At 50.7% G+C, this 68,913-nt stretch overlaps 3 protein-coding genes across 5 annotated transcripts; 2 read left to right on the forward strand and 1 right to left on the reverse strand.

Moving 5' to 3' along the window:
- The first annotated feature begins 14,950 nt into the window (after positions 1–14,950).
- On the forward strand, positions 14,951–28,720 carry DET1 (DET1 partner of COP1 E3 ubiquitin ligase). Of its 3 annotated transcripts, XR_012661726.1 has the most exons (6): positions 14,951–15,075; positions 15,789–16,924; positions 19,957–20,147; positions 20,803–20,881; positions 21,814–22,005; positions 25,789–28,720. XR_012661726.1 is itself a non-coding variant. In XM_075100589.1 (5 exons), exons 2-5 carry the CDS (start codon positions 15,842–15,844, stop codon positions 25,976–25,978), a joined length of 1,656 nt encoding a protein of 551 aa, XP_074956690.1. In that variant the 5' UTR covers positions 14,951–15,075; positions 15,789–15,841; the 3' UTR covers positions 25,979–28,720. The 3 variants fall into 3 exon arrangements, 2 of the variants coding, with proteins under 2 accessions (XP_074956690.1, XP_074956691.1); XM_075100589.1 differs by lacking the exon at positions 20,803–20,881; XM_075100590.1 differs by lacking the exon at positions 20,803–20,881 and having other exon boundaries at positions 15,816–16,924.
- Positions 28,721–38,204: 9,484 nt separating this feature from the next.
- Positions 38,205–42,112, reverse strand: MRPS11 (mitochondrial ribosomal protein S11). The gene is made up of 6 exons (XM_075100593.1): positions 41,994–42,112; positions 41,699–41,812; positions 41,377–41,466; positions 40,497–40,626; positions 39,013–39,078; positions 38,205–38,562 (listed from the first exon to the last, which is right to left on the reverse strand). Exons 1-6 carry the CDS (start codon positions 42,044–42,046, stop codon positions 38,455–38,457), a joined length of 561 nt encoding a protein of 186 aa, XP_074956694.1. The 5' UTR covers positions 42,047–42,112; the 3' UTR covers positions 38,205–38,454.
- On the forward strand, positions 42,084–44,817 carry MRPL46 (mitochondrial ribosomal protein L46). Its single transcript, XM_075100592.1, has 4 exons — positions 42,084–42,318; positions 42,707–42,902; positions 43,477–43,650; positions 44,371–44,817. Exons 1-4 carry the CDS (start codon positions 42,109–42,111, stop codon positions 44,619–44,621), a joined length of 831 nt encoding a protein of 276 aa, XP_074956693.1. The 5' UTR covers positions 42,084–42,108; the 3' UTR covers positions 44,622–44,817.
- The last annotated feature ends 24,096 nt before the right edge of the window (positions 44,818–68,913 follow it).

Raw genomic sequence — 68,913 nt, forward strand, 5'->3', positions numbered from 1 at the left:
TCCCTCTGTCGCCAGCCTGGGCCCTCGTTAATTTGTATTGCAGTGTGTGTCGCGGGCTGACGTGTAATTAGAGCTCCTGAAGCCTGTCTCATGCTGTAATTGCCATGACAGGGGCCACAGCATATCCGCTTGTTAATTAGTAAACCACAATATCCCGGGGGCTCATTGAGAGCTGCCTTAATTGTATTTCAGCTGGAACAGAGGGATAATTACCCTTCGCTAGTGCTGCCACTTTTTAATTCTTAAAAAAAAAAAAAAAAGGAAAACCCAAATTGAGCTCCTTTTTCTCTGGGTGGCCGCTGCCTCTCCCCTTGGCTGCCCGGGGACCTGATTTTGTCCCCAGGTTGAAGGGGAAGGGCTGTGGAGCTCAGCAGCGTGGAGATGATGCCAAGAGCTTTGCATGGGTACATGCTCTTGGTCCATTCTTCAAACTGCGGTGGCTGAGCTGCCCCTTCTCAGAGGGTGGTTATGTGTCCCTTCACGCTCCACTAAGTACCCTGTTTGTGGACACAGGTTGGCTTGCTGGGAGTTGTGTTTGGCAGGAAACCCATCTTGGCCGGCAGGCAGCCCCTGGTCATCACCACCGGTCACCGCCTGGGCTCCCAGCACAGCTGGCTTGGAGGAACAGCCTGTGTCCAGGGAGGAGTGAGCCAAGGTCTCCAGGCTTCCCACCGGACAGAGGGGCTGAAGTCCCCTTGAAATGCAAGTGGAAGATGCCATGGACTGCAGGGAGGAGGCTGTGGATCTAGCAGGGCTTGGTGTGTAACTGTACCTTGCTGCTAAGAGCACTCTTGTATTTCACATCTCTATCACACTTGGAGCACCAGCATCGAGTAGGACCTCAGCGTGCTCAGTGCTGGAGGTCTCTGCTCTAGCAAACTCCATGGCAGCAGGGCCCTGGCCTGCTTGGCTTTGATGGACCCCAGAGGTGGATCATCTTTCTTCTTGATTCCCTTCTTGGCAAACCTCACCTCATCGGGCAACCGGGGCCTGATTAAAAGCTTTTCCCTCCATGGGAAGGATGACCCTGCAGGGTATGAGTATGTCTGCATCTCTCATGGTGGTCATGGGGGGGACCGTGGAGCTTTGGTGTGAGATGAAGGAGGTGCTGAGGCTTAGCATCACCCTTCTGCAGGCACGACAGGGTCCAGAGCCCCCCTGCACAGCGCTGCAGAGGAGCTGTTAGGTAGTCCTGGATCTTGGGGGAAAGTTAACCTGGGAAGAGATGCTAACCCACGACGTCCATCCCTTTTCCTATCCTTTTCCCTGAACCGACACAAAAAGCTTGGCCGCCATCAGCCCTGCTGTCCTGCTGTTCAAAAAATTGTATAATGGACAACTGGCCTTCAGGAGCCAGTTTGTGAATGGGTTTAAATAACAGGCCTGGCTCTCTCCTGGGAAGCTACATGGAGGTCAGCCTTGAAGAAAAGATCAGTACAGTAGCTCCAAGCATTAGCAAGAAGAAATAACTGAAGCAAAGAGCCTTGAACGTAATTACAGCCTAAAAGCTGCAGTGGGAACTTGGCGACCTGAACCCATCTCCTGGACTTTAATGCAATCAACAGATTGACACTGCTGGGTCCTGAAGGCTGGTTTTTGGAAGCCACACACCAGGGTTGAATGCCAGAGCAGGCAGAGAAGCAGCACAGGTGCCTGTTCCAAAGGTTGGAGCTAGAAAAGTGTCTCAAATGGCATGGAAGAACCAGATGGAGGCAACCACTGGAACGTTCCGTGCATAATTGAGGGCACCTTCAAGGGTGAGCATGAGGTGGCTGCCCACCTCCAGGATTCTCTCCGCTGCTTCCATGCAAGCCACTGTCATTAAAGCTGGGGATGGAGTTCATAGCTGAGTAACCACAACAACTTTGCACAAATTAAACAACGTACTCTAGGTTAATTAGATTTCTCACCACTGCCTCCATTAACTTAGCCTTGTCGTCTGCTGTCAGAGGTGGATGGAGACCCTTTGAAATTCACAGGCATTGTAAGTCGGAGATGTGGATGGCTAAACCTCTCCCTGGGCAACCATACCAGTATGGGCATGGGTGGGAAATGCCACTTTCTCTGCTGGAAGGCCCTCGGTGCAGCAGATGAGACCAAGTGGAGACCCAGTTGTCCTCCACCAGCACAGGGGCTGGGCTGGATATCCCCAGCTGGCATTTTAAACCCACCTTCTCATAAGATGATCTTTAAGAAAAATAGGTATTTTTGCAGCAGAGTCACTCTCTCGTTATTCCACAGGGCGCTGTGTGAATACAAATAAACAAAAGAGCCCCCTTTGACAACATCTGAGAATGCAGCTTCATATTTTTAAACCAATTTCCTTCGACTGTGTCAGGGCCTGTTTTGTGTTTGCTAGACAATTATGTGGCTAATGAGGACAGCCACGGTTACATCAGGCGGGATTAGGAAGAATAAGGCTACAAATGTTGTGGTGCTTAAGACAACCACTAACTAATGGGGGCTTGGAGGGCATGCCCCAGGGGTGGATGGCTCCTTACAGGGCTCCTGGTGCTGTTTTGAAGGAGTTAGAGCAGGCAGTGGGCAGCAGGCATCAAGGCAGGCTGGCCAGAAAGCGAGGGAGACTCCTGCTCCCTGCATGGCAGCCATGTCCATGGCTACTACGAAAGATTGATGGTAATTACAAATATTTAGGGAAAGCCATGCCAAGCGCGTGACCCTGAGGTTGTCCCATGGAGGCAGAGACATAAGCCCTCTGACAAAGCAGGAGAGACACTAGCCCCATGGGGCTCAGCAAAATGGGTTCAAAAGCAACGGGGGAACTGAGCCTTGCAAGTGAGATCACTGAGAAACTGGTATTTTTAGCTGAAGCCTTCCTGTCCCAATTCTCTTACGGTTGGCATGGAGGTTTGTGCAGTGTTTCTGCAGGGCTAAGGGTGTCTCCCACCCTCTGAAGAGGGTAAGGAAGGAAAGTAGGGAGGATGCCTGGTGCTGCAGCAAGACCTTGCTCCCTGGGTCAAGTGGGGAGAAGCGAGCAGCCAGCCATGGCCTTCAGATGCCTCCTCCCAGCCGCCTCTCCTGTCAGCTCTCCGGCCACCCGCTCTGCCACGCACCAGCTTTCACATCAATCAGCTGTCCAGACTCTCTCTTGCCTGCCGGACAGCTGCGCCGGTGCTCCCTGCAGGCGCCATAAGTCATGTTCAATGAATTCCTACAACCGCAGCATTCCATGCGACTCCACTGGGAGAGCAGCCTGGGTGGCCATGCGGCTGCCCAGAGATGTTTTGGTTTTTCCCCTTCAGACCTTCCTCCTCCTGAACCCTATCCCATGTTTCAGCTGCATCTTCTACAAAAGCCTCTTGGCTAATGCAAACCAGGACAGGTTAGCCTGAAGACAGATGGATGCACAGCGACAACCACAGCAGAGGTGCCACCACATGTCCATCTTAAGACCTGAGCAGGAGACCATCCAGACCCAGCAACTGAGATGTCAACCACCCTTAAATGACATTTCTGTGCCAGCCCTTCAACATGTCCTCATGTCGGATGCTGTCACAGCAGGGCACAGAGCTGAACACCTTATCCTCAGATCCCTCTTCTTCCCCTGTCAGCACCATGAGGGAGGTACTGCTGTGTCTCCTTGGCATGTGGGCTCAGGACAGCCGGCACAGCCATGCTCCAAGGCTGGAGGAAGCCCTGTCCCCTCTCAGCCTTCCTGCTGGAGAGCAAAGGTGTGTGGTAAGGACCCTGCAGAAGGGGAGCAGACAGCTCCTTGCTCTTCCTCCCACCCTTTTGTCATTTTGCTGCCATTTGCAGACTCTCCAGCATTTAGTCCCAATGCTTAGTCTTGGTGTCCAGCTGTCCACTCTGTTGTGCCAAGGTCCAGTGGCCAAGGAGAAACACACACAGCTCACGGAGACATCCTAAACCCTCTTGCTGACTCTGCTCCATGCCTGGTCCCAGGGCCCCAGCCCAAACCCAAGTTGTTACCACCAGCTGCAGACCTTGGTGCTGTAAGGACCCTCCTTGCCCTTTCCTTGTCCCCTCTGTGGCCACCCCACCTGCGCTTGCCACCCGCCTTCCTGGAAGAAGATGGCACGTGTGCTGAAGAGCCTCCCCTGAGCACAACCACTGAATTGCACTCCAGATGACTAATTTGCACCCTAATTGGTGTGGAAACGAATGCCAGAAAACGCTGGAATACCAAGAAGTGAAGCTCTCCATCTTGGCTTCCTTCAGGGAAATGGTCTTAATTAAGAGCCTGCCTTGCAAAGAGAGATAATTTCCAGCTACATGTTGAAACAGGAGGCAGAGTGGAGGCTGTGGCTGAGACTGGCATCTTCTCCTCACTGGGTCTACTTGGCTGTTGCAAAGCAGATCTGGGGTGCAGGTTTCTCAGACCTCCGCATCTCCAGGGCTTAGCCAGCCCTGCCTAGACTTGCAAGATATCCCCATGGTGCTTGCGCCTCCACTAGTGTTCCTCTGCCCCAAGAGAACCTTCCCATTTTTGTCCACACATTGGGCCCCATCAGCAGCAACTTCCATCAGAAGCAGTTGCGTTAGTTGTAGGAAGCCATTCTACCAGCCTGGGCCATACCAGCCCTGGTGGTGTTGACTCCACACCTATGATCTGCACCAGTGTTTGCATTACAGTTGTTTAAACTTCATGGTACTCATTGATTGCCCTTGGGTTCCTCACTGAGGCTTTTCCCTGGTGTATTTGCTCTGGACAAGCAGTCACATCCCTGCTCCTGTGGTGAGTGGTCCCAGCCGTCCCACACATCTGGCACCCTTTCCTGTCCTGACTGATGTGAGCATGCCAGGAGGGGCTGCCCTTGGAAAGCAAAGTGGAGTGGCTTCATGTTGCTTTGCTGGATGTGCTGGAGCCCATGGCACCCCGATGGTACCATGGGAGACACCCGGTGAGCCCTGACACTCGTGGGAAGGGGACTCTGGGGTACAGACTGCCATGGAGAGCTGCTGGACCCGGCGCTGCTGCCTTCAGAGCACAGCTGGCGTTGAGACGCCCCAGCCCCTTCCCCTTCCCCATGGCCTTGCTGTGCACAGCTGTTCCCTTAGAAATAGCTGTTGCCATGGTTTTTCCAAAGAAAACACATCTCTCCCCCCTTCCCTACCACCACCACTCCCCACCTCCTTAACCTTGTGACAGCAGTGATGACGCGGCTCCCTGAGAAAGGCCACTTCACGTAACTATGGTAACAATTAGCTTTCTCTTGATTTTACCTCGGGGGTGATGGTAGAGAGAGGGACCCAGAGCTGGTCTCCCAGAATGGGTGCTTCCCCCAGCCTCGCACCCGGAGCTGCAGCTGGCATGAGCCAGCTTGCTGCTGCATCATCCTGGGCAGATGCCTCACTCAGACATAGGGATGTCTGCAATCCCCCTTTATCTTAGGTGTCAGGGATATGCCCTCCATGCTCTTTATAAGTGGGATGTGCCCCAGGATCCTACGCAAGCCCTAAACATCTCATCAAGGCTCCGCTGGCCTCGTGCAGTGGTGTGGGGAGGTGTGGGGGGGAGCAACCCCCAGGCATAAGGAAGGGTGGGAGCATCTGCATCCCCCAGACCCATGACAGAAGCATGGGGGAAGGAAGGGGGAAACCAGCTGGGTGTGCCAGAGAGGGTTGGGAGCCTGCTGAAATTTCAGCGCTGGGGCTGGGAGCATGTTGGGTGCGTCCATAACCTGGACGAGCGGTCTTCAACGGTGCCTCTGCTCCCAGCAACGGGCGGGTAAACATGGTGCGAAGCCACTCCTTGGGCATATCAGAGTCACAGCTGCCGACTGCAATGACTAAAATAAGTGTTTGCCTGCTTTTTATTCCTCTGAGCCCAGCAGAGCCCACTCAGCGCCAGGAGCGGAGCTGGAGTCTATTCTTAGCCCTGCAGGGAAGGGAGCGGGAGTCCCTGTGCTGCCACCATGCAGGGCTGGGGGATGCCTGGTCCCATCCCCTCCTGGTTCCCAGGAGCCTGGCCCAACCCCAGAGGGGCACCGAGGTGGGAGGGACTGTGTCCTGACGGGGACAGGGTCCTACTTTTTGGCCAAGGAGGAGTTGGGAAGACAGCTGGAGGGAGAGATGCCCCAGCACCTCTCCCAGCATTGCTGCAGGATTCGGCACCCCTGGGGAGTGGCTGCAATACAGGCGGCTTTGGAAGGGGTTCCCGCTCTTGCAGAGCTGCTTTTCTGCCTGGTTATGGGGGAGAGTGGGGAACCTCGAGTCACAGCTCCTGCTGCGTCCAGGGAGGAGAGGTTTAAACAGGGTTGAGGGGTCGCAGCTGAAAGTCATCCCCTGCCCCATGCTGTGCCAGGATCTGACCTGCTTTGCCCAGCCCCAGCCGTGAGATGCTGCTGCTACCTGCCCCAATGCTTCCCAGGAGTTTTGATGTGCGCTGCACACCATGGTGGCCAGGGAGCCACCAGCAGCTAGCATCACCCTGTCCCCATGCTGCACTGGGGGGACTGCTCAGAAATGCAGGGAGATTTGGGGTGACCCCCAAACCAGTCTGGGGGAGCAGCGGGCACAGTGCACTGAGCAAAACACCCCTAGTAGGGTATACCACAGCCAGCCCAGCGCTCGGCTCTGCTCTCCATCTTAGACCTGCAAGGACGAGGGCAGGATATGGGGCAGGCAGGGACAGAGCCGTGCACAGGGGGCTGGGGGGCTGTGGGGAAGAAGCCCCGGCTCCATAGCAACAGGTACTTGCCACGTAATGGAGTCCTTTCCACTCGGCTTCCGCAGCCGCCAGCCTTATTCGCATGGCCATAAATAATTCAATTTTCTCATTCACACACATGAATGCTGCGGGCCGGGGCTCTGGGTGTGCTCAGCCTCCATCTGTCCAGGGGTGAAGGGGGAGGCAGGGCCTGATAATAGACTCCAGCATTTGTTTAACATGGATGAGTGTGGCCAGATGGCCTGGGGACGGAAGGGAGGTGGGGATGGGGAGGTGCGAGGTGAGGGATGCTCTGAGGAGCTCCTGGCACCCTGAATGTCCCCTGGATGAGGAGGGAAGGAGAGCAGGGAACCAGTGCAGAGATGAGCTCTGGCACCTCCAAATCAACCCTGACACTTCCAAATCAGCATTGGAGATGTGGACTTCTTGCTGGGAGTGGATTAGGTGAGCTCAGGCAGCCCTTCCTTGCACCATGCCTTTGGTGCCTTCCTGATAGGGAAGAAGGGATGGGAGAAGTGCTGTGTGGTGCTGAGGATTCTCCTGATCCTTGGTGAGACCCTGTCTCAGCATGAGCTGGGAGTAGGGGAGTCAATCCAGAATTGAGATAATTTGGCTGGAGATGCCAAAGGCGAAAGGACAAGGGGTGCTGTCACTCATTGCCCCATCCCGCGCTGCTGAGCAAAGGCCAGCAGCCCTCAAAACAACCCCAGAGAATAATACTCGCAGTGATGGAGAGACACACTGAAGCTCGCTAGCACAATTAGCAGGCTCCGGGACACCCCCTGGCAGGGATGCGGGGGGGGCTGGCAAGAGAAAACAAGGGAATTAGCGGGGTTAAGAGGCTTCGCTTGAAAAGCCTGTGCGTTGCTGCCAAAGAGCCAGCGCCTGCTGCGTGCACACGCTGAGCCAGGCTGGGAGGCCAGGGACGCTTGTTATAGCCCAGTGGCATTGGTTCCTCACTTTCTCCCCTGTGGCTTGGGCACAATTGAGCCCAAAGCATGCCAAGGGTGGCATGAAAGCTGGAACCTTCATCCCTTCTTGGTGTTTGACCAGAGGGAGCTATCGCTCCAGGACATGGTGACAGCCTGAGCCTTGGGTGGGCTCGGACCCTGACAAGAAAATACAGACCAGGGAAGAGCCTTGAAGGTGGAATTAGTCACTTCACCTTAATTCTGCCTCTTATAGGCAAAGGCTTGGGCTCCTCGCCACTGGAGCAAGGTCCCAACCTCATTCACCACCCAGAGAAATCCCCGTTGGAGGCCCCATCCCTGCAAGAAGATGCTTAGCCTTGAGCTTAGGTGCTCTCTCGAATTGAAGCCTACAAAACCAGCAAAGGGAACTCGGATGCTGCCAGAAGGAGGCTCAGGAGAGGAGCCCGCGATTTGGCAGTGTTATCCGTCACCAGTGTTGGAAGTTTCCCCTGTGGGAAGGGGGGAGGTGGAAGTGCCTCCTGGGGGGAGCTGGGAGCGTAACCAGCTTGCGTGCTGGCGTTCCCAAACGCCGCGACATATTTGGGTACGACACGTGTGTATGTCTGTATATTTGGGTGCCTTCGTGCACAGGCATGAATTCTCTTCTGGCTACATGCTCTCACAGGATTTGGAAGCAGTAAAAGATCAGCTATATAGCACATACCTTGACCATAGAGCATGGCCAGCCACTACTACACAACTCCTCCCTTGTGTTGTACATCCCCTGCCTGCTCTGGGTGTCTGTCTGCATGGACCAGAGCCAGACCCCACGCCCCAGGTCCGTTCAGCTGGACTTGCACCTTTTAGGAACACTGGAACAACAGGCAGTCCTCGCTTGTGCCCACCTAGTATTAAATTAACTCCTGCTTTCTGTGGCAGCTGCTCAAGCAGCCCCTGCCTCATACACAGTGCAGGGAGGGGATGAGCCTGACTGCATGCCTGGGAGCCAGCCGCCCCAGAAGCTCTCTGCCATGGACCCTGCACACCCCTCCAAGCATCCCCCTGGGAGCCCATGGAGCACAGCCTCAACCTCCCCCAAAGCCCCCCAAAGCAAGGTGGGTCCAGCCAGGGCTGCCTTGCACTGTGCTGGGGCGCAGAGTGCAGCCAGTGCTCCCTAGCAGACAGGCTGTGCCTGTGGGGTGCACTCACGGCAGCGAGTGGGGCAAACACAGCAGGGCATCACAGGGGACTGTAGGCGCTCCCCCAGATCTCCCAGGCCATGAACTGGGAGGTACAGCCTGTGCCCTGGCACATCGACTGCCGCCAAGGCCACCCAGACAGAGATTTCCACCCAGCAGACAATTTGCATTTTGCCTCTTCCACCCAAAAACCAGGCCCAGCACAAGCTCTCTGCATCTTTTGAGGGATGGATGGCAGAAAGGTACCACTACTTATTCCTTCAGCTCCCAGCACTGCAGGAGCAGGATATGGAGAGCCTGATTCCGGCAGGCTCCTCTCTCCTAGGGTGCCAGGGACAGCTGCATTCTCAGGTCCTCAAGGATGGAGCTGCTAGTCCCCTTCCTCGCCTGCCCCGCGTCCCCATGCCACCTGCCCCTGGGAAGGCTGCAGAGGCAGCCCAGGCTACTAGCCATGGGGTTTGCCCCGGTTGCTTAGCTCCCATCACAACCACCCCTGCGTGACCAGTGCCTTGGTAGCTGCTGGGAGTCTACACATGCTCCAGTGGATCTGGATCTGCAGGCAGCTGTGAGCTCGGGAAGAGCTGCAAGGGCTGCCCCGTGGGAGCTGCTGAGGAGTTTGGTGACTTGCATGGTCACCGCTGGGGTATGTCCCATGGGAAGGGACATAGCATTCCTCTCACCAGGAATGCACACGCCAATCACTATGCATACATTTCCACCCATTTCTCCAAGCCTCTCCCAGGTCCCAGACCCTTTTTCTACCCAGCTCCCTACCCACACACCCGCGTGACACCGAACGGAGGCACTTACCTGCCACTTGCCCCATCAGAGCTGGAAGGACTGGGACAAAGCCCTGGGGTCTGGGCAGAGATGGTTCTTGTCCCTCTAAGATGAGGAGGGCAGGTCCTTTTCCCCTGCCCCTGCCTGCTCCTATAATGTGCACCACACCTTCTGGCATCACCTGTGGCCCCTTGGGGCTTGGCCATGGTGGGTTTCATGAGGGTCCCCTTGATGAGGACCACAGCAGGGACAAGGAGATGCCCAAGACATCTGCCCAAAGGAAAGCAGGTGTCCAGCCAAGGGGCTGGAAGGGGTGAGCATCTTCTGAGGTTGTCTGGGAATGCCGGCTGGCAGGCAATGAAGACTGTAGACCCCCAAACCTCAGTGCTACCCTGGGTGGGAACATCCCAGCCCCTTTATGGGAGCAGGGACCTGCCACCCCAGGGGCTTTGTTGTCCCAGGGTTGTCCTGTCTTCTGGAATAATCCCCGTGTCCTGCCTGGAGGTGTGGGGAAGGTGGCAGGGTCCCAGTGGAGGACAAAAGTGACCACTTCCAGCTGGGGGTGCCCCATCTGATGTTTGGATTCCTGAGAGACACCGGCAGGCTGCAGCCCTGAATGCTGCCAGCGGCATTCGGGGCTGCAGCTTTCCGGGGTCGCCGGTGGGACAGGGGGTCACGGAGCACAGCCTTACCTTGGAGGAGCCTCTACGGGGAAGGGATGCTGGACCCGGCTTGGGGCATCCCGGTCCCGGGAGAGATGCAGCGGCGGAGGCAGGGGATGTGGGAATGGGGTGGGATGGGATGGATGGGATGGGATTGGGCGGGATGGGGTGGGTGGGATGGATGGGTGGGTGGTCTGGGGGCTGTAGGTCCCCCCGCTCTCAGGTGCGGAGACAATAGCCAGGGCTCCCGTTGCAGCTGCAGACTGTCTCTTTAAACCCCTCACCAGCCCACAGGTGGCCCTGTCACCACCGTGGTCATCCATGACGTCATCGGGAGGGAGGGAAGGGGAGGAGGAGGAGGAGGGGGGAGAAACGCGATCCCCCTCCACAGCAAAAGTCCCCGAGCGCCCATGGCAACAGATTGCAAATGTCACTGCGCATCAGCCCGGAGGAGGCTGCCGGCCTGCCCCCCCCGGGTGACACGGCGGGGACAGGACTGTCGCGCCACGGGTGGCATGGGGGACACACAGGGCTATCACCCCATGGGTGACACAGGGGTAACAGGGGTGTCATGCCACTGGTGGCAAGCGGCTGAAAGGGCTGTCACCCCCATGGGTGGCACGGGGGGACAGGGCTGTCATCCTGTGGTGGGTGCATGGGAGGGGACAGGGCTGTCACCCCACGCAGGGTGGGCTTTGGGCTGAGCAGACGGGCAGGTCCAGCTCTCACCACGGGATACAGAGCAGCCAGGTGTCCCCCCCAGCCCATGCACCCTGCTGCAGGGGTGGGTGCTGCTGTCCCCCTGCCCAGGGGGTGCTGGTCCCTGCCTGTCCCCAGCACTTAGGGGATGCCTGTTAGCCAACAGTGACACCCAGCCCCAGCTGCCCATGGGCACCCTGGGAGGACCAGGCACCCCAGTGAGCCCCCACCTTCCGTCCCTGGGGTCCTGCCTGGGCTCTGTCCCTGCAGTGGGGTGTTTTGCAGAGGTCAGGAAAGTTTTGGAAGGTGTTTAAAGCAGATCTTGTCTTCAGGCAGAAGCAAGACAACTCCGGGAGCAAGAAAAGAGGGGTCCAGTCCTGCACCCACAGACCCTAGATCTGCAGACCACATCCTGGTGATGGTGATCGCATTAACGGCCTCCAAAACTCACGCATTTCCACCTCAAACAGAGCCTCTGGCACCAGTTAAAACTAGAGCAAGAGATGCTTTGATGACAAAGAAAGGTTTCCTTAGTGCTGCAGAGGTCCATGGGTGTTGCAACCTGCAAACCTGGCTTTGATGGGTCCTGATCCCCATGAGACCTGCTTAGCATTGGGAGAGAGGCCACAGCTCCTGTGGGTTTTTAGTGGGGCTAGGAAGCCACATGTCCTGGCCACAATGGATGGGACCTTTCCATCCCCTTTATAAAATGGTGTGTGAGTGTGTACGTGGATGCCCATGCAAGGGGAGCCCAAAACTCTACAGACATGAATGAAGTCATCCCCCAGGCTTGGGGACAAACTAAATATTGAATTACATCCTCTTTTTTCTTGGAAAAAATAGAGACATCTGAGGTCTCCCTCTGTTCCCTTTGCTCTTTTCTCCTGCCAGCAAGGGTTTCCCTGACTGAAGTTTGCTGCTACCATCACTAGGATGCTTCACCCTAGAAAAAACCCCTCGGAGGCTGCCGGTTCCTACACAGCAGCTGCACTCAGCCCAATGCACACCAGGGTGCGGGGAGGACAGAGGCACTGCTTAGGGCTGGAGCATTCCTCCCCACGTCAGGCTCTTGTGCAGACTTCACCTCCTTTTTTTATGTTAAAGAAAAAAAAAAAGAGAATTGGTTTCTTTTCTTTCCACAACTGGGACATCAACAGCAACTGAGCTGGATGGCCGTGGGAGGTGGACAGCCATGCTCAGGACCTGGGGAGTTTTCTTCCTCTGTGAGCATCCCTGCAAGGAGACAGTCTGGCTCTTCCCTGCAGTGGTTTCATGCTGGGGGTTGTATCTGGCTGGTGAGGCAGGCAGGATGGGAAGCAGCCCACCCTGCAATCTCCCCAGCGCTGTCCTCCTTACACACCCTCTCTAATCCCAGGAAAGCAGCCATGGGATGCAGAGCCAGGAGGCTCCTGGTAAACAGCCAAAGCAAGAATAGCAGAAGGGTCCTTGCTTGAGGAACAGGGGAAATCATCCAAACCAGCCCAAACAGGCTACAATTTTTTTTTTTTTTTTAACCAGGCTGCTGGCTCTTGATAGACAGGCTGGAGATGGATGCAGCACTGGCAGGGTGCTGGTGGGGTGGGTGATGCTGCTGTGGCACAGGGGCTCACTGTGAAGGCACAGAGCATCCTACTCCTCAGCACGCTGCTAAAGCCTAGTTAAGGGACTGTCCCCCCTGGGGAGGAATCCCTCATTCCTGGTGGAATGGACATGCTTGAGGCCGTTTGTGGTGAGACAAGGGGATTTGCATAGAGGAGCAGCTGGAGCTGGGAGCCGAGAGCTGGTCGAGGATGAATTGGGCAAGGGACACCCCTGACCACCCTAGCTGTGGGCTCTGACCTGGGGAGAGCAGGGCTCCTCTTTAAGCATCACTTCATCCAACAAAACCAGCCCAATGAGACCCAAAGCCATGAACCCAGCTCTGCGAGGCTGGAGGAGCCCAGCAACCCCCTGGACCTGCCCCCAGAAACCTGTATCTGTCCCCAGCAATATCCATACCAGCCCCCAGTAATGCCCATACCAGTGCTCTGGGCTCTGGACTGGGGCTTGCCATCTCCCCCTGGCCTGGGGACATACAGACGGGCATCCCACCTACCCGCTCTTCCCCAGCAGACACGGATGGAGTCACCCGAGCATCCTCCAGTATTGGACCCCCAAGGGGTGGCACAAAATGCTGTGGGAGGTGGGAAATCACAGCCAGTGAAACCTCCCAAGAGACCTGAGCCTTCAGCATCCACCCGGGGTGTGGGGGTTTCCAGGCCCACAATCCCCCCACCTTCTGCCTCCCCCAGGGCCAAAATAAGTGGGGGACTAACTTTGCCCCCAGCCTTGTGCCCGTGATGAGATTTATTGCACGTGATCCAAATCCCTGCTGATGAATGTGATGAATGAAACCACTCCACCAAGGGTCCCCCGACCCTCTCCCCAGTACCGGGGGCAGGGGGGCAGGGGCGGCTGCAGCCATGGGGAGGAGCATGGCGATGAAGTTATTAGCTCCAGAAGCACTAATTGCTGCTGTATTAATGGCTCTTTTGTCCGGTGAGCTCTCTTTTGGTGTATGTGTGCCGGGCGGTTGTTTTTCTGCCAGCTGCTGTGTGGTTGGATGCTCTTTGGTATTTAGTTTGATCCTATTAAGGTGGATCTCAATTAATTAGGCAGGAGGCAGAGAGACAAAGAGAGATGCTGGGGCCGTTCATTCTAGTCTTGTCATTGAGCCTTCTGCAACTGGGAGGCAGTGGGGAGAGGGTGAAGGGACATGGGATGTGGCTGCTGGGGGTGAAACTGCTGAGAGATGGGAACAGGGAAGGCAGGTGGGGTGGCAGAGGGGTGCCCCTGAGGGTTCCCCTGGTCTGCCAGGGTCCCCTGCCTGCTGCACAGGAGTGCCAGACAGCTGCCCTCTCAGAGCAGCTGGATCCATCCAGGTCCCATCCCCCTGGGCAGGGGTGTCCCACTCCACACACTGCTGATGGGACTCTACAGCATCCCCCAAAACACACAGAGGATCCCTGGGAATTTCAACCATGAGAACTTTGGTGCAGTAGGAGCATCCCCCCTCCATCCTGGTGCAATGCCGGCTGGGTGCCGCTGCTGCATCCCTGTGGGGCCACCACCCCACAGGGAGGGGGTGCATCCTGGTGGGCTCTCCAGCACCGGGGTTTGAGCATCCTACCCTGCACACCCCACTCATGGCTCCTGTGCCTGTTGAAGGGATGGCTCCAAGTGCCAGTGCGGGGGCTCAGCCTCAGCGAGAGGCTGGAAAATGGGTCTCAAGGGCCCCCTGAAATTCCTCTTTCTTTCCCTCTGAAGGACAAGTGCCCCTCGCAGCTGCCCTAGCTGCCTTGGTCACTAATGCACGGGGTGGGAGAGGGGAGGCTGCTAAAAGCCTGGGCGAGCAAAAAGCTTTCAAGCCCCTTGGAAAGCCCAAAGGAGTGCCCACGGGTGATCCCGATCTCTGCTGCTGGTGCTGGGGTTGAGGTGTCAGGGTGCACGCTGATACGCTGGCTGGCAGTAGGTGTGATGTCCCTTGGGGTGTCCCCATGCAGGGACTTGGGGTGCAGGGGGTGCTTGGGGATGGAGAGGTCTGGGACGCTCAAGGTGCAAGTGGTTCGGGGGTGTTTGGGGGGTGGGGGTGGGGGTGCAGGATGGTGCAGGGGGCTTGGGGGTGGTTGAATGAGGGTGAGGGGATATTGGGACGGGGTGGCCAAAGTGCAGGATGGGTGCAGGGAGTGCTGGAATAGGGTGCAGGATGGGTGAAGGAGCTCAGGGGGTGCCTTGGGTTGCAGAGAGAGGGGGGAAGGGTGGGTGCAGGGTGCTGGGATTAGGATGGTGGGGGTGCCCGGGACGCAGGATGGGGGCTGAAGGTGCAGGATGGGCGCAGACTTCGAGGGTTGCCGGGTAGATGCATAGAGTGCCGGGGTGCAGGGTGGTTGCGTGGGGTGCCCGGGCGCGCCCCGCAGCGCTCCCTCCGCCCGCCAGGGGGCGCAGGACACCAGCTCTGCTGACAGTCTGGCCCGGTACGGCCCACCTCGCTGGCCCCGCGGCCGGAAGCGGAAGTTTGGGGGGGTGATACCCTCTCGCCGCCACTGTCGCGGCGCGTCGTCCTGTGGTGGCGGAAAGATGGCGGCGGCCACGGAGTGAGCGGCGGCGGTGGGACCCAGCGCCGGGCTCGAGCGGTGAGCGCAGCCGCGGCCTCCTCCCGCCCCGCTGGCTCCTTCCCCGGCTCCCCTGTATCCCATCGCCCTCCGGCCCGGCGGGAGAGCAGCTGGGCGCCTCGCTCCCACCGGTGGGACTCCATGCCCTGGAGCCCGGAGTCCCTCCACACCCCTGAGTGCTGCCCGGGGTTCCCTGCGCCCCCCCCCACCTTGGCAGGCAGGCCCGTAGGCAGCCCCTTTCCTGCCGGTGACCCCTCCTGCGCTCCCCCGCCCCCAGCTCCCTCCGCTCTTTCCAAGCTGCGAGCCTGTCAGCGAGCCTGGCTGCGGAGTGTCCTCGGCTTCCCGGGCGCCCTCCCTGGTGTTTGGGGTATGCCTCCATTCCCTTGGTGCCCACCTGTACTTGTCCGTCTCCCCGGTCCCCCTCTGTCCCTTCCCGGTGCCTCCCTGTGTCTCTCTTGTCAGCAGACAGGCTTGCAGATCTGATTACCCACCAGTGCACTGGGGTTCTCTCTGGGCTCCCCCTTTTCCTGGGTACCTCCTACTGAGGTCTCTGTCCCAGTCTCTCTACCACTCCCCAGTACCCTCCTTTGTTGTCTCCCCACTTCTAAAGGGATGTCTGCACACTTCAGCTGACCTACTGGCTCTCTGAGTGCTCTGGGCCATTCCTGGGCCCCATCTCTGCAAGCAGGTCCCTCAGTCCCCTGAAATCTCCCCCTGTCTCTCTGTGGTTCCAGGGCATGTGTGTGCTCTGTCTCTGGCAGGGTGAAGATGAAGTAGAGCTCTGACCATGGACCATGATGCCCCCACAATCAGGCCCCGCCGCATCCAGAACCAGAATGTCATCCACCGCCTGGAGCGCCGCCGGATCAGCTCGGGCAAAGCCGGCACCCACTGGCACCAAGTCCGCGTCTTCCACCAGAACGTCTTCCCCAACTTCACCGTGGTCAATGTGGAGAAGCCACCCTGCTTCTTGCGCAAATTCTCCCCTGATGGCCGCTACTTCATTGCCTTCTCCTCAGACCAGACCTCTTTGGAAATCTACGAGTATCAAGGCTGCCAGGCAGCAGAAGACCTCCTGCAAGGCTATGAGGGAGAGATCCTGGCCAACGGCAACGACCAAAGATCTGTCAACATCCGGGGGCGGCTCTTTGAGCGCTTCTTTGTCCTGCTCCATATCACCAATGTGGCCTCCAACGGGGAGCACTTGAACCGCGAGTGCAGCTTGTTCACCGACGACTGTCGGTATGTGATCGTTGGCTCTGCTGCGTACCTGCCTGAGGAGCCTCACCCTCCCTTCTTTGAGGTTTACCGCAACAGTGAGTCGGTGACCCCTAATCCCCGGTCCCCTTTGGAGGATTATTCCTTGCATATCATAGACCTCCACACGGGCAGACTTTGTGACACACGGACTTTCAAATGTGACAAAGTCATCCTGTCTCACAACCAGGGACTGTACCTCTATAAGAACATCTTGGCCATTCTCTCTGTGCAGCAACAGACTATTCACGTCTTTCAAGTAACACCTGAGGGTACGTTCATCGATGTAAGGACTATCGGCCGTTTCTGCTACGAGGATGATCTCCTGACACTATCTGCGGTGTATCCTGAGGTGCAGCGGGACACTCAGACAGGGATGGCCAACCCTTACAAAGAGCCCTTCATAAACTCTCTGAAGCACAGGCTGCTGGTGTACCTGTGGAGAAGGGCCGAACAGGACGGGAGCGCTATAGCAAAAAGAAGGTTCTTCCAGTACTTTGATCAGTTGAGGCAGCTCCGCATGTGGAAGATGCAACTTTTGGATGAGAACCATCTATTTATCAAATACACTAGTGAAGATGTGGTCACGCTACGGGTGACAGATCCTTCCCAGGTACAGCCTGCCTCCTTGGGCCGCTCATTGCTTTGGGGCACATGCTCAAGCAGGTGCAATGCTGTGAGCTGGGTTTCTTAGCTGAGCCCGTGAATGTTGTTTAGGATCCCTGGTACTTCATTCTTGTGTGAACATTTGACACTTCTGATACTGAATAACTTTTCTATCTTTTGCTCTCGTAATTTCATTGCTTCCTTCTCAACTGAAAATGAGAGAGTAAAGATCTGATGTGGTTATTGAGTCCACTTTCTCCAGGGACCATTACCTGTGCTGAGAGATGCTGTACAACCCTCTTCCCCTCCCAAATCCCTAGCTGATTTGATTTTTTTTTTCTAGCTGATATTTCATATAGTACACTTATGCTGTAAAGGTAGTCTCTCCCTTTTCTCATGTATCTTCAAGCATGCTTTTCAAATATAATAGTCTTCATTTCTCCCCCATTAGAATTACTTTTTCTGTTCTGCCTACATACTTACTCTTTCAAGCTTCAGTGAGAGATAGTATTTATGGTCTCTGCAAATTGTAGTAGCAGCTCTTAGATCTAGCTAATGTGCCAATTGCTTCTCCTTTTCAGTTTAGAACTAAAGAAGTCGAATTAGAGCAAATGTACTTCAGTCAATGCTGGGTCCCTCCAGACGTTTTGCTATCCCCTGGGGTGATCATCTCTTTTCACTCTTAGAGTGGTGGTCAGGTTTTCAGTTCTGTGAAACTGAGAACGGTATTTTTTTAACCTGTTCTATTCCTTTAATCTGCTTGGTTTTTTATTCTGTTGAAGGCATTTAGCAAGAATTTGTAATAAATTTCTAGTGCTGCCTTTAGGTCTGATTGTTCCCTAGATGTTTGTTTTTCTTTCATACCTGTCTATTCTTTCATACCCTATCTGCCAGATTCAGGACTTAGATCCTAGAAGAAATGAACAGTGGTTCTTTGTGTTGCCTTGGTCTAAATCTTCCTGGAAGATGACTCTGGTTTTGTTTTATTTTTCTCTTATGTGGTGGTTGTTTGGGGGAGTTACTTTGGGAGGGAATAGGTAAGGGTTAATCTAATCAATTTTACCCATTCTTGTAAAACTGAGTGCCTATCTCAAAAATATTAAAGCTTTGTGGAGGTGGCCTGCAGTGTTCTCCTCATTGCCAGTATCTGGAACGGTGCTTCTGACCCTAATGTAAATGTTTGTGGTAGGGTTGGCTCTGCTCTCTGCGGTGGTTACCAAGGCTTTTGTGTCTGGTTTGCTGCAGGGTGCTCTTGGCTCGCTTCACCCGAGGGTTACCTTAAGATGCAGGTTGTGGTTTGTTTGTGGTGTTCCTCAGGCAGTGTGTTTTCTGCTGGAGGAAGTGTCACATTTCTTGGTTCTTTCAAGAGATAATTCCAGACGTGGAGCAGTCTCCACAGACCTGCTTGAATATAGGCTTTGTGTTAGGGCTTCCTAAAGAAAGCTTGGCTCACAAAATACCTAAAGCTCTGATTTTTCTTTCATCTATCAGAGAGGAACATGAGGTTTCATCCAGTTTCAGGCTCCTCTCTTTTCTCTGGCTTCTCTGCCAAGAATGTTGAGGAAGTTGCTGTTTGTGCATGTGGGTTGCTTGTATATTGTCAGGGTTTGCACCGAATCCTTCAAGATTTTTTGATCACATGCTGTGTATAGGTAGCTTGGGGTTTGTTGTTCATGCTTGTGTTGATAGACTTGACAGCTTTGCTGTGTGATTTCTATGACACTCGACTTCTGCCACCCCTGCTGTGATGATGTTTTGCCTGTGTTACAGGTCCTGCTAAAAAGCAGTGAGAGTAGTTTCCCTGGTTAGGGGCATCCTGTAGATGTGCCTGTGTGTTAACCTGGCAAAGGAACTTTTATATTTAAGGTTGGAGGATACTCCCTGCAATCTTCAGTGATGTAAACAGGTTTTCCTTCTGCTGTCTCCTCTTATTTTCTCTCTGCTCCAACCCTGTATTTCAGAAGGGCTTCCCTTTCCTTAGGCAGTAGTCTAGTGAGTAACCTCATCTAGCGCACTTCATTTTGACATGTGGGGGCTGGATTGTATTATCACAATTTATTTTGGGGCTGTAAAACAAACAAACCTTGTGATATTTGCAGGTGGGTGGGGTGGGCAGAGTGCCTGCTGTCATCCCTGGGCATTGTTTGGGAGCAGGAGGTGAAGCATTTAGAAATTGCCTTTATTGACAGAAGATTTAACTAGATATGTGCATGTACCATGGGAATTCGTTACCTTTGAAGTAGGGGCAGGTTCTTACTTTGGGGTGCCGGGGTGTTAGTACTTCTGTCTCTAATGAAAGCTACCTTTAATGACCAAGGATTAAACCTGCCCTTTCCCAATGGGATGGGAATGTTGTCTCCCTTTGATGTAGCTGTGCTAATATGATGTTAACCTTTTTCCTGATTTTTTGCTTGTTCATGCCCTGAAACACTGCCATTGCCAGTCCGTTGCGCGGTACCTGGGCCTTCTTGCATGAGAATGTTGGCATTAAAAAGAAGTCATTAATGTCTTTCAGATTTTCATTTCTGTACCAGCAGGGTACTTGGAAGGCACAGCTTTTTGTGGGCCATGGTGTAGTGCAGAGTACACTAAAGAGGCTCATCTCTGTGTGATGGAAGTATTAAGAAGGGGAAGAAAATAATGTCTCTATGCAAAGGAAAAAATAATTTGTGGCCAGCTAGCACTGGCTTTAAAATCATTTTGTCAGCAGGAATGAAAATTAAATTTGGCACTTTAGAAACTGTTTTGGATTTGGTGGAGGGCAGAGAGGAAGAGAAAACAGAGATATTGATGTCCAGTTTGAGTTGAAAAATTGGAAGCCTGTTAAGTTTTCTTCATAAATAATAACATTTAAGAGGTGGATAATTTGGTACCTGTTGAGGTATTTGAATAGCATAATGGATTAATGTGAGGTTGTGGGATTCTCCTGCACTGCAGAGAAATCTGGATAGGGTCTGCAGTGTCATGTGAGGTGGAGGAAGGGACAGCTTCCCCACCTGCGCTCTCCTGGGTAACCGCTGCCTCTGCCTCTCTCCCTAGCCTTCATTCTTTGTCGTGTACAACATGGTGACCACAGAGGTTATTGCTGTATTCGAGAACACGTCTGATGAGCTGCTGGAGCTGTTTGAGAACTTCTGTGACCTCTTCAGGAATGCCACCCTGCACAGTGAGGCGGTCCAGTTCCCCTGCTCAGCTTCCAGCAACAACTTTGCCAGGCAGATCCAGCGCCGGTGAGCCATTCGGAGCATGCTTTATACCGTATAGACACACGCTCGCCCCCATCAGCTGAAGGCTAGTATCAAATAACAACAACCCTGAGAAAACCAGTTCTTTTAGTCGCTGGGTGATGCAAGGGTCTGGCTGGTACATCGTTCATCTTGCAGCCTCACGCATCTGATTTTATATTCCACATCATCTGGCTTGTTACAGGAAGGAACAAAGCAGTGGCAATCCCCTGCTTAGAAGAAGGAAGAGGAATTTTGAGGGAAAGATGCTTCTGGCTCTCCTTCAGCAGTAACTCTTCTAGAGGTTACTAAAGTGTTACTGCCCAGTAGCTTAGGTACCTGAAGAGAAGAGTTGTCAAGATGCTAGCGTCATCTAATTGGACGTATTTTGCCAAGTGGCATTCTCTGAATTTAGAGTGTATCAAACTGCGTTCTGTAGCATTTTTTCCAACATCAGGCACAAGCTTGTGGTTCTTGTCAAACTGTGCTAGGAGAAAGGAAACTCATCTGCCTAGACCTATTGTGAAAGCTGAGCAAAATATCAAAATAACCTGGGTTTCTAGAATGTGCTTTAACAGTCAAATGTGGTTTTAATGAGGCAGAGTGTGTTATTTCTCTTGGAATATATTTTTATGTGACTCAGGGTGTTTTGTTCTTCCAGTGACTTGTTTCACATCATCCAAAGTACTTGGCAATCACTTATGGGCATGAAGCTTCTGTTGATTTTAGGTTGACGTCACGTAAGTAAGAGGAAGTTGACTGTGTCTGTAACTTTCTAGAGCTGCCTGTCAGGAAATGCATAATGCTTAGTGGGAGAGAGAATGAGAGAGCTCACAACAGACACCCAAAGAACAACTCCTGCCTTGTGTTAAGGTAGAGAGGAGAATCTTTTTCATCCCCTTGGCTACAAGGGCCTGTAACAGGAGTGTTTAATTTCCATAGCAAAGTATAATAGAGCGTAATCCACAGTGAGCTGGCTTTTGGCGGAGTGTTTCCAGTCAAATGGATATGTTTTACCCTCCTTGATGTATGACATCCGTGCAGCTGATCCGACTGTTCTTGCACATGGAAAGCTCAAATTTTACTTGGAAAGAGAAATCCTGCCTGTGTTAATCTTTCCACCAGGAAGAACTTTCAGCTCACTGTAGTTTCTGAATAGCTTTAGGCTTCTCGTCAAGGTTCTTCCTCATCTAAAGTTTCTCCCTTTATGCATTTCAAACATAGTGGCTAGAGAGAGGGGAATTCTCAAGTCAACATTAAGGGCTCAACTGTTACTGTGAAACCCTCTGGCTTTTGCTGATGCTGTTTCCAGGCTTCATGGTACAACTTGGATTGACTGATAAGCTACTAATCTGTCTCTACCTGTTTGTGATCCTGTTCATTTCCTGTACTGCAGAGCAGCTGGGGCCAGACCTTGTGGGTAGGCACAGTCTTGTTCTCCTGTCTGTTTGGACTTTCAGAGCAGAAACAGTAATGATGAGGGAGGATTAAAAAAAAAGGTCACCAGAACTGGTTGATGCTTGAATCACCATGATACATCTTTGGAGATTAGCTGTTTTAGGTCTTACACTGCTGCTGTTTTTCTTTCCCTATCAGTTTTCCGCAGTTTATTTAAGCTGTGCTGTTCACCTGTGGCCTTTGTGAGTAAAACCTGTTTCTTGGTTTGCTACAGGTTCAAAGACACTATTGTGAATGCCAAGTATGGAGGGCACACGGAGGCCGTGCGGAGGCTGCTGGGCCAGCTCCCGATCAGCGCCCAGTCATACAGTGGCAGCCCATACCTCGACCTCTCCCTTTTCAGCTATGATGACAAGTGGGTGTCAGTCATGGAGCGGCCCAAGACCTGCGGTGATCACCCTATAAGGTATGGAACAAGCCAAGAAACTGTATGTGAGGAGAGCAGTGCGAGGGTAACTCTAAATCACCTCTGCCATGTGGCATCAAACGTGCAGAAAAGGGCGTAGACTGAGGCCTTTCTCTTAAGACATGCTTTTACCAGCAGGTTTATTTCAGCAGTGCCTCAAAGCTTGGCCTCTCTCCTTGCAATAACTGTTGCATCTTGTGTGTGAGGGAGGGCTCTTCAGGTCTTCTTGCTGAGCTGCCCTGTGGAAGGTTTGGGTAATGAAGCCTGAGCCTTTTCTGTGTGAATGCTTTTGTTCTTTCTCCTCTTGCAGTCCTGCTGTTGTGTTTGGGCTGCAGAGCAATGTGGTTCTGGATGCCTGCTTTCCTGTGCTGGGAGGATCCCTTTTGAGCATGTGAGTTTAGCTGGCAAGGATAATCTGGTTTATCCTGTGAATAAAATAGCAGCTGGGTTAGGTGTTATTCAGAATGCTTGTGGTATTGATTTAGCTATTTTCAGACTTTCCTTGTTTACAGCTCTCACCCTGGGAGCTGTACTCTTCTCCATATCCCCCTTCTTTCAGTGATCTGTAAGAAATTTGTTTCTGTAGTAGGAGTTTTAGCCAGGTGTAAGGACCATTCTGTGCCTCTTCTGTCTGAGTCTTCGATGTTGGCAGAAGGAATAAGTCTGAGCTTGGGAATAAGGAAGTTTGCAATGCTTCTTGCGGAAACACCAGGACTGTTTATTTCTTTTTATTGGCTGCAGCCATGACTGCAAGTTGCAGTGATTAAAAATCCAACATGTTCAGCCTGAAAGGCTCAAAGAGCCTGGGTTCTCCAGGCAGAATAGTCTTTCCACTTACAGTACTGCAAAAGCAAACCTATGCTTTGAAAACAAAGAGAGCCTTCAATGTTTAAGTGCTTTGTTTAGTGACTGCACACATGTTGAGGACTCAGGCAGCCTAGGGAAACCATTCTGGCCAGTTTCCCAACTTTATTTTCATCAATGCATTCTCAAAAAGTGGTTTCATGTCTCCCCGGCCCTGACTCAGGTGGCGGGGAACCTCTGATTATTCCTGTGCTCTCAATTCCCAAGTTATGTATATTTAATTAATTTTTCTGCCTGTATGATTTGGTTTGATCTCCAGCTCCCATGTTATTTGCAGAGAAAAGCCTGCCCTTTCCCCCTTGTCATGCTTGACATTGGGAAAACTTGCAGGATGGCAGTTGTCTGCCAGTGCCAACCTGCGTATGGCTCCTGCAGACAAAAGGGAGCAAAACCGCAGTCATTTGCTGTGGTTACGTCTTTGTAGTAAACAAAGTGAAGTGCCACCTTCCCTCCCTCCCCTGAGCAAACCGACATTTCAGAGCCAGAGCTTTTAAAGCTCAAAGCTGTGCAGAGTCAATTAGGACTTGAATAGGGCGGTGGAGCAGTGGGGCTTCTGGGTTTTGGAAAGTAAGCAGAAGATGAGGCACTAACCTTAACCATTCAGTAGCTGAAATAGTGCTGCTGTTTTTCTCACATGCAAAACAAAGGGATTAATAAAATAATGCCGCTGCCTGTTGTGGTTAGAGGGCTTGGAAGTGAGGGATCGCAGGATTTGTAATGTAAGTCCTATAATTGGCTGGAGTGCAAAACCCTTCAGCAGCTAAGGATGTTATAATCTGTGTGCAGTTTCTTGGCATGATGTGTGAGATAAGATATGGAGGCCTCCCTTTACGCATTGGTTTCAGGCCTCTGTGCGCTGTATCCTTTTAACCCTTAGTGGCTTTCTGCATCCCAGAAGGTTCAACTCTCATCTCTGGCGACGTGAGAGACCAGGGGTTGTTTGCTTTCAGGAGGGAAGGACTTTAGGTTCCCCATCACTGCTTTCTTCCAGTATCTTTTCAGGAGGCTTGAAGAGGTATTCACTGGGTGAAATGATGGCACTTGTGAGGAAGAGGCTCTAACACAGTCTTACCTATAGTGGGGGGTCTCTAAAATCCATCTAGATGGCTAATAAGGAGCCATTTAACCAAAAAATTGGTCTGCAGATAAATATTCCATTTTCATACAGTTTGAAAAGGCTAGTCTTGCTGTTTCTGTTGACATACAATTTTATATTGCAGTGCCTAATTTATCCCCAGAGTGAGAGCCCATGGAAATAGCCTCTGATTGCAGAGCACTTTTAAAAATAGATTTAAAAATACCAAACTGAGCACATCTTTGAGATTACAGGGAGCTTCATCTTGAGTAGTAAATTATTGTGAATTGGGGAGAGAGAGGAGCAGATGGGGGACTGTGCTTTATTTAAAGAATGACCCTCTGCATACCCAGCCTTGTGTAGGAGGGAAAGGGCTTTTTGAAAAGCCAAATACCAAGATTGTGACTCTCTTGGTGGGTTCTTGTGTGCAATTTTCAGGCAGGGCTGGCTGGCACTTTGATTCAGAGGAAGGGAGAGGAGAGTGGCCCTCCAGGAAGAACATGAGGTTCTCAATAGGCTGTGTTGTTAAAATGTGGAGTATGTCCGCTCCTGAAACAGCACCGTCTGTATCTGTCATCACCCATTCTTCCAGGCTGAACGCTGAGTGCATCATATTGCTGGCGGGGGGAGGGGGGAAATGTGTTCTGATATTAAAAGCATTCTCTGAGTTAAAACCAGAGGAAAATGCAAAATACCTACATGTACTAAGTGATGGTGGAGAAGGAAACAGCTGGGAGGCAAAATGGCAATTCTGTAGCTGAAAGTGAAAGAGCAGAGAAAATGGTCTAAGGAACTGAGACCTCTTCAGGGTGAGGACTTGAGTTAGAGCCCAGCTGCTTTGTGGAGATGTCACATCCCAGAAACCTCCACCACCCCACCCCAGAAACCTCCACCAAAGTCTTGGGGAAAGTGGTGTCATCGCAGAGAGTCCCCTGTTCCCACAGCGGCACAGGACACTGGTGTTGCTTGGGTTTATGTCAGTTACACAGAGAGTAGGCAGAGAAGGTTAAAGAAGCAAAGAACTTCCTAGATTCACCAGTCTCTTCATCACTGTTTGCCTCACCCTCTTGGCAACGTTTACTTTGTGCCGAAGCTGTGTTCCAGAGCCCACCTCTTTGGAGACACAAATGTGCTTGACCCACTGGCAGGTTTGTGGGTGACAGCAGAAGGATACGAGGTTTTCCTTGACCTCTGCTCTTGCTGTGATTGTTGGATGCAATCCACCAGGTACTTCCTGCCCAGCCTATCTTGTTAATGCTTTTTTTGATGGAAATCTAAAAGGAACTGCAAAGCCTCGCTTGAACTGTAAAGTACAACTTGGTGCCCTTGAGCAGAATTGGATCCAGCGGTTCACCTTCCTTGAGTGAATGGGGATGTAGCAAGGCACAAGAGCAGTGATGTAAAGCCTACCTGGCAGCAGCAGAAGAGGAAAGGGGTGGCCTTACACCTGGAGTGGAGGCCATTGCTGAGGGAAGTGGGCTCAGTTCTGTACAGTACATCTGTCTTAGGGATCAAGAGAAGCAGCTTGTGTTAAGGGAGGATGGAGGGCCATAACAGGTGGAGCCTGGACCAGACTTATTCCCTCTTGTGAAGTCAGCTATGTCCTCCAAAATGACAGGCAGAGTTCTCTCACCGATGACACTAAAAGGAAGTCAAGCTTTTCTAGAACTAGCTGCCTGGGAGGGACTTTCCTGTGTAGCCAAGAGCCAGACACCGAACTGAGGACCTCCTGCCCCTGAGGGAGTACAAGAGATTGAACAAAGCAGTTGTCTCTATGTGTGAAGAGCCCAGATGGCCAAGTCAATAGTCGGGAACAGCCATAATTGACTTTCTCTTCCTTTCAGATTTTACGCCCGTGATTCTGGCCTCCTGAAGTTTGAGATCCAGGCGGGACTCCTGGGGCGACCCATCAATCACACAGTGCGACGTCTGGTTGCGTTCACCTTCCACCCCTTTGAGCCCTTTGCCATCTCTGTGCAGCGCACTAATGCAGAGTATGTGGTTAACTTCCACATGAGGCACAGCTGCACATAGTACAACATGTAGCTGGCGCGGCTGTTCTCCTTCGGTCTGGACCTCTGCCACAGACGCACCAAAGCCAGACACTTGCACCTTCTAGGAAACCAAACCGTCACTCGTGTCAAGAAACCTGACCTGGGAGCTCCTACCAGCTGGCATCTCAGAGGGCCCTCAGCTGTGGAAAGCTGATGCACTCAAGTTAGACCTGTGAATGTTTCTTCTGACCCTGTTTGTACTGTGGAAGTTGCCGCTGCATTGAACGCTGCTGTTGTTCCCTATTCCTGTTTATGAACAAAGTGTAGCTGAGGTTCCTTTCCAGGTTTCCCAGAGGCATGTCTTTTTTTTTTTTCCTGTTGTAGGTCTTAGGTTGACAAAGATGGAGCTTGGCAACACATCTGTGGAGTGCTCCCTTCTGCATTGGCGCTCTTCTACCTTGTTGACACAAACAGCCTGTCATAGAGGGAGTAGATGGAAGCCATGGGGAGCACTTAGAGATACAGCTACCTGTGTTTGTATCTTCAGTATTACTAGGGAAATGAAATCCTGTTCTCATCCACACAATCTACTCATGTGATTTGAATATGCAAGAGGTCAGAGGGGAAAAAGGGTGTGAGAAATCACTGCAATTGAGAGACATGAGGTGTGTTCTTGACTCTTATGCAAGTCACTTAATCTTTGTGCCTTAATATCTGTAAAAGCTCTTAAGTGAAAGGGGGCGTGTTAGTACCAGAAAGTCAGGGCAGCTGGCTGTGTCTGTAATGCACGAGGAGGTGGGCACAGAAGGAAGATATGTGTCTGGGAAGGGTGTGGGGAGCAACAGCAGCTCCTTACTGACAGTGGAAGGACTTTTCTGCAGCATGGGGGTGAATGCTTACAGACATCTGCAGGTTCTGCTGCTGAGGGGAAGGGAGACCCAGCTGCTGCCACCCTCCTGCATGTTGCAGTATGAGAGTGGAGAATTAGTAACATTTGGGTTTCCAGAGAAAGGAGGGGGGAGACCTGAATTAATGTGCATTGCTGCAGGTTTGCCGTTAGGAGACGAGCTTGTTTACTTAGGTTGCTTACCTATCCCTGTTTGATATGCTGTTCTCTGTGAGAACCTGATTTGCTGTTCCCAGGCTTCAAAGCACAGCTGGCTGGTGCGTCGATGCCGGCTGGATCACTGCGGTGTGTACGCTGCCGAGAAAATAAGCTCCTGGGTGTAATATTACCTGACGCTGTGGGCTGGTGAGGATGCTGGCCTGCCCTTCTCTTTTAAAAATGGAGTTTTTGGTTGTAGGCCAACATTTGGGTTTTTCTGCGCACAGGCTGGTTTACAACTCTGTGTTGCCAGGCAGTGCGACCATCTCAGCATCACAAGGTGCTCCGTCAGAAGCTGGAGCCTGCTATTGCCCCATTCTTATGGGAGGTACAGAGCGGGCATTAGAAAATTGGTGCTTATACATGGGAGACCCTCTACTTTAAAGGATCCTGTGGGTGTCTTGTTTGGACCAAAACGGGCTGTGAGTGATGTGTTGTGGCCATATGCCTGTGAAGAGCAGTATTGAAGTCATGCATTCATTTTGCATGGTAATGCCTAGGAAAATAACTGCGGGGGTTGTTGGTGCCTGCTTATAACATGAATAGCGGACCTTACAATGGAGGGTGCCCTGGGGTCCTTGAATCAGCCTTTACTCTCTGTGTCATGATACTTCTCTCCTGTCCTGGCCGTGCTAAACATACTTCTATGGTAAGACATTGTATTTCACCACTCTTCCTGGTGCTTGCACTGTTGGTTTCTCAGGTCTGTCAGGAGCGACTTCAGGTCAGAAGACTGCTAATAAAGGAGGTGTCAGGCAACGCCTGCTTTAGCTCCAGGTTCCTCTCCATCTAATAACACTATTTGTCAAGGTTTTAGGTTTTTATCCTGTGATCTGTTCCTCAAACATTCAATTAAAGCTCCAAGTGGAGAATCATTTGCACATTGTAGATCATGGATTTACCTCCTTTTGCACCACTCTCACATTTGTTCACACTTCCAGTATGAGACTTTTTTTTTTTCTTTTCCAAAGCTCTAAGCAGCTCCATCCAAGACTCGGTTTACTCCTTGGCATCACAGCCTGGGAGGCTAGTGCTTACTAAAATAGCTGTCAGATCTCCAATTAGATTTTTTTTTTTTCTGGTGGCAAAAATATAAACCGTTTCAGCATTTCTATAGTCCTGGCTTTTGCCAGATTCAGGCTGTCCTGTGTGAAGCAGAGAGCACAGCACGGATTGTTGGACTTGGGGCTGAGAGACCAGAGATCTGTTCTTAGATCTGCTATTAAATTGTTCTGTGGCTGGGGCAAATTTCTTCCTGTTCCAGCTGGTGTTTTCCTCTATGTAAATGAGGCCAAAAACATATTTTCAGCTTTTGTAAAACACTTTGAGATTCATGAATAAAAAGTGCTGGATAAGTGCTAAGTATTTTCTTATTATGTTTGCAGACAAACTGATTGATCATTCTGGGTACTAATTGCCTTGGAGTAGCATAGTAGATCCTCTGGTCTTGGCTGCTGCATTTTATATCTACAACAGAGTTAATTTTATTACAGAAATGTATTGAAAGAAAAGTCTCTCATGCTTGAAATTTTGATTCTTTTACTTAAAAAAGATGTGTGTGGTGGGGGAGGGTGGGAGGAAGGGGGAGATATTTTCTACCTGATATTTTTCCTAGGCTAGGATGAAGATTTGTTAGCAACACAAGAAAAAAGTGGAATAAACAATTTGCTTTAAGAACCTGATTTATTGTCATTTTCTTCCAAAAATATTAATGGTGCAGATGGGAATCCCTTTGCTCAGAAGAGATGGCAGGGGTGTGCCTTGGACTACACAGGAACGTTGCATGAGAGTTTGCTGCCTTTTCGTGGCACCTGGAGTACCAGTGTGCTTAAGGATGTTCCTACCTGAGGCATTTCTGTAGTTACTGCAGATTTCTCAAATTGTTGTCCACATGAGGATGTCACAAAAGGATGGGGACAGGCTGGAAGGTGTCCAGAGAAGGGCCACCAGGATGATCAAAGGACTGGGAAGCTGCCATACAAGGATAGGCTGGGAGAACTGGGTTTGTTCAGCCTTGAGAAAAGGAGGCTTAGAGGGGATCTCGTCACCGTGTACCAGAGAAGGTGGAGACTCCCTTTATACAGGGAGTCACATGGAGGGGGCAAGGGGGAATGGACACAAGTTGCTCTTGGGGAGATTCCAATTGGACATGAGAGGGAAATTTTTCACAGTGAGGCCATTCACCATTGGAATAATCTCCCCAGGGAAGTGGTTGACTCGGCCACGTTGGACACCTTTAAGAGTTGGCTGGACAGGGTGCTGGGCCGTCTTGTCTAGACTGTGCTCTTCCTAGAAAGGTTGGACTAGATGATCCCTGAGGTCCCTTCCAGCCTGGGATTCTGTGTGATTCTATGAGCTAATACTGGGAGGAGGAATTCTTGGCCTTCAGTTACATTTTCACCTTTATATATTATTACTAGCCCAACTTGAATTCATTCAACTTATTCAATTTATAGTATTTCTTTAACCTTGTGGCCGTTTTCTGCTGATGCTCCATGGTCAAGATGGGAAAGTTGAATGATACATCTTGCTTGGCAGAAGAGCCATCACCTACCCACTGCTTTTAGGTTGGGCTAAGGCACTTGGATTTTTGGCTGCCTGCTGCTCCCAGCTGCAGTGCAGCTTTGCAGAACATTATAGCTGTGAACATGCAGACGGGACCTTCCCAAAGTCTGGGATCCCCTTGTAATCCACTGCTGCTGTGTAGCAACCTAGCAGCATCCCTGTTTGTGTTAGTTCCTCTAAGCATCTGCATCTTGAGCATGAAATCCACTTTCCTTTGAACGCTTCCTCCATTTTCATGCGTGCAGTTCTCTGATGCTTTCCTTTGGAGACCTTGAGCATGTCAGAAAGCTCTTGAGCCTGTGGCTTTTCAGATAGGCACTAAGTGACAAAGAGATGCTTGACTTGGAAACCATTTTTGACTGGCAGCAGAATCCCATCTTTTATTACTTCTTGTGCTGCCTTTGCTTTTAAAAAAGAAAAAAAAAAGTAGTAGAAGCAGGATACTTGCAATATTTCTTATATAAACTGCATTAGACAGTGAGCCACAGAAATCCCATTAGAATCAAAGCTATCTATCCGTTAATAGTGTGTCCCTACTGAAGACTCCTTTCAATTAACCTTCCATCACTGAATGGCTGGCCGTGATTGAGCTCCCTGATGTTCTTGGTGTACTTATAGGACCTTCCTTTTGCTCAGGTGCTGGCATCTATTATGCTTCCCTTGGTCCTTTTTGACCCAGCTTGAAGAATCAGATTTCTGATGCTTTAAGAAGTCTCTTTGTCTTTCTTGTGTCCTCTGTTTTGCTGCTTCTCTGCCAGCTTTTGCTGCAGGATCTCTCAGGGCTGTGGGCAGAGAGATGGCAAAGGCTGGATGGCAACGGGACACGTGGCTCTCCGTCAGCTTGTGTGAACCTGTATAGGAGAGGCATACGCTGCAGAGCAAATAAATAATTGAGGGGCAAGCAATGGGACAGGTTTTTGTGGCTTTGCTTTTGCCTTGCTTTCTGAGTTTCAGAGACCAGGTTGCTGATGTGCCTGAATCCTTGTGCTTCCCTGTCTTGTTATACGGTTGTAAAAGCTTTTCTGGCCAAATATTCTTCAGGAGGAGGGAATGGTGAAAGGGATTTTATTTATTTTTTTTTTCCCTTTTGCTTGCTCCAGGGCTGCGGGGGAGGTGGGCTGAGCTGTGCAAAGTCAGTCATTGTAGCAGTAACAGCCTGGCACTCCCTGCCCACCAGGCTGACTGCTCATCAGGCAGTAGCGTCCCCTGCTAGAGCCGTTTGCTGGCTAAGGTCTGATTTGCCTTTGTTTCTCTTGGGGAAGAGCAGTTCTTACTGCATAAGGAAATGAGTTCTCAGAAAAATACCGATGTGGGAAAAACCCTGAATTGCACATTCTTTTCTTGATGTTTTGACATAAAAATACTGCACCAGTTTTAGACTAGCAATCTGGAAACCAGTAATTCGTGGGCGACTACTGTGGTCCCACATGCAAGGAGAACTGAAAAGGAGCACAGTGCCCCTAGTCCCAGCTGCCTAGGGCTGTGCTGCAGCATCTGGGTAACATGTTGGTCCTTGCTTGGTTAACAAGGAGTGGAGGACATCGTATGAGCCCGCACGCTTTGCTGCATTTGTGCAGAGGTAATTTTTTACTGTGTCTCTTTTCTTTCTTTCCAGAAGTCAAATAATTTCCTAGGGCACCTTCTAGCTGTTGCAGTTTGCTAGCAGGGTGTTTGTTCTCTTTTCTTGGTTTTGTAAGGATGTGAAGTACACCTGAGAATTTGAGGATGGTTTTAGAGGAGAGTGGCAGGGAGATGCTTGGTGGGTGCCCAGGGCCCTTGGCAGGCCAGGGGGGAGAGGACTGCAGGGAGAGATGCCTCCCAGGGGAGCTTTGCTAGAGGAGGAACAGCACAGCACTTTGCTACTGTGGAAGAAAACACTATAGAAATGGCAACAAGGCAATGGAACTACAAAACCCCCAGCGTTTTCTGCATTTTGCTTTGTCCAGATATGAACTGGACCCTCTGGAGGAGTTTATTTTCCATCAGTGACATAACTAGTTTAGATTCAGCCTTTTTAAAGCCAGAAACATGCTACTTTCATGCTCCGTGGCTGTTCTCCTTTCTTTCTCCCCTGTAGCTTTGCAATAGGCTGAAAGTGGGTTAGAACAGCCCTGGCTTTGCCTGGAGGACTCCTTGAGCCCCTGCTTTTGGCAGTGCCGCATCCCCCTCTGAAAGCTGCTCTTGCACAGGTTCGTCCTCTCATCTGCCAGTGTCCTTCCTCCATCCAGGTGTGTTGTGACAGCCTTAGGTAGGGATGCAGTGTGGTACAAGAGAGTTGGGTGCCACAGCACCCTGCCTCCATCCCGGTGCCTGATGCACCGGGTGGACGCTTCTGATTGCATGAGACGGGACTGGTAAGGATGCGCTGGCTGTATTGGCATCCAACTCCATGCCAGAGCCCTGCCAGGGGACAGCCAACCTCCAGAGGTGCTGGAGCAAGATGTGTAGGACTGGCTGTGAGAGAGGGCCTGGGCAAGGTGGGAGCCAGACACATGGCAGGGAAGCCCTGCCAGAGCTGGCTGGCTGCTGTTCGATGTGATTTAGGGTGTTAATAAGAGCAGCGGGCAGCACTGCATCCCTCCAAGCGCCTGCTCGCCACCACCGAGCTGGTCATTTGATAGCTCCTCCGTGCTCCTCAAAGGCGTAAAATGGAGCGATGCTGGATTAGATGTACCTGCTGCCCTTGGTGAGCACCAGGGAGATATGGTGCTCACCCTCCCTCCTCTGGCCTGCTGGCGCCCAGCGCTGTCACCATGGCAACGGGGAGAAACAGCCATCTGCATGGAAACGGCCTTGCTGCACCCAGCAACTGATTCGGGGGGGAAAACAGTTCAAATAGTGAGTTTGGAGAGGTGAGGGGCACTGGCACTCCTGCAGCAAACAGTGCGGAGCCCTGGCCCTGTCCTGTGCTGCTGGGCTGAGCCCACATCCTGCAGGACCTTGCAGCTTTGGCACCGTCCCCCCGGTGGGACCCCCCCCCCCGAAACACCAGCATTGCCCCTGTTGCAGACCAGCGTGCACTCTCGCATCTCTGGCCGTGAAGGATGGTTTTCGTTGCTGCTGCCCTATTTTTTGGGGGCTGGTCTCAAGGTCAGGGTCAAGTCCAGATTAGCTGTGCTGATAGCTGTGGCAGCGTAGGTAGGTCACTGGTTCAGCCCTGACCGGTGAGTCCTTAAGGCTAGTAAAATCCTCCTTTTGTAAGGGAAAAGGGGCACCTGGCAGCCAAACAAGGTCTCCTGTAACATAGGGCAGACAAATGTCGTGTCGACAGCGCGATTGTGCAGTGCAGCCCGTCTGGCTTCAGGCAGCAAAGTCCTAGTTAATCTCTTCTCCTCCTGCCTCCTACCCCTTAAACTCCCAGACAGTGGCTCAGCCCACGCAAGCTTCTTCCCCAGAGAGGGCTCAGTTTTGAAGGAGATGTCGGTGCCAACCAGCTGGCTCTGATAAGGGTTGGGAAGAGCAGCTCTGCTGTGTGGGTGCTTGAGACTCAGTAGGGTTTGTCCCAGTTTAACGCTGGCCCTTTGGTGACAGTGCTACTGCTCTTGGCTGCAGGATCACTAGGAAGGGGATCTCCCCAGCCACCTGCACTGCTTCTTTTGCAGGGATTCTGGTAAACAGGGCTAGTTTTACAACCATGTCCAAGGGCAGATTGTTTCAGAGCATCTCCCAGCACTGGAGCAGGCTGCTTCCCAGCTCTTGTCATTCCAGAGAAGTCCAGAGAGCTGGCCTGTCTAAAGTCATTTGCATTCCTTGGTCATTTTGACCCTGGCAGCTCAGGAAATTGATCATTTACTACTGTGGATTCAACAGGAACAAAATGAAAGGCAGCATCCAGGCCTTGGGAACGGGCTGCATGAGAGCCGTGGCTGGCAATTAGGAAAGTTGTTTGTCTCCAGGCTAGTGCATGAAGAGATGAGAGACCTGTTTCACCACCTCATTTTGGGACCTGCCGAAGGGGCTGGAGATGAGTGGCTGGGGAATGAAATGTGTTGTTTTTCTCCGGCCTGGGGCCCCAAGTTTTATTTGTTATCTACAGTCTTGTGTGCAGTGGGAAGCCTGGCCTGCTCCTGCACAGAGGAGCAGGCAGAAGGAGAAGGGGCCAAAAGCTGGAGTATTTAGCGCTGTAGCTGGGAGTTATGGTGGATGTCAATCCCAGCTGCTCAGGCTCAGATTTTGGCTTTGCAGAATGAATTGTTAAGTGGCAAAACATAGAGGAAGGATTTCAGAGCCAGCTTGGAAGGGGAAGGAAGGTTTTGAGGACTGTCATTGCCACTTGGAGAGGCTTTGGAGCAGTTTCTAAATACAGCTTTATGTGCCTTTAAAATGGTGAAGTAAAAGCCCCAAAGAGCTGGTCATGCTGGTGGAGAGGGCTCCTGAGCAAGGCCACCCTGTATGTCTGACATGGAGGTCTGGCTGGGAGAAAAGCAAAGGCAAGTGCATCTAGCCCCATCCTGAAGCACACCTGATGTGGGAGAACCCTTCCTTGCATCCTTCTCCTAATCTGTGCTGGCTCTTGGACCACCAGCTGGGAGATTTTAGCCTTAGAAAAGGGTGTTTTTTTAATGTTGTATCTTCCTGTATTTTTTGCCCCCATGTTCTTTCTCTTTCCCCACCTACCTTTTCATTGCCCTCATCTTCACTGAGCATTCAGCCCCTCTCACCCAACCCTTTCTCCCTTCCACCTCCTTTCTCTAGAAAAACAAGCTGTGAAGGTGCTCCTGGGAGCAGCTATCCCAAGTGACAGCTATTAATACTCTGTGTCTACCAAGAGGTTTGGGTCCAGGTCCTGGATCTGTGCACAGCCTCTGACTCTCAGTGGATGCGAGTGTAGGAAGAGAGCTATGAACTCCAGGGAAAAAAAAGGACCCTGTCAAGTAGCAGTAGTGATGGGGGAGCTTGGGGAGCATGGCAGAGGTGGTGAGTGTAGTTTCAAAAAAAGGGAATAGTATTGAGGCTTGGTTCCCTTATGCACTTCCCCAAGAGGACCCCACAGCCCTGCTTCACCATCAGCACGGGAACTTGGATGCTATTAGGCAGTTCATTAGTAAAACCTCTGAGCAGTTCCCACTGCCACTGAGTACCCATTAATGCCTCTTGAGAGGAGAGGAGAACATTGGAACACAAAAACAATCTGAGGGTCCTTGATCTCTTTTTGGTCTGAGAGGTCATGGGCTGAGCTTGGAGGGGCAGCTGGGAGGGGAAGAGGGGCCAGGCAGGGACGCCAGGCATGAAAGCAGAACCGTGATTATCTGCCGAAGTCTGAGTGCAAAAACATAACCTGGCTTGAACTGTTACTTCTCAAAGGCTCCCGAGGGGTGCTTTAGGGTTATAAACACCTACTCCCTGACCTGCTCTGTGTACATCCCAAGCCAGGTATTCCCTCACCAAAGAAAAATCCAGCAAAACCTGCACAGATATCTCTAACAGCTGCAGCTGGGCTGTGGTAAACCACCCCTGCTGCTACAGTTTATTAGCACTGCAGGGTCCGTCCCCTTCTCATTGCTTGCTTGTGTATACAGCCAGCTGCTAAAGGACACTGACATCACTTAATTAATGGCTTAATTGAATTTTGCAAAGGGATCGAAATTGGCTGCCTGACTCTTGTCACCAAGATGCTCACATAAGAAAGAGTAAATCAGCAATTCAGCAGATAAAGCGGCAGCTCTAGGTAGAAAGTCCTTGTTGCTGAGGGTGGGGAAATAATTCTTCTTTGCAGAATAATATACTATTAGGGAAAAGCCTGGGGCTATTTTTCCAAGCCATCAAGTGCCATCCCTGTCTAAGGGAAGAGTAACTGAGTTAGACTAACTCCCCAAGGTGGTGTGGCACTCATTAAGGGGTGAACAGACCTGAGGTAGCATTTTATCAGTATTCTGCTTTGTATTTCACCCCTATGCAAGGGAGAGGGGTCCAGGTGGTATTTTGAAAGGGATGGCAAAACCCCACAAAGACCAGGGTTTAACCAGGATGAAGCTTTGTGGTCAGTAGCAGTTTCTGAGCTTGTTTCACAGAAAAAAGGCTTCTTCAAGAGTAGGAAATCAAAAGTTAGGAGAGAGTGGAGAGAAAAATGTCCCAAAGCAATGGGGAAGCCCAAAGGGGGTGGATGTGATCCTAACGAGAGTGTTAATGCTGTGGCTATGACAAGTGAGGTGATTGCTGCTCAGGAGGAATGTGAGCCAGTAGAAAACAGTATTCCACCCAGGCACCAAGAAAAGCAATTAGAACTGGTAAACAGCAGTGGCTGACTAAAACCAGGCCCTTAATTAATAGTTTCATCTGAAGAGTAAGGAAATCATTAAGTGCTATTGGTGTTTATTAATTCCCTGCAAGATGAACAACGCTAGAGAGTTTTAAGACTTCTTTCATCGTACAGTGTGAGCAGGAAGGAGCGACTGAACCCTTGCACAAGGTGGGAGAGCTTGCTTTGAGTATCTGCGCTCTCCCACTTCACTGATGACCACCCCAGAGGCCTGGGATATGCTGCAGAATAAGCAGCTCAAACCGAGCAGTTAGTTAGGACGTGGCTTTGGGGGTGCTCCATCAGGGCAGGAGAGAAGGTGGGGGGAAAATGTGACTGCTGCATGACTGAAGCACCATGACAGAGAGCTCAGGGAGGGTATGCGGAGCTAGGGGTTTGGAAGACAAATATTGCATGATAATGTATAGAGCCAGCCACTGAACCATGGAAAATAGTGTCGGCCTCTTCCATCCAGGTTGGAGACTTCTGTATAAATGTCAGTTGGAGGAAGAAATAGGGGTAGGTAGCAGAATTAGGCAGGGCAGACAGCGAGACAAAGCTTCCAACTGTATACGCAGTGGTGGTATTGGTAGACTTCATAAAACGTTCACAAATGCTCAGAAAGCAAGAGTGTTAAGGAGTGGCCTCTATAAAGGGCACAGCCTTGATTCTACATCTGGGTAAGACAAAGATTTATTCTTGTTGCTTTCTGACTCTCGAGTCATCCACCTACTCTTCCCTTAATTTCAGAAGGACTGCAGATCTCGTCCCAATCTTATTTTTCAATTTGTTCTATCATCTTTATCTGATGTGGGCACTTCTGCATTGATGCAACGAGCAGCTTGTGGCAGAGAAGGGTAGTGGTTGGTTTTCTCAGTGTGTTAGTACATTGCTGACGAGCCTGCCAGTGCAGACCGGTGCTCCTCCTTTCTCAGGGCTGGTTGGTGTGGTCGGCACAGAAACCAGTCCAGCCTTGCTGTAAGGCACATCAGTGTCCACATGTGCTTTCCTCAGCTACCTGCCCAGATACTTGAAGAATTATTCTTTGCAGTTTATAGCTGACCTGGTATCCTCTTAAAAAGAGGAGTATGAAGTCACTAGAAGCTCAACCATATTTCTGGAGCGAGGTGGAACCTCTTCTAGCATGTCAAACATCTGTGGAAGAACCTCTCTTCCTCACTGTCAAATCTGTGACAGTTCAAGTAACTTCGCTTTAAGGTAACCCACCCTCTAATCAAATTCAGACAGTTGGAGTAAGGTAGGGGATTCATGTGAATCTTGTTTTCTTCTTTTCTGTCAACTGCAACTCAACAAGCTCTTCTAAGCAGACTAATTTCTTTCAAAACCTGTCGTATGCCATTCAGCCCCATGAAGGAGGTTCACTGCCTTGTTGCCATGGTACCCTTCCTCTAAAGAGGAAGAGAATAGTTAATTATGCAATTTAAGAAACTAAGGGAAAACAACAGAAAGAAATAATAGAAGGAAAGATTCTGGGTTTGTGATAGACCTGCTGGCTGCACCAAAATACACTGTTTACAGTGAAGTATTTGCCCATTGCATGCTGTACACAGCCAGGGCTTCTGTGGCAGTGTGGTTTTTGGGGAGGCACCCTTTGCTGGGCAGTGAGCCTCTGCCAGCCAGGAAACCTATCCTGTAGTCAGTTACTGCCGTTACCTTCCCTGAGCCTCAGACGTATTTTCCTGGCAGAAATTCTCTCTGGATGGAGTTGGGACAGCACTAACACATCACAGACCTGTAACAAGCTCATGCTGCCTGTGGATATACAGAGGTACAGTTCAAGACTTAAGTGTTTTAAATCTCCTTGGCAGCATTTCATTGTTCCTCAGGCCTACTACCCCCCTGCTTCCTTCCCCCAGAAAATCGAGTTCGTGGTGCACTAGGCAGGACCAAAGAGACTGCAAGCGTCAAAACTGGCAAGATCCCAGCCCCTTTAGGACTGGCATTTTCCATTTGCCAAGGCCAGCTACAGCTTGGGTGAAACAAAGCACTGCAACAGATCTTTGCCAGTAACAGATCCAGGCTACAGTGCTTCATGCTGTGCGAACACGGAGAGTTGCCTCTCGCCTGGCACACTGAGCTCTGCAAGCCAGGGGAAGAGGAAGTTACCCCATGCCTTGTTTCCAAATGTGTTTGGTGAGAGAAAGAGGGAGAGAAGGAAGATGATGTGACCCCAAGCAGTTGTTTACTACAGAGGACCAGAAGGAGATCTAGACCTCAAGCTCACCTTCCACCTAACAAGGGCAACAATAGCACAGAGGGACAGACAAGAGCCACGCAGGGTGGTAAGGGGAAGAGAGCAGTTGAGAGCCAAGACACTTCTGGGAACACAGCAGGAACGGCTGTCAGAAGACCAACATTTTAATCAACAAGCTTCATACACAACAGGCTTCACACTAAGGGAGTGCATGCATTCTTGCTTTTACCACCTGGGCTTTTAAGGTCCAGGATAGTCTCTCTTCTTCAAGATTCCTTCAACAAGTATTTCCCAGGAGGGTGCCTTTCCAGAATCTGTCACAGGAGCACCGTTCAGCCCAGTCCCTGTTACATGAACTGATGTTGAAAGCTGTGTGCCTCTTCCACCTGCCTCTCACATTCGCCTGGCTTTCCGCGGGCGACAGCCGTTGTGTGGAACCGGGGTGTTGTCGGTGATGGAGATGACCTCCAAACCTCCCATAGTCAAACCCTTGATGGCAGCCTGGAAGAAGATGACAGCAGATGACATGCTGTTATGAATACATTGAACAGCAGAGAAGGAAAAAAGCTCAGCAGAAAATAGTTTGGTCCTCCATCCAAAAATCAACTTGTTCCAATGGTTCTACTTTGTAATGATCTTAAAAATAGATTTAAACTGGGTTTTCTGATACGAATTACTTACCTGGTCTAGTCCTTTCATCAGCATTTCCATCAATTTCCCTACTTTAGTTGGAAGAAGCACCAAATACAGCTTTTACTCTGCCTCCAAAGTGATATTACTCAAAAACTCTAATGATTCTGAAGTCTCATTATGAGGCACTTGAGTGATTAGTTCTTTACATCATCTTCAGAAAAACCAAGTTAATAGGTATAGTCATGAGACCAGCCTTAATTTAAAAAACCTGGATGATGCCTGAGAAAGAAAAATATGAAAAGAAACTCTGACACCTACTTTGCGTCCTGGTCCCAGTCCTTTCACCATGACTCTTACATGCAATACACCCTTCCCACGTGCTTTCTGCAAAAATAATAACTGGTTAGTGTTCTCTGGTATAACTACTGCTGCTCTGCCTGCCCTACAGTCTTTCATTCCCTATTGAGCCACTATCATAGTCTTCTTTAAGTAAAAATAAAGAGCAGTAGTAACAGATACAGAAGACAACTATGAGGATTATTGCACAAAGACACTGGGAGGAAAGGAGGCCTGGACACAGCCATGGCAGCACCAGGAGAACTTCTGCGCTAGGCTGTCAGCTCTGCATTCAGAGAAAGCTTCAAGATCAAACTACTTGTGACCTAAAGCCAGGGCAGAAAGATGACATATCCATAGATACGTGACTGAACTGGCAAGGGACTAACAAGGACTAACTCAAAGCTGTTTTCCCTTCTCTAATGCAGCAACTTCTCCCCTGTGATCAGTGGATTCCTTTTAGAAGATAAATGAGAAAAGCAGGCAAGCTTTCTATTTGCTGTGCAGGAGTCCACACCTTCAGTGCAAAAATTCTAGGGGCTTGCAAATTGAAAATGAAAACCACCTGCTGTAAAGCATAGCCGTGCTGCCACCACATGGATGGAGCTCCTCTGGGTCTGTGCTTTCCATGTACTGGTGCAATTAACATACTAGCGACTTGAACAGCAACAGAATAAATCTGGCTAAGCACAGCTATGCAGCTATTATGAGGCTCCGATGAGGAGAGATTAATAGCAAAGATGTTCTGATATTCCTCCGAGTCAACCACAATAAGCTGTTGGCCAGCAGTGGCACCAGCTATCTCTGACATGAAAGGCTGGAATGAGTTCCACTGAATTTAGGATGAGGATTTTCATTTTAACCTTGCCTCATTCTGCTGTAATGAGGACTGTGACACAGCCAGCCTCATCTTCTCCTGCCACCTGGACATCCACATGGTTTTTTAGAAACAATTACAGTAAACTGTATGCAGCTGGAAACTACACATGCAAGGACATCACCTTCTCTGACTGGAACTGCTGGCAGCAGCTCAGTTCTCCTGTGGCAGAGAGCAAATATAAAACATTCAGTCAGTAATTACAGCCACTTCTCAGTCCCCTACAGTGCAAAAATTGAACTGCTGCTGATTCTTGGGCTACATTTCCAAAATGGCTGAGAGATGTTCACTTAGAAAAAAGGAGCTATGCAAACCGGAGCTAGATAAGGATAGGCTCCGAGTTACATTTCCCAGTCACAACCTGCACAGCTAAGTTCATCCCCCTGGCGTTTCTAACGGCTGTTTCAAACACACTTTGTGTGTGTGAAGATGCGCAGTGTGTCAGATGAAGCTAGGGAAACTGTCATCAACCAGCAGCATGCTGCTCAAGCACTAAGGAACAGAGCTGAGCGAGGCATGTACCCAGGCAGCAGGGAGAGGCAGCCAGTGCTCCCCTCTGGGAGGGTGAGACTCATCAGTGCAGACTCACCACTGCGGCTGCCATGGCTGCAGTCTGTGCTGCAATGGCTGTTCCCTTCTTGGCATTCTGGAAACCTTCTGTGCCACAGGATGTATGGGCAAGTGGCCTGTTGTCAAAGCTGACCACTTGGATGTGGGTGCTATGGAAAGAGAAGAGCAAAAGGAAAAAGCAAGCTAGCAAAAGCTTTATTTTCCAGTTTCTTCTTGCTCACTTTACTGGCACAGCTTGCCACAGGACTCCTGTCTCCCCTCTCCAAACCACCCTAATTCAGCACTTCCTTTTGAGTTACCCCACTTAAACAAACCTGCTGCAATTCTGGTCACCCTAGAGACTCTAAGCGGAGTGGCAAAACCTTTCTGGATAAAGTATATTTATCCAGGTACACCTCAGATACTGCCTAGCCCTTGCAGACCCACCTCTCACTGTGAACATTTCACCTCTTGTTTGTTAAAAAATGCACAAAACATTTCTAGAACTTAAAAGAGCTTTAAGAAACAGTAAAACATCACACTAGGATCACTAATAAAACACAACCATCCCTCTTGGAGAATATGACCATTTATTCAATGGCTGTACAGCAGTAGTGCTAGAGCAGAGGGCAGGAAGTAACCTGTCATTAAAGCCATCAGCATCTAATTATTCATATCAGAATGTAGTCAAAACATGTAATAACAATCTTATTGCTGTTAAAGACACTATAAGGACAGTTATGCTTCCTGAATGGCACTAAGGTTTGAATTCAGCATTATTATCTTCCCAGTCACGAACGCCACTCCCCTAGTTTTTTTCATTTGAGTCTTTTGATCAAAACGATGACTAGCTAAAGCAGGGGTATGTTATAAGCTTTTATTTTGCACGAGAGCAGGAATGGAGCAGCTTATTTGCTTACTTGTTGTATGTAGCTTTGATGTGAGCTATTGGGATCTCTTCATAGACCTTTCCATCCCATCTCATGGAGTTCCTCTGCAGGATTAAAGGGCTGAGGAGCAAAACAAGGGTTATCAGGCACTCATTCTTTAAATTTTGTTAAGTTTTTTTTTTCCGTATTGGGAAAGAGAGAACGGATCAGGTCTCCAAGAGACGCAAACTGCATTTGTGATTGAGTCAGACCGCTTCCTTTCCCTCCTCGGCTGAAAAACCACCAGAGACGGTAAAACCTTCCCGCATGAGGCAAGCGGCGGGGCCCTCCGGGCGCGGCCTGGCCGCCTCACCTCAGGTCGGTGGCGCTCTGGTTCTCCACCTCCTTCGCGGCCGCCGTCTCCGCGAGGTTCTGCAGCCTCCGGGGGCCGGTGCGTAGGGCCCGGCAGAGGGTGGCGGCGCAGCCCCTGTGGGAGAGAAACGGTGAGGAAACCGGGGGGTCCCCCCGAGCGCTGCTCGCGGGAGGCCGGGCCCGGCGGGGCCTGCTGTGCCGGCCGCCATCACGGGGAGGAAGGTGGTAGCGGTCGACCCGGAGCGAGGGGGTCGGCTCGGTGTCCCCCCTCACCGCCGCCCGCTCCTGCCGCTCACCCCCAGGCGGCACCGAGCAGCCGTTGCCAAGCGACCGCCAGCGCCGCGCTCATGGCGGCTCCTGTAGGGCGACGGGAAAGGTCGCCGCAAAGCACGATGGGAGCGAGGAGGAAATATGGTGGCGCCCACCGCGATGCATTGTGGGCCGCGCCGTAGCGTAATGGCGGCGCCCACGAAGCGAGTGGCGGGTTGGGGTCGGTGGTTTTGTACCGCTGCAGCCCCTCGGCCGTGGCGGCTTTTTGGGGCGATGTGCTTGCTGCGGCTGCCCCGTATCACGCAGCCCCTCGAGAAGTTGGAGGAAGAGATGACGGCTCTTATGGGGCAGGTAGAGGGGGGGAGCTGGGGGCTTGCTGACGAGAAAATGGCTGCCTTAGGCCTGGGGAGGAGGGTACCCCGCAGGACCGGCTGCGGCTGCTAGCCCCGGGTGGGGTGACAGACCGGGGGTTGGGAGGACCTTGGGTGGTGTTGGTCCTGCCATGAAGTGACGCTGGGTGCTTCCTGTGTGATTTGCTGCCTGCACCGGCTATTGTTGGTCTTGGTAGTGCTTTCGTGGTCTTCTTAATGCCGTTGGTGGCCTTGATAGATGCTTAGGGAAGTCCTGCTCAAGCTCAGAGAAATTCTCATCATCTTTCATTCTCTGAGGTGGAAATCATTTAGTTCTGCTTCCCAAGTCCAGCCTGGTGCCTTAATGACTCTCTGTATTGCCCTTCTAGATAGAGCTGGAGAAAAGCCACTATTCAGATCATGAAATCCGCAAGCTGGAGGAGGAGGAGCGGCTGAGGAGGAGGAAGGAAAGCATGTATGATGATGATGATGAGGCACCTGGCAAAACAGTCATCATGGCTCAAGACCTGGAGGACAAGTGGGAACAGAAGTTACTGCGTTTTGAAGCCGCTCCGCGGGTAACAGGTACAGGCTGAAGTTTTTGGTGGGTGAGAACACCCCAGTTGTCTACCAAACACAGCTGAGTATAATTCAGTAGAGGGGAGGCTTTTACTGAGTCTTTTTTGTTTTAAAGAGGGTCTTGACTCCATGGCAGCACCATTAGCATATGAGAAATTAACTGTCTGACAAGGCAATCAGTGTTCCCATGCTGCAAAGTGCATGTTCACACAACCTTATCAGAGCAGAGCAGTGAACATGGATGTTGCTTCCAGACAAGAGAACCTGGGTTCTTTGGTTTCTAAGCTTGCCTAGTGCTCTTGTTGATTTTTGTAAAGCTGCCGACCTAGGCTGCTTGCTATAAATTCCCTTTGGAAATGAAACAGGTAGAATACAGTCTTAACAGTGGGTTTCAGCTGAATCCTGTATTGCTCTCCAGAGCACCTGAGAGCATTTCTGTCTTGATTTTTGTCTTGTTCCGTGAATCCATGTTTGTGTACTGTTGCTGGAAGGGTGTGAGATGGAGAGAGCTGACGAATCAAGGGGATCAGACCAGTTCTGCCAAGAGACTTTTTTTCCAATGTGTGGTGGTTTTTGGCAGACGCTGATAAAAACAACAATCGAACATCATTGAACAGGAAGCTGGACAGTAACCTGATGCTTCTGGTGAAACAGAAAATCGGTAACCAGGAGCTGTGGCTCCTGCCTCAAGTGGAATGGCAGCCTGGAGAGACGCTGCGAAGCACAGCTGAGCGAGCCATGGCTACATTTTTGGGTATGTAGCTTGCCATGTGCCTGTCCCTCCTTCCTCTTTGTCCCAGTGGTTTTCTTCCCATGCCCTGTCTGAGGGATATCTGCTTTCTGCTGTAGGGAAATCACCTCCCATATGCTGGGAAAAGGCATTTCATGGGAGAGGGATGGAACTCAGTGGGGTGGGCTTTCTGGCAAGAGCAATGATCCTGGGTAATTGGCTCTGGAACTGTGTAGTGTCACAGAGCGACTGCAGTGTGTGTGGGGCTGGCTGGATTGGCAGATTGTGAGTTGGGATCTCTGGCTGCCAGCAGCTGTGGCGCTGGTCTGGCACTTGTGGTCTGATGCTGGAGTATCACCAGATTCCCCCTGAATGATCTTTGCTCGCTCCAGGTGTGCGGCTTCTCTTTCCCTCTTGTAGCCCTGGAGCAGGTTTTATGGCAGGTGGGTGATGGCAAACCCACGTGTACTTGCTTTTCACTGTGGGTTGGCAAAGCTTGATACCCTCTCCTTCCCTCTCTCACTCTGAGAGGACTCGCTGGACTCCAGGGCAAGTTGTTTTTTTCATGAGAAAGCATTACAATTGGCAGTATTTCTGCTAAGAAGAGGAAACACTCAGTCTGAGCCAGATACAAGGAGTGGCTTATGCTACCTTTTTGTTACTACAGGAGAGCAGTTCCTGTTGCTCTGTGTTCTTATGTTTTGTTTTCTGTTTTCTTTCTCTTGTGTTGCTGGGGTCTTGCAGGAGATCACATTCAAGCCAAAATCCTGGGGAATGCGCCATATGGAATTTACAAGTATAAATTCCCCAGGGCCATCAGGACTGAGGATAACATGGGAGCCAAAGTATTCTTCTTCAAAGCCTTCCTCCAAAGCAGTGATTTGTCCCAAGCAGAGCTGAAGGAAGACTACCTGTGGGTCACAAAGGATGAGCTGGGAGATTACTTGAAGCCGGAATACCTGAAAAAAGTAAATCGATTCCTTCTGGACTTATAAATGACAGGCTGTGCTCATACAGATGGGAAAGATGTGGTACTTGGCTCCAGGGAGGAGCACAGCTGCTGCTTTGCATGGTCTGTGTGTATGGGATGTTAACTCAGGCTCTGGAGGATAATTTGCCTTTGCCTTATTTCCCAGTTCACTTCACTGGGCCTGTACTAAATAAATATTAAAACTTATACTTGGAAGTGAAGCTTTCCTCAGGGAGTTCTGTGTTCTTGTTGAATCCTCCTCCACCTCTTCTGGAAATGCATGTTGTGATCTTTTCCCCTCCCAAGTGTGCAATTCCCTGGGGCTGTGGTAGCCGGGAGGCCTGCTTTTCTCACCAGACTCCTGAAATAGTCTAGAGCTTGTACAATTTCTTCTGAGCAATGGCTAGTGCTTGTTTCTGGCACCTGTTCCTTAAAAAGAGCAGCACTGGGGGTTATTTGTGTGTCCAGGTAGGAACAGACCCTCCTGGACGCAAGGCTGGGTAAGGTGGGTTTCTGGGGAGCTGAAAACTGGGATTGGGATATTCACAGTTTATTTATGTTTAACCTGTGTGGAGCTGCCTCTGGCCTGGAGTCTGTGATATGCAGTGGCTGTGGAGCACACAGATGCATGACAAATAGGCAGCAGCTCTTTCTTTAGATGAGTGCTGCTTTCCCTCCCACACTGCCCTCCTCTTGAGCCTCAAGCTGTAGCAACAGACACTGAAGGGAGGGTGACATTTGAGCAGCAGCTCTTGGTCTGAGCTGAGAGACTAGTTTTTGCTGGCAGGGGAAGGCTGCTCTAGCATTGCTGCCTCCTGGGAGCAGCCTCAAAGGTGGCTCTGGGGAGGCCTCAGCTCCTGTTCCTGCTGTGTTAGGCTAGCACTGCTAACCCAGCCCAGCCAGGTCTGCCTCGGGTAGCCTGACCCTTTTATCTCAGTTTCTTTATTAGAAGATCTATCCTAGTCTTATATGGTGCTGTCTCACTTCTCTGGGGCTGATTCTGTTTCTTGGAGGTTTTTTTTCTAGTTGTAAATGTTGCTGTTTGGTAGTCAGAGTGTGGGCCCAGTGCTGGCTGGACCTTGCAGAGAATCAGACTTTTTCAGCAGCAGGGAGAGAGGGAGGAAATAGCTGTCGTTAATCATCAGGAGAGAGTTCGGCCTCCAGAGGTGGAACTGGAGATTGCTATATATATTTTATCAATCCTGTGGGAGCTGTTGAGCTGCAGGCCTCAAATTAAAGCTATACTTAATCACTCCACAAGCCATTGGGGTGGGGGGGTAGCACAGCAGCCTTCTGTTTTCTAACACTGGGCAGTTTGTGAGCTGCAGGCTTGCCATAAATTACCAACAAAACAAAACTTGGTTTCTTGAAGTACCCTTGCAGGCCTGGCAAGGAGGCTGTGTCTGCAATGGAAAGCACTTGCAAAGAGGAAATAAATGCAGAGCAGAAAATATGCCTAAAAACTGCAGATTTTTTTGGCTTCTGTCTGAGGTCAGGACTACTAAGGGGGAGGCTATCACCTTCTTCAGGTCTGAAAGCTCCTGCAGAGGGGAGAGGTGAGTCCTTCCCCTCAGGCTGTGCCCCACCAGCCTGGGGGGCCATGGGTGCAGTCAGCTCAGGATTAGGCTTTTTTCTACCACCCTGTTTCAGGCCATGCTGTCTCTGTAGCACACAGCCCCTGAGCAGAGCTTTGGGGGCACAGGCTTAGTCCATGCCCTTTGCCAAGGTCTCTGCCCCATGGCAAAGGCAGGTTTTATGTGCTGGAGTGAAACTTTCAAAGCATATAAAATGCTGTTCAATCAGTGCTTATTTGTTCTCAAAATCAGGAGCACAAAAGTGACATAAGTGACATAAGACTGTACTAAAATCTTGCTGATCCTTACATCCAGGCAGTTCTTATTCCCTGGCTTGCTCAAGCTACAGGTCTTTGGGCATTGTCTGTGCTGAGAGAGGTGTAGCTCCCTCCAGCAGTGTAATCAGAACCAGGTTAAACAGCCTCTTTTTTTTTTTTTTAAACTTTTTTTTCCTTGGGCTCAGGCCTTTGTTCTTACAGGTAGCAGGTGTGTGAGAAGCTTGGCCTTTCCTGGAAGCTAAAATTGTTGTTTTCTCATTACCTAAAACACAAATTCCTGCTCCCAACCTGCATAGGAAGAGTGCCTTTTTTTTTTTTTCCTTCCCTGCAGTTGATTTTGTTTAGAAATGCTCAAACAGTTGCTGCAAAGAATCCCAGATCCTGCACCTCAGCTGTCTGTGTGGCCTGTTCCCCATCCCATCGGCTCTGGCCTTGCTGAAAGGGAAGGCAGAAGAATATCATGCATATCATGCAGGTTTCCTACCAGAGAGGGTGGTTTGTATCTTCTCATCTCCTCTCTACTCCCAGAGGTCCCACGGTAGATCACTGAGGCTGTTATTTTCCTTTGAGAACTTGGTGGCTGCAGGCTGTCTTTGTACTCAGTGCAAACCTATACCTAAACCATACTCCTTGCAGAGTTGCATAAATCTGATCAGGCAGGCCAGTGGCATATATTTTGCTGGTAACTACTGAAAGGGTAGCACAAAGCCTTAAAACCTTTTTGGAGAGAGCTTTTCTCTCCTGAAACAGAAGCCTGTCAAGTTGTGGCTGGGAGAGAGCTGCCGCTGCCACCATGTGCCTCCTGCAGTCCAGCACGAAGAGCAGGAGGAACATTTAGCTTTGTTGAGCACAAACACAGAACTCCCCTTGCAAATGTGATGGAGAACCAGGCAAGTGTTTGCCTGGGTGTTGGGGGTGTCTGGAGTTTGCACCCAAAGCCTGGAGGCTTTACCTTGGCACAGGCCTCTTCACATGAGATTTTACTAGAACCTGAAGCGGCAGCAACTACCTGGGAAGGCACTGAGTTTGCTGTGGTTTTTGTGCAAGGCACAGTCAGATCAATCGAAGTGAAGTGTGCACTGTAGAGAGGTGTTTTGGAAAGGTCTTGTGACTCCTCACTTTGAGAGCAGCAATGTGGGGCTCATCGAAGAAGTCCAACGTAAGATCAGTGCTGTGGCTGCCAAGGCCGGTGTCTGAGCATTCTCATCTCCTGACTGCACAATCGGGGAGGAACCTGGAGAGCAGTCAGGCTGTGAAGATTTTCTGCTCCTCAAAGCCATTTTGAGCACAGGACACTTCTATTAATGGGGGTGATATACAAAAGCCAGATCCTTCCCCCCTTGAAGGGGGAAGGAGACATATCAAGATGACCTTTCCCTGGTGCGATTCAGTCCAGCAGTTGTTGCTAAAAGCCTCCAGGAACAGAAAAAATAGAAGGGTCAGTTACAGTCTAAAGCTCCTGTAACTAAGTCGTTGGTTTAGGCACCATGTTAGAAGAGGGAGATGAAGGTTTTCTTTGTGACAAATTGGATGCTAGTACTTCCCTCCAGCGAAGGAGAGATAACAAGTCCTAATAAAACCACTTTTCAGCTTCACAGATACAGCTTTCCTCTACTTCCCTACAACCTATCTTCCCTAGCTGATATCCCTCTCTGTCTGTGGGAGTTCTGGGGATTGGTGCTCTCCAAGCAGAGCCCCGCTCATGTATTTTGTGGTACAGTAGCACCGTGAACTGTTCAGAACTGCACGCTTTCTCACATAATAGGAAGCTGTTATTTGTTGCTCCACCTGGCTGGCTCCAAGCAACCAAATGCTTCAACATTTGGAAGATAAATACATGCAGAGCCGGGAGAGGCTGCTGGAGCCATGGGCTACACTGCTTCCTGCTCTCTGAAAACCTGTAGGAGGAGAGACCCTACTGCTCCCAAATACAGCCATGAACTTGTTAGAGCAGGGAGAGCTGTTCTGGTGGAGGGAGCACCCTGTGGCATCCCTTCTTGCCGGGGCAAGGCGTGGGCTGGCTCAGGTGGGTAGGAGTTAGGCTATTGCAGCTGGGGCAGCCTGTGGGCTCACTCCCTGTCCCAGAGGATAAGGTGTCCCCAGCAGCATCAGTCACTTTGCTTTTTTTTCTGTTCAAGCTCCTGTGCTTGTGTTGGAAATGATCTGTCTCTTTGGAGGGAGTTTTTCTGGCAGTGCTTGGTGTTTCTGTGAGCAGTGGCCGTTCCTTCTGTGCTCAGCAGCCTGCAAGAGAAGCAGAGTGGGGTGGTCTGCTTGTGGCAGCCAGACACCCAGCATAAAATGGTGTGGAAAATCTGGCTGAGGTCACCAGTGATATGAGTGGGTTAGGTCTCATCCTTCTGTTTTGGGGATACCTTTTCCTCCCTTCTCAAATCATCCCCGTGTTTTGACAAAACCAGCATGCTGGAAGGATGTAGAGTGGGGCAGGCAGAAGGCAGCGCTCGGCTGAATCTCTGCAAAGGTAAGAATGAATATAAAAGAAGAGGGAGCTACTGAGAAACTTGGACTCAGGGTAAAATTGCTCCAGAGGCTGGCTTTGCAGATACTACCCAATCCTTAACAGCAAGTCCTCAAAAAGCAAAGCCAAGAATTTGTGAGGTGAGTCCGCATTTTTGTGGACAGCAGGAAGCCCCTTCAGGTAGTTCTAGATACAGCTTTGCTGTCAAGGCTATTTTCCCTAACAGATCTTGGGGGGGTATAAAATTCTTTGGCAGGACTTCATAGGGAATGATCAGAGACCCAGGGGCATTTCTCAATCGAAATATGAAGGGTTATTCAGCAACATTAAAAATGAAGCTTCTTTAAAACCCAGGCAAGGCAATAAAGCCTTTATGCAGCGTATTACAAGGCTTTAGGACTCGCCATCACAGCCTACTCCAGAAGCAGGACAGCATGCTAGCAGGAGCCAGCCCTTTACCTCGCTACGATGAAGGTCCAAGCTCATAATTAACTGAGGCAAGAGTTTAGGGAAAGGTTGTACAGCTAACAATTTGCAGCTTAAGCTAATATCTGCTGAAGATTAGGGTGAGAGCCAATGCTGGAGGCCAGTTATCTTGTGTCTAAGGGCTGCTATCCCTCTCAAGCATCAGGGCAGAGGCAAGCTGGGGATGTCAGGACATGAGGCACGGGCCAGTGCTGGTGCTGCTGGGAGGATGGCGAGTGATGTCGAGGGCGAGTGTATGTGCTGCTGGCCTGCTCCCACCACGTGCTGCCTGCCTGCTTTCTGCTCTCTCTCATCTATCAAAGTAATTATGCCCATTATATTTCTCCTTTCAGGTTTTACCCTCCCAAATGTTATTTCACAGCATTAAACCTGTGGGGGAAGTGAATTATTGGGGAAAGTAACTAGATATAATCCAGGTTTAATGGGCACATTGAAAAAGCACACTGGGTTGGGAGGGTGGCTCAGCCAGCATCCTGCTTCTGCAGGCAAATAGAAATTTATCTTGATGTGTGTATATATCTAGCTTCGTGATCTGTGAGCTCTTAATAATTGGTTTGGTGACCTGCCGGCAGTGTTCTCTCTCTGTAGAGCTTTCCCCAGTCCCCGGTTAATATAATGGGTCACAAATCCCATTTACTTTTGAATTCTGAGTAATCCTTTTGTTAACGTCGCCTATTGCTTTTCTGGAAGCATTGGAGGAAATTGGAGCCATGTGCTAATCAGTAAATCTGGTTCTGCGTGTTTGTAGGCTGCTGCCCTGCCCTGCCTGCCTTTTCCAAATGACTAGTGCAGCCCATTTGTGTCAGACCCAACGCACCCCTCTGCAAAACAGCAATTGTTTCCCGAGCCATGGTGTTAGCAAATGGCACAGGCTGTAAATGTTGGATGAGCTTGAGGAAGGCAGCGGGGTGTGATGGGGAGCGGGCAGCCAAGTGATTAGGGGCTTGCTGAGGAGGGAGGCTGGGAATTCGAGGTGTCTGCTCCCACCAGTGCCCTGTGTGGAGGGGCAGTGAGTTCCCCATTTCAGGGTGCAGGATGGGTGACTGCCAGAGGTGGTACCTGTGGGGACCCACTTTTCTGCTCCTGCTCCGCCAGTGCTTACAGCTTAACATCCAGTCTTGTTCCCTGTGCAGAAGTAGGGGATGTGGTGCAGCAGAAGGTGCCTTTCCAGCAGTGTGGTAGAGGCTCATGATCTAGCAGGGACTGGAGGCAGCGAGCGGGATGGACATTGCCTATCCCAGACCCTTCTGGATTTCATATCCCTTAATTTTCTCTGCCTGGAAACAGGACAGTAGTGAGTTGCAGCTGTCTTGCCTGCTCTCTCCTGCCTTTGTGGGTGGGTAGGTATGCATCGGAGCCCTTTCAGAGGGACAAGAAGCTGATGGATGACCAGCCCCTAAGATGAGCACAGATATGCCCCTACTGAATGGAGGGGTGGGAGAGCATCAGCCCCCCAGGTTGCGTGGAGACCTGTAAAAGACTCCAAATCACCTGCTGTTAGTGCTGACCCAAAGGCTACAGGTGGCTTGTAGGGACTGTGTTCCTGCTCCAATGGTTGGCCATGGATTGAACTTGGTAGGAAACTCCAGCAGTGTCTCCAAGAGCCAGAATATCCAAGTCACAAAGTCAGTGTTTCTTAATTATTTGTTTGTTTCCTGATTTTCTGTAGGTTTTCAGTCTCCCACACAGCTGAAAAGCTTCACCCTTTGCCCCTTTCCGTTGCACTTCCATTTGTATCCCTATTTTTAGCCTGTCTGTTGCATTCTTCATGCAATGCCTGTATGTTCTGTTTTGCTTGGAGCTCCTGACGACAACACGACCTTGAAGGTAACAGTGTGCGGTGAAGCAAGATATGTTGTATTTAGTTAGCTTGCTGTAGCTGGGCATCGCGTTTGCAACCTGGGCAGGCACACAGTATCACCTCCCCTTGATCCTGGGCTGTTTTCCCTGACAGGTCCCATCAGGATTTGGGCTGTTTGACTCCAAAACCCTCTCTCTGGCCCAGAGCGAGGCGCACAGTGGTGAACTCCCCAGTGCTGGGAGCCTGATGAGCAAATGTCACTGGCTCTAATTTAAGAGCTAAATTCCCCCAAGGATGGAGGCAGATGTTACTTGCTGCTTGTGAAACAGCTTGGTGCTAGGCACTAGATGGCAGGCAGTGACTGGGTAATCCCATCCGTGGAGCTTTCCTTCCCTTTCACCCTCAAAATCACCTCCTGCGCCAGCTCTCACACGTTCCAGCGTAAGAACCCGGAGCATGAAGTAATGATCACTGATTTTTAACTGCTGTGCCCAAGCTTGGTGCCTTGCATGTTGAAGGATCCCAGTGATTGGCAGAGGATTGTCTTTGCTCCATGGAGGCTTGACAAGTAACCAGAGGCTCAAAGGAGTCTCTAGGGCAAAGAAAAGAGGCAGGGAGCAGGCAGGCAGCATCTGAGGGTGGAAGGCGGATGAGAGCTGAGGGCTGCCCAGGGTGCTGTGCAGGGGTTAAGGAGGTTACAGGGGTGCAGAAGGGGTGCATCCATATGGGGTGGGGATAAAGGCAAAAAGTGATTGTAGGTGTTTGACACAGGCAAGGAGAAGTCAAGAAATCCCTAAGGATGAATTTCCAGTGGCCTGGTTGTGCAGCTCTTGCTTTGAAGAGAGCAGCGAAGGTGTTTCCAGCAGTGTCCAGGTTTCAGCCACATGCTGTCCCTCACTTTGTGAGAGGGAGTGCAGTCGCCAGACCCTGGCTGTGGGGCTCAGTCACCCGGGAGAGCCTGATCCTTTCCCCAGGGTGGCACAGCATGCCTTTGATTTATTTGGGTTGGGCTTTGGGGGTTTATCCCCAAAAGCAGCATAAAAGGGGATTTACCTAGAAGAGAGGGTTTTATCTCCCTCCCTACCCCAGTGATGCAGCATGGCCTCCCATGCACTGTTAGGGGGCAGGAGTGGCAAAATCCTTCCTTTATCTTCTCTTATCTGCCAGGGGTCTGAGTTCAAGGGGTCCCTGGGCCTTGCTATGTGCTGCTCTCACCCCTGTGAAGCTCAGGGCAATACAGCCCCTGTGGTGCTGGTGCCTGGTTGTCCTCTTCCCAGGCACTGGCGCAGAGCCGCAGCCCCTGTGCCACACTCTGGATGTTGTAGGTCCCCTGTAAGCACCTTCCAACAAAAAGGGGATTATCTATAGCTTGTTAGAGTCCTTGCAGGGAGGGAGAATAAGGCTCTTTGCTCTGAAACGTTCTCTTCCCTGGGATTACAAGATAATGCATATGAAACGATGTTAGCTCAGCCAGGTTTATGGATTATTTGAAAATCAAATTCTTTTAATCTCATCCACCATCTGGCACCAGCGTAACAGCCAGCAGCCAGCTCGCTGCTGCTTCCACCCTGACTGCGTCGGAGCAACTGGAGTGCCAGAGCCGATGAGGGGACACCAGCATCCCGGCTCACCACTGTGCATCCTGGCACCAGCACCCAGGCCAGCCTTGCCCTGATTTCTTCCCAAAACAGCATGGAGGTAACACATCTCTGAGGGAACTGGGGGCTCTCTGGGTGTGCACTGGGAATGAACAGACAGGCTGGGAACATCTCACTGCTTGTGCCTGTGTGACCGCGAGACTCAAAGGCAGCAGCCAGAGGGGTCCCCAGGCCTCAGAGAAAGATTATGATCTGAGCAGGGGACCTGCCAATCTCACTAATGTGATTTGCAGTGATCTCCTGGCTGGGCAGGGAAGGACAAGGGCACAGGAGCCCCTTGCAGGATGCTGATGCAGAGCTTTTTCCAAGGTGGTTGTGCTTCTCCTTGAATATTAACTGGGAGCTGCGAGGGTGCGTCTGGGATCTGTGATGGGGCTGGAGGCTCCTGTGGGTACCAGGGATCCAGTGACAAATCACGCAGTTTGTGGGCTCAATGCGAGCGGGCAGGGCTCCCCAGGGAGCAGGGCAGGGCGGAAGAGCACGTCAGAGTTGCACCACGGAGCGCTTGTGCAGCATCGCTGTCAGTCAGCAGCACCACAGAGGCCAGCCTGGCTCAGTCTTCCTGGCTTACAGGTTGGGGAACAGACGGGACTGGTGAGCAGTCAGGGACCACCATGGGAAGTTGGAGCCACCAGAACTGGGGACACATGAACATGCAAGGGGTGCGCTCCTGGGCACTAGTGTCCCCACTCTGTGGGTACGGTTAGCACCTTCCTGGGGAGGGAACAAGGTTGGGTGACACCTGTCCTTCTCCCAAGAGTGAGCCAACCCCCCAGGTGATTTTTCAGATGCGAAGCCAGCCGTGCTGCAGAGCTGCTTGCTTCTCATGTTTTTGGTTTCTTTGCTGAGCCTCAATAGGACCATCAGTCTTCTCCTGTCTCCTCCAGAACACTTTTGCACCTACTACCAAGGAGCGCTATAATCTCAGTACCCATTTAACATGAATAAAAAGCCATCTGGGACAATAGGTCATGGTTATACAATTTAGCTCAAGTAGAGAAAAGGCCTTTATAGCTATGAATACATGAATACTTAAAATATATATATAACATTGGTTAACATCAGGACATATAAGCATAATATATATATAGCACTGGGCTAACAGTCTGTTCCTTGACTCCCTCTACAGAGGGCTGGAGCTGTTCTGCCTGTCAGTTCTGTCCCAGAGGATCTTCACGGCTGGAGTCACAATTTGCACCGCTGCCTGCTTTTGCTCAGCTCTCGGTACAGACAGCGGCTTTTACGGGCAGAGGTAACCTGGGGAGGGAGGTCTGTGGTCACTCTTGGTGAGGATGGGGATGCAAGAGGTGAGGATGCAGCACCTCTGCCCGCAGGTAAGGAATCACACACAGAGCCAGGCTGGTAGCTGACGTGCCATGCAGCAATTCGCTCCCATGATTCATGTGCCCCAAAGACAGTCACATGCGAGAAAAAAAGAAAAACAAACAACAAGAAGAAAAATGAAAAATTAATAAGTTTAAAGAAAAAGTGTCCTTTCTGTAGGTAATTAATTACTAATTATACAATCGCAGAATTGTCTATCATTAAAGTTATTCGGTCTTTCAATAGATCGAAGTTTTAATTAAAGAAATCCTTAGATTTTTTTCTCTCCTCCTTTGTAACACAAATTCATTTTTTTTTAATTAGTGCCAAAGAATAAATTAATTGTGCAATTAGTGACTATTACTTTGTCACTCCTGGAAGGGTTATTTCCAGGTTGTATGTATGCAGTGGCTGGGGAATGGTTATAAAATGCTGTTTGATAACAAGACTCCCTGGAAGTAGCTGTCTGTGGCTGGGGATGCTGGTGGAGGTTGGGATTTGGCAGTGCTGGGACACAGCTGGCAAGAAAGGGGTGAAAAAGTCTGCCAGGGATGGCTGGAGGGAGCTGTCAAACACTGACACAGGGTATCACCTTGCTTACATGTATGCCTGTGAGTAAATGTGTTTCATTTTGATGCAGAAATGCCCTCCAGAAGGCATCCTCAGACCCTCTAGAAAGGAAGCGGTGGTGAAGCTGTGGCTGCTTCCATGTGCTCGTCCTGGTCTGCACCTGAGGAAGAAACTCCAGGATGGGATTTTCAAGCGTGCACCACCATAGCTGTCATTACAAGGGGCTGAGGGCTGCCCCGCGATGTGTAGGGTACGCAGCAGATTCCAGGCAGGAAGAGGGGAATTTTGCATGCAGCTAGTGATAGGGTCTTAATAGATAGGGTCTTATTATTTGGAAAAGAAAGAATCAGGATTACAGGCTTATGAGGGATTAGCAAGCATATATGCATATTTCTGCTCCTTTTGTAAAGCCATTGTGCCATAAGGCTGATATAGTTATACCATTACTAACATGACGTTAGTGTATCAGATAGTCTTGATTATAAGATCCAGCAGCTCTACTAAGGAAAGCAGAGCTTTCCCACTGGCCTGCTGGTCCTTTCTTGTTTGTGGCTCGTCGTTTGGCTGTGAAACTACCTTGATTTTCAGACAGCATCAACACCACTAATAGGACAGACACCTTGTGAGCACTGGTTCACATCCTGGGGCCTGTCAAAGTAACCAAACTGAGGCTTCAAATGTTTCAGCTGCCCTCTCCTGGGGGTTTTAAAGCAGCAGAAGGAAAGTGGGTGCATGAGGAAGCATTAAGAAATTGGTGCAGATGTAGGCAGCTTCAGGAGCCTGCCTGTGTTTCACAGGCTGCAAGTCCTGACCCCATGTCGCTGGCTACACAGTCGACATGGGTAACCTAAGGAAATTGAAGCCTTTGGCTGTGGGCTTCCCTGGAGATGGTCTTTGTAAGCAGGGATGTGCTTACAAAGGGATGTGCATCCCAGGAAACTGGGATGGAGGAGTGGGGAATTGAGTGGTTATGAAACATCAGAGCCTTTATGTGTTATGAGTGCAAGTTTTGATTTTCACTAAATATTTTCCCTATTAATTTAAACCATTGTTTTGTTCCAGGGAAATGTAATAATATGAGCCCATGTGTTTCTAACTAAATGGCAGCCTGTGCCTGGTAAACAATACAGGGTCCAGTTTGGATGGGATCCCTGCATCGGTGTTTCTGGGAATCAAATAACAATTGAGCAAGGGCAACTTGTTCTTGGAGTTGCCCAGAGCTCTTTGCTGCCAGAGCCAAAGGAAGTGATTGCCGTGGAGCATCTGAGTCCGCAGGCAGCTCTGTGTGACAGCGGGAGGTCCCTGTGCTGCTCAGACCTTTCCCTGTTCTCTCAGTCAACTGTTGCTGTACAGGACAGTGTCCCAAGAATAATCCGAGCCCTGGGGTCAGCCAGCTCCATCCATGGGCTCCCCTTAGCACTGTTGCTCTTGCACCTCCTGCCTTTTCATTTTCCTTTGGGGGTGATTTCAGGAAGGAAATTTGGCTTCTCCTGCCTCTGCAGTCCACAAAGTCTAGATGCATCCATGTAGCTGCATCCCACCTCCGCACTGGGTTGGAGAGCATCCCTCTATGGCAGGCAGAGTGGGCAACTTGCAGCTGGGTGGCCCCTGTCCCTTGGGCAGCCACTTCCATTTTGCCTCATCCTCTTGCTGCGATTTCCCTCCCCACCCCCTGTTCACTGATATCCTGCAACACCACTTGTGTTGCGGACACTGGGCACTTTGGAATTGAACTGGGATCAGTTATCCTATCTATCCTGTCAGGGTCCTGGTGCTTTTAGTACTTTTGAGTGTGAGATTCCAAAATCACTTGGAATTTTTGAAAAATGGTGTCTATTTTTTTATTCTCCACTGGAGTGTATATCTGTGGGGGTTTTGTTATTTTTTTTTCTTGTCCATGTTTAACATTTCTTTTGGCCATAATTTCGTTTTGTGATGTAAGTGTTCTGACAAACTTGACCCTACGCAGCAAAGCAGTTCTGCACGAATGAACCAGGTAGGTCAAGCAATCTTCCTTTCTGGTTCCTTCCCCTGGAGTAAAAAATGACCCTACAACCACAAATCCAGTGTGAAGAACCTGGTGCATGCGAGAGACCCTACAATAACAAACCAGTGTGCACACAGCCCGCTGCTGATGAGTGCTGACATGGTTTCAAACGTATTGATGCTCCTGCTGATGTGTCCTTTCTGAGGGCATCAGCGTCAGCAGTCCTTTTAGCTGTGAAACAAGGAGGATGACTCATGAACTATACAGATGCAAGTAGTGTCAGTACCTTGATGGTCCATCAGGTTTCTAACCTGCGTCAGCAAAATCAGGGGTGAAGAAGAAAATGAGAATGACAACCCAACCTGAATTTGAGGGGGAGAAGGCAAGTGATATGGAAAATAAAACTCCCTCTGAGACTGTCCCCTGAGTCCTTACCAGAGACGTGCTGCAGGGAGACCCAGCTCTGCAGACCTTCAGGCATAGACTGTTCCTGTCATTTATAGATGTTAGAAACATTGACTCATGTCATGATCTCCAATGGGCTCTTAACTTTTTCCTCTGCTGATAGCCTGAGAACTTCTTCCCTGCCTCTGTCTGCAGAAGCTTTTGGGGGGACTGTTTCTTGTAGGCTGGCAACCCTGTTGTCCTGAGTTTGCCCTGAATATTGTGTCTACTGATGCAAGAAACCCTCCTTAGAGGGACACGAGCAGACCAGAAATGCTTAAAAGTCCTGAAGCCGAGAAAGCAGATGAGAAGCCTGGTGAAAGCAAACTTAAGATGCTGTGAACCCAGTTGCAATGATTAATGGCTCTTTTTATCTGAAGATGCTTAGAAACTGACATTTTCTGAAGAAATGAGAGTGAGGTCTTTGGAATAAACTAGGGAGAGGGTTTTTTTGGGGTTTTTTCCTTTTTTAAAAAAGATGTTTCAGCCAATACAAGCAATTACACATTCATGGTGTCTCTCTGCTTGCAATCTGTAACAGAAGAAAAAACGATTGAGAGACATATGGCTTAATTTGGGTGAAGGGACAACCAGACTGGACCATCACCTGCAGCTCAGGTGTGGCCTTCACAGAGTGCTGAATGGGGCTGATGAACCAGCCCCATTCTCACCGCAGGGTGCTGCCCCATGTGCCATGTGTGTCTTGACAGCGCTCTGAGCTTCCCACAGCTGCAAGGACAGGAGATACTGTCTCTTGGTGTCTCAATCTCACCTGCCATCTCTACCAGCAGCCAGGCACACACCTCTTATCAGCCTGGCAGCAGCTCCAGTCCAGCCCACCCTCCCCAGTTCATGGAGCAGTCAGCATCACCGGCCTCAGCATCCACCTACAGACCTGTATCCTTTGAGCTTCCCTCATCTCTTCCTCCATCACCACCTGAAGGGGTGGGAAGCATCCTGGAAAGCTGGAGGGATATATGTCCCCCAGACTCTCTGAGATCAACAGTGTTACCCCAAGTGGGGTATCATATCATATGATATGATATCATAAGCGTGACCTCTACCAGCAGGAAAGCGAGTAATGAACTAGAGCTGGATTGTAATGATTTTTTTAAAAATATTCTTTAAGGCTGGCTGTTGATGCCCCAACTAGGTCTTAAAAAGGGTTTCATTGTTCCTAGAGCAGAAATACAAGAGAGATCTCTGCATCTGTTTACCATGCAGAAGGGTCAAAAATGGCTCTTCTTACTCCTGGGTCCCTGCAGCTTCTCCAGCAGAATTAAAAGACACATGTGGAGCTTCAGCACTAGGGTGAAGAAGAGGGAACAGAAGAGAAGAGCCCTCTGGCTCATCCTACCTGCTCTGTGATGGTGACTTGCCCCAAAGAGTCTCAGGAAAATCCTGTGTAAATGGAACATAAATGTTTTATGAATTCAGCCCTGGTGGAGTAAATTAAAGGGTCATTAATGGCCTCATTAAAGAGCTTTGCACTTTGTTCTGAATTATGAAAGCTATCATGCAATGTTAAACTAAATGGAGTTTTCGGCAAGATTTTAAAACTCTCTAACTAGCTCCCTCTCCCCCTCTGTCTCTCTCTATTCTTTTCTCCCTTTTTTTTTTTTTTTTTTTGGGTCTCTGAGAAATGTCTTTCGAGGGAGCCGCCTGTAGTGCTACAAACTAGATTTCAATTATAAATCTTCTTATGCTCCACTAATTGCCCAGAATTTTTCTCGAGAGCTGCCTGAGGTTAATGCTGATGAAGAAAGAGCCCTTTTGTCTTTTCTTGAAATGGTGCCTCCCTCCCCCACCTCTGATGAGACATCAAGCAGGGAATTACCTATAATGATAGCCAAACGGGATACAGAGAGCTGCCGTGTGGGAATAAAAACAAGTTTGCTGTGGCTTTGCCTTTTCTTGCCAAGGATAAACTTTTGGCTCCTCTGGCATCTCCCAGCATGGCTCTTGGTGGACCCTGGTAGCCCCCCCAGCTCCACCTCCGTCAGCAGCCCGGCACCAACCCTTCCCCTTGCTGGGAAAGCAGCCGGTGCTCAGTGCAGCCAAGGAGGCATATTGGCGAAGCCCAGCCCGGACACCGTGGGCTTGATAGAGCCATGCATTAAACTGAGCAGTGCTGTGCAATATGGTCCAGAGCCATCACCAGGACTCCATGCCGGTGCCTGATTGGAAGAGGAGTGGAGAAGGGGGTGAGGATCTGCCGGCACAGGCTGCGTGCCCGTATGTGTGTGTGCAGCCTTTTCCATCAGCTCTTTGCGCTTTAACAGGCTGAAACAACTTGTGCCAAAACCTAGATCAGGTCTCTGTCTTTCTCTTCCACCTTGCACATCTCTGTATAAGACCTCACGCGTAGCAAGATCCAGCAGAAATCAGGGTTGTAAGGATGTTTCTGAGAGTTACAACTGCTGGTGACCATCCTGGCGGCCATCACAGGGTCCTTGTCCCCTGCCCTGGTCTTGGGGATGAGGAGTGCTGAAGCCTTTTCTGCAGAGTGGCAGTGACTCTACATAAAGACCCATTTTATACCTCTTTAAATGTTGCTATGGATAAATACTAATTGCCAGGTTGTTTTGGATCGCGCAGGAGCTTGCTGAGGCAGTGCATGCCCTGGCCAGTTGCTCACTCGCCAGGCTGTCCAAAGGGGCTGGGCGTTGAGGGACCAGGTCCTGCAGCTACAGCTGTGTCAGGGGTGCAGGAGGTACGGGCAGTTTCCCCAGGTACACAGACCAGTGCATTTGGAGATAAAGACTTTGAAATCCTTATCCAGGAGTCAGCATCTTCATTCCACTGAGTTTGAGTGTATGGGAATAAAGAGCTGTCCTCTGATCACCCTGCTAAAGGCTGGGGGGATACTGGGAGCCCCACATCTTAGTCAGAGAATGGGAGCCCCCCATGTCTGGGGCCAGCAGCATCTTGCTTGAGATCCAACTACCTGGCTAAAATTGTCAGAAATTGTTTGGCAAAACGAAAATGTTGATTTGCCCCAACTTTTCTGCTGGAACACAATAATTTCACCGCTAAGAGAAGCTCCTCAGGCCTGGCCTGAAAATCCTTGCTGAGGCTGGAGGCAGAGCCAGGTCTTGCTGTGGGACATGGCCGGCCATGGTGGGGACACCCTCCCCTCCCCAGCCTACCTCTAAGGCTCATTGCTTTGAATTATTGACTTAGCTCGCCCTCTGCAAGTTCTTCACACAGCTACATAACAAATTAAACCCCTTATTATCTAATTAAGCTATTTCTCCAACCAGGCAGGAAAGAGAGAAGAGGTTGTTATTATTTCTATTTTTAAATACCTGTGAGAGGCACACGAGCTTGAATGGTGGCTCAGCCCAGCTGAGACACGAGTGGTGGACAAGGCCAGCTGAGAGGCCCTGCTGCAACCTGGCAGCTTTAGGAGTAAAATCCCTTAGGGGGCTGAAAAGTGCTGCTTTAGTGGTTTAGCTTTCCACATCTGGGACCGATTTTGGGTGCGGTGCCCTGAAGAAGCCAGCCTCTGGGCGATGCAGGCTGTGATCGGGGGCAGCGCGGGGGTACCCCTGGGGAGGGGTGCTGAGCTTCCCTCCCGGCATGGCATGCAACTCCAGCAGGGAGGATGCAGCAGCCCAGGGGACCCCACCGCCCCCGACAGTGAGTGCAGACTGAGTGGCAGGTTTTAACCCCCATGCATGCATCTCTTAGGGCTCAGGGCCTGCAGGCCATGAGCTGGTGTTCGACATGTCCCCCTTGGCTGTGTGTGGATCTGCTAGAGCCAGATTGCCCCAGTGCCCGGCTCCCCAGGGCCCCCATGATCCTCATTGCTCAAGGAGCCACCCACACACTTTTTTTTGGGGGGGGCCCTCCTCAGAGGTCAAGAGTCACTCCACAGCGGCCATCAATGGGACCAGTCCAGCCACAGCGGCTCTCCTGGCCATCAGCCTCGCTGACAGGAACCACAGCTAAGGGCTTCGCTGCTGTATGGGCCTTCGGCAGCAGATTCACATTATTGAGGCTTGCTGGATGCTCTTTAGGAGCATCCTGGCCGGTTCCTGGCAGCCTGCACCGCAGCGCTTCATCGCCGAGAGACTCTGCCTCTCAGCTCCTTTCCTCTGAGGCAGGAACGCTGCGGCTGCTTCTGCTGCGCATCGTGCGGGAAAGGATGGAGATTCTGCAAGAGCTCTGCTCAGAAATGCTGCTGCTTTCTGGCAAGATCTGGCCTCCTTCCCTGCACCAAGCATGCAGCACTGGGACACGGAGATGCACAGGAGCTGGGGTCAGGTGGTTTCTGCAGGTGAAACCACTGATGTGAGGACTTTTTTGTTCTGGTGAGGGGGTCAGGAGCCACAGCTGCTTCATATCCAGCTTGATGTGAGCTCGTTAAATGGGGTGTTTGCCCTGAGGGGCTGGGAGCAGGTACTGGGCAAGTCATTTAAAAAAAAAAAAAAAAAATAAAAAATGCTCTGGGGTGTGTAGCAGCTGCATTGGCAAGGGGTTTGTTTGCATGTGCTCTGTTTTTGTGTAGCTCTTCCTTTCTTTTCTCTTAGGACTTCTGTGTTCCTGGATGATCCCTCATAAGATGCCCTCTGGGGGAGTGGAGGGGCTGACCTGCTCTCTGGCTGGGGTGGATGTTTCCTTGCTGCAGGCTGCTTTTGGTGCCTCCAGCCTGCCCTGTCACTGCTAAACGGACCATTGTAAACTTTCTTTTACTGCTGTTTGCTGCTGAGGGGGGCATCCTAGCACCTCTAACCTCAACGGAGGGTTGGAGAGGGGCTGCTGCTCTGGTGAGGGATGGAGACCGCTGCACAGGGTGATTTACAAAAGCTGACACACAGCAGGGGCAGTGCTATAAACTATGTTTATGCTGATACAATTAGCAAAGCCATTGCTGTGCTGTGCTGGAGCCTTGCAGCAGGGATGAACACCAGAAGGGGCAAAGCCCTGTGTCAGCTGCCCTCAGCTGCCAAACCCTGCTGTGGGGGAGCTGCAGGCAGCAAGTGCCCATTGGTTTGCAAAGGGAGGGTGCAGTGGGGGGGTAGGTGGGAGGATGATGCGATGGACTCTACTTGACACCACTGCTTGCCTGCTGGTGTCTGTGGTCTCTGCATGGTCCCAGCTCCCAACGCCTGCTGAGCAGGGCAGGGCTGTGGGCATGGACCCCTCTGCAGCCCGGTGCCACCATCCCTGGGGACACAGGGAGCAGCCAGGGCTTGAGGCCATGCCACTTGTGGGGGTGGACCCGGCAGAGGGTTTGGGGTCGGTGCTGCAGTGTGAGCGCCTGCAGAGTGTGCTGTGGCTTCAGGGATGCTGTGAGGACCCGCAGCCCCCATCAAGTGCTGGGGACAGGAGGATTTTATGGGTTTTCCATGAAAACTCTCCACAGGTGCCATGGAAGAGGGATGCTGGGGAGCCAGAGCTGCGTTCTGCTGCCTGCAGCATCCCCGGAGAGTTGGGGGGCTCTGTTTGACCCCAGGCGGGCTGGGGCCAGACCCTGGATGAAGTGGCAAAGCTGCGATGGGGACTGTAGAAATGCCAGAGCTGGTGGGCAGATACAGGGGTTAATGCCATGTGGGCTGCCTTCCTCCTTGGCTACAGTCCCTCTGGGGTCTGTGGTGGTGCAGCGTGGCCCTGCTGTGAGCAGGGAGGTGGGAAAGATGTGGCTGGGATGCAGAGAGCATCATGTATTGCTCCTGGTCTGCGCAAATGGATGATGGAAGAGCGAAGGGAGCTTCTCAGCTCCTCAGGTGAGGAGGTTGCTGTAGGCACAGCTGAAGAGCCCCAGAAATGCTTTGCAGTGTTTCTAGCAAAGTGGCTGATGGGGGCTGAGGGAGGGGGAAGGATAGGGGTGGGGAGCAGGTTTAGAAAATGATTTCACTCTTGGTTAAATCTCCTCCGCACTAAAACATTGCAGAGTTTGGGGAAAGAAGCATAAGTCTGCCAGAGGGGAAAAAAAAATATCCCATGTCCAGCTGTGGCCAGACAGTGAGGGGAAGAAACTTGCAAAGTCATTGGTGATGCAAAGCCATACCAGGAAAACACAGGACAGGGCATGGAAAATCTCACCTCATGCATGCGCCTGAAAGAGAAATCTCTTTCCCCTGTCTAATCCATTACCACATGCTTATTCCTATAACAAATAACTGAGTCAGCAGGAGAAAACCAAATTCAATTTATATCTCAATCCAAGCAAATATGAAAAGGCTGCCAAATCTGACAATAAAACTGCAGTGATCTCAGATGTTTCCCTCCTATATATTAAGATAAAAGGGAGTAGAGGAGCTTTTGGCCATGCAGTCATAGGTGGGGATGTGTGGAGATTAGTGGGATGCCTTGGAGCTGTGTCCTCAGGTAGCAAGCAAAGCTTTTGCTCTGTGGGGTACCAGCCAGATGTGCTGGTACAGATGTGGCTTTGGAACTACCCAGGGGACAGGGAGGAGGCTGGTGCTCCTGTCACCTTTCTGAAATTATTCGAATAATGGATGGTGGAAAAAAGTGGAGTCTTCCTACACTGGGTTGTTTCTCCTGTGCCTCTGTGAGATTCTCGGACGTGTCCCCTCCTTACTTTGCAAATATTACAGCTGGCTCTGGCAGCCTGTGGCCACAAGGATTTTTCTTCAAAGTTTGTCAAGTTTGCCAGACTTTCAATGAAAGTAGAGCCATGCAGCAAAGCACCCTATGCTGGGGGAAGTGCTTTCACGTCTGGGCAGCTGATGGCAGGCAGCACGTTGCTCTATGTCCGCTGGGGGCTCCATTTTTGCATTGCCCAGTGTGTGATAAATGGGTGCAGCCAGCCAAAAAGTTGCTCTCCCCTCCTGCAGAGATAGCACATCATCTCTCCTCCAGCCAGAACTGCTTCAAGTGACTGGGATTTCCCTTGGAGTGAGGCAAGACTCTCTGCATGCCCCTTTATTCCCATCTGAGCTGCCCCATGGCTACTCAAACCTCCAGCTGCCCCAGCAAAGCATGCTAAGCATTCAGCTTAGCTAGCCCTGGCTTAGCTGGGGACTGGTTTAGCTCCCTGCTGTGCCCAGCCTGGCTGCAGGCATTCAACGGCAGCAAAGGTGTTTTGCTGTGCAGTGACACTGAAAGGATGTCCACAAAGCCAGCAGTAAGGGCTGGGGTTCACACTTGCTGCTCTCTGCTAAATGCAGGTGATGTCCTCAAACTGAGCCGTCAGTGCCCATCGGTCCCTGTCCAGACTCAGGTGGTGCCGGGCTTCCAGCAATGGCAGTGGGAACAGATGGGCAAAAGAGATGAAACAAAAAGTCGAAATAGACAGTTTGATGAACTGTTTTCCTAGAAGCAGGCATTTAGCAAGCTCAGCTGAACTATAAATATCCCATAATGTTCCTTTAATATGTGCGCAGAGCTGGGGAATAGGAAGGAGGGGGGGATTTTCTTCATGTAAACAAATGCAGAGAAAATAGTGGTGGGAGGAACAAAAAATACCAATGAATTCAAGTCAGACACCCTGGTTTGGTTTAAAGATGTGGCATGTCTTAGAGAGTGTGTGACCACAACCAGGCAGTTCATTACCCTCCCCAGACTTGAGACTTGTTCTCATATGTTGGGGGTTTGGGGTTTGCGGTCGATCTTCCTTGTTTTTTAAAAGCTTGAAAAAAAAAGTAATGCAAGAATAAAACAAAATATTTAATGTTGAACTGGAATGAGATTTTTTTTCAGTTTCTCTACCCATTAAGCCTGAAAAGTTCCCACTCTGTGGAACTTTGTGTGTGAATGAGGGCTGGATTTGCCGCAGCAGATGGATGATGGGGAGGTCCACGCAGGGAGCAAGCGCCAGGGACGCAGATGCCTGGGACAAGCTCTCTGTTAGACCTGTACTTTACTCAGGAAAAGCTTAAGTGTTCCCCATGCTAATTTGCTTTTTACCCACTTGAACCACAGAACAGCAAAAGGGAGGGGAAAGAAATGCTGTTCCTGGGCTACATTAGGAACAGTTTGGTCTCATTAAAATCTGCTTTCACCTGCTACTAATTTTCCTCTGGTTACAAAGACTTGGAATGGTTTGTTGGTTGGTTTGTTTGAATGAAGAGGGGAAAAAGAACTGTTAGACATTGTTCACGGTGAGGAAATGACAGCACGTGGTGGCGGGGGCACGTCGGGTAATGAGCCAGCAGTGGGGACGGGGAGAAAATTGCAGTGATGAAATCCCTCCTGGGCTTTCACAGCAGCCTGAGAAGGGTGGAAAAGATGGTAAGGTGGGAGCTGCCCTGCCTGCTTTGCCAGTGCAGGCAGTGATGTGGGCAGTGGCTGCTCCTTGGTGCAAGTAGGAGCTGCTGGGGGGTTGAGCCTTTGGGGCAGCAGTGCCGTGGGGTGACTGCAGACCCACGGGTGGTTTGCACGGGGGATGATGCCCTGCTGGAGGGTCCAGAATGGGATCTGCTTGGTGCTGTTGTCCTGCCTCACCTCTGGCTCTCCTTAGTAGGTATTAGTGACTCAGGGCTAGGGACATCTCTCTGTCCCAAGGAGGGGACATTTGTGGTCCTGGAGCAGCAGCATGGTGCCAAAACACTGCTCCCATTCCCACAGATGGCAAAGGGTCCCTCCAGCAACACGACCTGGGTGAGAGGGGCCCCTCACGAGGTATTTGGGCTATTGCTTTGGGGAGCTGTGATGAGGAAATGGGAAACAGCAGGTGCGTAGGGAAATGACCTCAAATGCTGGGTCTGAGGGGTAGGAATGCATGACGCCAAGTCTCCGTCCTCCCTGCAGACTTGTGGATCCCGCTGGCTCTCCTGCCAGCTGTGCCTGACCCTGGCCAGGCCAGGGAGCACAGCACATGAGAGCTGTCTCTTGTTATTGTGACAAGTAATTAGCGTGATGTGAGATGTTAAAAAATTACCTTATTGGGCAAAGGTGGCCTATAAACCTCCTGGAACAAACAGGCTTTTTAAACAACTCCAGATTGCTTGTGAAGGTGGCTGCTCTCCCTCCTGCTCTCGCAGTGCACCTTGTCCTGCTCATCTGGACTGAAGGAAGAGCTGAGACCTGGAGAGACTTTTCCCTGCTTTGCCTTAACAACCTGCCAGCTGGTGACATCTCCCCAAAATAGGAAACTCAAATTGCAGCAACCACCAGGGACGGATTCAGCCTCTGCTTCCCCTGATACCCCTTTTTTGACACCATCCCTTCCCTAGAAGGTCCCCAAAACCTCCCCTTGGGGCAGATGAAGCATCACCGTGGCAGGGGCACGGCTGGCAAAGCACACGCTTGTGCCTGCTGCTAGCATTGGCCAGCAGCAATCTGGGGATGGGGTGAGTGTTAAATCTGCAGCGCTGGTGCTGCTTTACTGTTCCTCTAATTAGAGCCATTAAGTTAAACTCGGCCACGTAGGGTTCTGCTGGGAGCCGGGGCTTCCATTTGCAGGTTCCCCCATGCCACTAAAGGGCACTGCGCTGGCTAATAAGTGTTAAAATGGAGCATCACTTTTTAATAAGCCTCTTGATGGCATTGTGCAGATCCTTGGCAGCTTTGGGGTGATGCCTGCATTAGGATACCTGTGTGTGGGGAAGGTGGTGCCAGGAACTGGAGGGCTGGGGAGGCAGAGGTGATGTGGAAAGCATGGGGGCGGGGACCCGGGTCATGCTCTGCTGCATGGATCCAGGTCACTGTAGAAAATTGAGAAGGCAGCCTGGCAGAAAGCTGGGGCACAGGGGCAGACCAGGAGATTGCACTGCCCACAGCTGGTGGCATTGCATGGTGTGGCATGTCTGGTCCTACAGCACCTGTTTTCAGGTAGTTACTGGGTATTTACTGCCTGGGGAGCAGCATCACCTGGAGCTGGATAAAGCAGTGGCACTCCCCTGTATGATTTGTCCCTTTGGTCAACGGCAAAGCCACCAGCCGCGTTTCCCTCATCAGGACCATCCCCTTTGCAATGGTGTTGGTAAGGTGTTACCTCCGGGGCAATGCTTCTTGCTGCCTCTTGTCCTGTGGGGATTGTGATCACCATTTGGGTGCTGCCACAGAAATCCCCCTGCAGCATTTCTCATTTACTGAGAAAGTTTCATAACTTCCAGAAAACCCAAGCTCCTCTTTCCCCTCACCCCAAGTCAAAGGGGTCTCTCTCCTCCCACTGCTCTGCGTGGTTGCCCACCTCAAAGTGACAAAGTGGATGTGATCATAAACTGTACTGCAAAATACAGGCAGCGAAGCCATCCAAGCTGCTTTCACTTGGGTAATGCTTAGAGAAAGGACTAAGCTCCCAAGAAACAAGCACACTATTTTTATCTAATCCCTCTGCTTTAATAACTGAGAGTTGGAGGGCTTTCATTATTCGTAATTCAGATGAGGGTGTTTTGAAAAGTCCCTAGTGGGTTTTGTCTTCTGCCTCTGCTTGTGCCTGGGTCTCCTCCCACCAGGTGGGACCCCAAGGAAGCCATTTGCTGAGCTTGTGACGATATCATAACAGCTCCACACTGGCCGAGATCTTGATGTATATTCCTGCACTTGATCTCTGGGCATGCCAAGGTTTACTTAAGAAATGCTCACCAACAGAAATCACTTTGTCAAACTCAGCTCCCCGTGGCATCATCCACCAGGGACAGGACGGGATGGACTTGCTGAGCTCCAAGAAGGGAGATGGGGTGGGATTTGTCACCTCCAGACCAGGCAAATTTGAGGCCGAAGCAGTGAAAGGGAATGAATGCAATTTTTGTCAGCTCCATCCGCGCCGGCGAATGCAGATCATGAATTACACACCCGCCAGATGACAGGCTGACATTTTAGCTCCAAACATTCTCCTATAATTAGAGAATCTAATGCAATACAGGGAATGGCTCCATTTTACACACACATTATCGTAATGCCTTTAAATAAGATAATTGATTATGCCTCTGCATAAGAAAGTAAAATATTCGGTGTAATTAAAACCGACATTCAGATTTTGGCATGCTGACAGGTGAGGCCATGTGTCATTTTATAAATCCTTAAAGTGATATTCACACCCACATCTGAGTTCCCAAAGTTTGGGGAGAAGAGAAAAAGAAACCCTTGTCACCGAGTTGCTTTTTATCCTGAGTTCAAATGTGTTTTGATGAGGGATTTCTTTTTCTTTCTGCGCTTATTTATCTTCATTTCAGCCTCATATCATCGTCTGACAAAAAAACCTGCGGTCATACAGCTGTGAGCAGGGATATTGGTAGATCCCATCTGATAAGCAGGATTTGGCCAGCTTTCTGCTTGCAACAGACCCCTCTGAGGTGTTCATTTGCAGCACTGCTGAATTGGCAGGCAGCATCTTCCAGACTGCATCTACCCCGATGCTGAAACCACTGCTGGGTGTTTATGGACTCTCCTGGAATGGAGATGTTCACGTAGGAACTGGGAAAATGTTTCATGGTGCAACAGCTGCCAAAAGCCTTGAGGTCCTTCCAGATGAGGGGTGGCTGGGAAATATGTTCCCAATGTGATGGATGTAAGTGTGGGCAGCTGAGGATGGGACATGCTGGGGGACAGGTCGTGCTGAGCATGGGAGCATGAGGACCTGCACTGGGGGACTCCAGGAACATGGGGCTGGGCTGGCAGATGCTTTGTCCTTGCAACCTGTGCTGAGGTGCTCCTCTGCCTCCTTGATGAGTGCTTTTATGCCAAAGACTGAGGAGTACTTGTTGCTTCACCCATCCATTTATATGGTTGGAGGTGCCTGTGAGGACTGTGTTTCTGATCCAAGCAGGAGGTGCCAAAAACTTCCCAGGACCTGCCATGAAACC

The sequence above is a fragment of the Phalacrocorax aristotelis genome, chromosome 7 (assembly GCF_949628215.1).
Source record: "Phalacrocorax aristotelis chromosome 7, bGulAri2.1, whole genome shotgun sequence".
NCBI lineage: Eukaryota > Metazoa > Chordata > Aves > Suliformes > Phalacrocoracidae > Phalacrocorax > Phalacrocorax aristotelis.

What these genes read in the sequence shown, in the direction of transcription:
- MRPL46 (XM_075100592.1), top strand. Translation starts at nt 42,109, where the DNA reads ATGGTGGCGCCCACCGCGATGCATTGTGGGCCGCGCCGTAGCGTAATG. An exon ending in TGACGGCTCTTATGGGGCAG is followed by an intron (nt 42,319 to 42,706) that starts GTAGAGGGGGGG and finishes TTGCCCTTCTAG; the next exon opens with ATAGAGCTGGAGAAAAGCCA. An exon ending in AGCCGCTCCGCGGGTAACAG is followed by an intron (nt 42,903 to 43,476) that starts GTACAGGCTGAA and finishes GGTTTTTGGCAG; the next exon opens with ACGCTGATAAAAACAACAAT.
- DET1 (XM_075100589.1), top strand. Translation starts at nt 15,842, where the DNA reads ATGGACCATGATGCCCCCACAATCAGGCCCCGCCGCATCCAGAACCAG. An exon ending in GCCAGGCAGATCCAGCGCCG is followed by an intron (nt 20,148 to 21,813) that starts GTGAGCCATTCG and finishes GGTTTGCTACAG; the next exon opens with GTTCAAAGACACTATTGTGA. An exon ending in TGCGGTGATCACCCTATAAG is followed by an intron (nt 22,006 to 25,788) that starts GTATGGAACAAG and finishes TCTTCCTTTCAG; the next exon opens with ATTTTACGCCCGTGATTCTG.
- MRPS11 (XM_075100593.1), bottom strand. Translation starts at nt 42,046, where the DNA reads ATGAGCGCGGCGCTGGCGGTCGCTTGGCAACGGCTGCTCGGTGCCGCC. An exon ending in CAGAGCGCCACCGACCTGAG is followed by an intron (nt 41,467 to 41,698) that starts GTGAGGCGGCCA and finishes TTTGCTCCTCAG; the next exon opens with CCCTTTAATCCTGCAGAGGA. An exon ending in GACTGGGACCAGGACGCAAA is followed by an intron (nt 38,563 to 39,012) that starts GTAGGTGTCAGA and finishes ATCTTCTTCCAG; the next exon opens with GCTGCCATCAAGGGTTTGAC.